This window comes from Strigops habroptila, chromosome 1, assembly GCF_004027225.2.
Source record: "Strigops habroptila isolate Jane chromosome 1, bStrHab1.2.pri, whole genome shotgun sequence".
In the NCBI taxonomy this organism is placed as follows: Eukaryota; Metazoa; Chordata; class Aves; order Psittaciformes; family Psittacidae; genus Strigops; species Strigops habroptila.
This window is the reverse complement of record NC_044277.2, coordinates 45055736-45127824: the sequence shown is the minus strand read 5'-3', so window position 1 is coordinate 45127824 and position 72089 is coordinate 45055736. Positions and strand designations below refer to the sequence as shown.

The 72089-nt window shown below is 37.3% G+C and overlaps 1 long non-coding RNA gene across 1 annotated transcript; it reads left to right on the top strand.

Annotated features, from left to right (window-relative positions):
- The first annotated feature begins 19054 nt into the window (after positions 1-19054).
- Positions 19055-44795, top strand: LOC115614497. The gene is made up of 4 exons (XR_003993742.1): positions 19055-19149; positions 34129-34135; positions 34511-34518; positions 44785-44795. It is a non-coding gene; the product is annotated as an uncharacterized LOC115614497 (long non-coding RNA).
- Positions 44796-72089: the final 27294 nt, after the last annotated feature.

Sequence of the window (72089 nt, the reverse complement as noted above, 5' to 3'; positions counted from 1 at the left end):
TGAAATATACTTTGTATCTGAGTGCCAGTTAAATCATCCTCATGGTCACTCTCACACTGTTATGTGGGGTTTCCATTTATCCTACCAAGGATTATGTTAGACTTCCCCAGACACACTAATTTATATAGGTTGGCACATGAATTTCTTTTCAGATCCCCACTAATCCCTAGAGGTTTTATTTTGCTGTTGGGACACCCCTTTCTTAAAAAATCATTCTGGATTCAGGGCTAGCACTCGTCTTTCCTTTCTATATCAGGTTGTATTTTGTTAAATTAAAATATTTTTCTTTGGAAAGGCTTTGTTTACCAAGGACAGTCCAACGTTCTGCATTCCTCATTCATCATACCACCAATACTTGTGTCATATGCAATATATATCAGCAATATTTGCTGCCAAATCATTTTGTTGGCTCTTACAGTGTGTACACAACTTCACTTGGATGTTGGAGAGGTGTGTGTTAAATTTTAGGTTTTAGCTACCTGTGTACAAACAAACCCAAAAAAAGGAACCATAATTAAGTGGATTTATGCTGTATGAGGAATGTGGCCATTCCTGTGCAGTAATTTTTGCATTATAAGGCAGTAGTAGGCAAGAGTTTCTTGCCATGAGTGGTACACATTGAAAAACTGCTTTGCATAATAGAAGACTGCAGTTCCTGGAATAGTTTACTAACCTGTAGAAGTACCTATGCAATAACTCTGTTTTCTTCAGTAGTAGTACCTGTTCAGAATTTTTAAATGATAGAGAAGAGTTTCAAATGGGTATCTGGGGGGGTTTTGCAAGGATTTTAACTGAATGCATTAAGAGTTTGGTTTCAGGTTATAAAGAAAGAACCCAACCTGAACTTCTAAATATAGTAAAATTATTTCACTCATAAGAGTTAGGAATGGGTAACTTCAGCATCTGTTAAATAGCTCATGTGTGTTACACATTAGAAAACAAAAAATTTAAAATCATAGGACCAGTGATCTTCTATAGTTTAACAGTTAGGAATAGATTATGTTAAATTATTCATAATATGTGATGAAGACACCACCTTTGTTTGCCCAAATGGACCAAAAAGCAAGGATTAACTACCAGTGATTATTTAAAACCAGAACCCTGTTTTTGGAGGAGGCATCCTATCATCACTGTAAGCTCATAATTTTCATATCAACTTCTGCCAATTCTGGTTTTATAAAGAAAAAGCTCCACCTTAAGTACCTTTAAATCTTCACTTACAAAAAAACTTTGTGTAGTCTTTGGTTCACAGAAAAGTCTTTTTTGTTTGTCTGTTTTCCTTTTTTCCCTCTGAAGATTGTCACTCCAGTAGTTTCTTTCTTATCAAGTAAGACTCATGATGACCAAACAGGCGTTTAACAGATCTTCAGCTTTTCTAGTGCACATAGAGAGATCTAGCCAAAGAAGCTCTGTTTTTGTTCATTATACTTTTTGGGAAAGTCTCTTGTCTGACTTGAAGCCTGCCTCTCCCTAGGGGTTTTAAAAAACATTCATTTTTAAGCAAGTCAACAGCAAAAGAAAAGTTTGGAACTTTTTTTTTCTTTTTTAACTCCGTTTTCAGTTTTGTGCCTCTAGAAGTCAGTAAGGGCTCAGCTGAGCCTTTAAGGCACTGGTCTCTATGCTAGGGATAGTGCGGACCTGCAGTACTCCAGCAGGCATTCAGGGAGGCATTATACCTCAGGTAAACACAGTACTCCACACAACTACTAATGTATGGTGGGAGCACTGCCTGCTGCCGCCTTCCCTAATTGCTGCTCATGTGCTGCCTTCCACAGCTGGCTGCTTCTGATGATTATTGAGTGGAGACCATGACTCCATTCCATCTGCACCTCTTTTAGGGTTGCTGCTGTGAGTAGCACTAAATAGAAGCTTTTTATGGTTTTTTTTTTTTTTTTGTTATACATGTGGTATGTCAGAGATTTACAGTGTTCTGCTTCCCTAAAAGCCAGTTCCTAAGAGCTTAGCTGATTCATTAGGGCATATATGTATTAGAGATTTAACTCTAGTACTAGAATAATTAGAGCTTACAAAACAGGCATGTGAAAGAGCAAAAAGATTTATTATTTTTCTTGTCACTGCACATTGCCTTGAAAAATGTTAACAGTAGGGAAAAAGTGTGAAGTTGAAAGTTTTTAGGTTACTACTTTCTGGATAGGCATCAAGGTAAGTCACTTTTGGACATTCTCAATACTTCTGATAAATTTTTTACTTGATGTTGCAAAAATATGTATTTATTTCTTTGAAACTCAACAATAATAAATAGGGGTGTCTGTCCAAATGTTTTAGGCACTCTGGTCACAGGTTATTAAAGAAGAGAAAAGGTAAGATTAAAACTGAAAGACTGTGTTTCTCTTTAAAGCCATCAGAACTAAATCTTGATAGAATTCAGAAAACACATAATATGTCTTCTGTCACAGGAAAAATAAAAAAAGCTTATTAAAACCTAGCAGGAAATAGCTGAAAATAAATAAAAGCTGGCAGGTTTGGAGGTTTTGTTTTCTTGCGAGTTTTTTTTTTGTTTTGTTTGTTTGGGGTTTTTTAAGAGTTTTGGGAACGTTCATTAACTTTGATATTTATTCATGTTCCTTATCTCTTCACACAGAAGTGTATGGCATGGTGCAATTATGAACTAGAAAGAAGGGACTGAGGTACAAAAGAACTTAGCAGAGATAACATGTGCTTTAAGGACTTACTTTGTTACAAAGAAGGAAGGGCTTAACACACAGTAGTGCTGTGGATGTTTCAGAGGGTGCAAGAATTTGGTGATCAGCTTTGACAAGAAAAAGAGCCAGACAGTTCTGTCTAAAAAATAAATAAATAAATAGATTTTACCATAGACAATTGGTACAAATCAGTGTAATAAGGTACCTCTACCAGAAAATAGAAAAATTATGAAATAACTTTCCCTGCAGAGAATTTACTGTGGTAAAGGTACTTGTTACAATGGAAGGTGTTCATTATGTTGAAAAGAAAGAAAGAAAAAAAAGATAAATCCAGTTATGGACAGTTACGGAATATCCCACCCCATTACCAAAATGATGGCATGGCTTGTTATGTGAAGGAGCACCTGGTGAGTGGTGTTGGAGGAGGCAGCTGAACCAGCATTTGTGGTTCTGGTGTCAATGCTCAGCGCTTTGCCCTTCCACACGTTCTTTCTCAAGTGCTGACAGTTTCTTCAAGCCCATAGTGTGCATTACACTGAGTTTGTGCAAGCAAGCGTGTCATGAATTGGAATGACCCCAGGTGAGAAGTTCCCTTATGGAGTTTTGTAACGGAAGCTATTCTCTGTCTTAGCTCATAAGTGGCAAGAAACTGACTTTGAACTGTGAAAGGATGTTTGCTTATATAGGAATGATATCCTCAGAGGAACTGTTCTCTTTGAGCGTAAAAGATTGTTTTAATAATACATTCAAGTTCTGCTCAGAAAAGATATTTTAGAACAAATTAACTAGCCTTTGAAGTCACAAACAGACAGAGTTTTGGATCCAGGTGTTTAATACAGTGTATTTAGTATCATAGATGTAGAGATAACTTAAAAAAAAAAAAAATCCTACCTTAATTCTTAGATTTGTGAGCAAAGCTGATAGAAGAGTTTTTTCAGCAAAATACATCACTTTTCATCTAGTAAGTAACCTGGAAATAATTCATTGCAGTTCAGTTAACACTACAGATGACACCTTCCTTCTCCCAAGTGATCACTTTTCTCTAATGATCACTTTATCTAGAAACAGACTGATTTCAAGGAGAAGCTGTCAGATCTAAGAGAGAACCTTTCAGTGGTACAGGGAATGAGAAAGGAAGAACAGATAAAGCAGATGACAGAGTGTCACAGAATGAAACAACTTCAAGTTCAGGTTTCTTGTTCAGTTTCTTACCTGGGTCTGTTCTGGAATGACTCAATATTTATTTGTGAATTAATAATAGTAAGGGAGAGAAAGAAAAGAGAGCTAGACCTGTGCTCTTGACGCAAGAGGCTACCAGAATATGTGTCTGGGTTCAAGCTCCAGCTTTGCCTTAAAAAAACAATGGATTGAATCTGCATTTCACACTTCTCAAACCATTGGGTATTGGCTATTAAAGAATTAACCTCTCTGACAAGTTACTTTAAGTTACTTACAAGACTTTAGTTCTCATGGAAATAAAAAAACCTGTTATCTGTTTGCTTTGTTATACCTATTGGTATTGTTTTCTTATACTACAGGATACTTATTGTGGGTCTTTAACATCCAGTCATTGTCTGCAATGTCAAACAATCAAGTGCATTTGAGGTTCTTCTTGAAAGTTGTCATTGGAATTTCATTCTTAGCGAAAACCCCAAATTTTTAAAAAACTCAAACCAAACACTTGGTCAGTCAGCAATACCTATGTAGTTGATGAAAATAACATAAGGAATTAATGGTTCAGGCTACATATGTGTCATGAAAATGTATTGCTATTGGGAAATAAAGTTATAGGACATGAGACAAATATGAATAAAAATAGTTCTATATTTTGAGTTATTTATAGTGTTACAGTCCCTTCTAAATCAGTATTTTTGGGCTGGTTTTTTTTTTTGCATAAGGTGCCTGTGAAAACACCCTAATTTGCTTCTTTCTCAGCAGACTAATAGTATCTGTGAGGTTGTAAATGAAGCTAGCTAAAAGATAGAAGTTATATAGAGATTATTCTTCTATGTAATGACTATTAAAAAAGTAAATTACACTTGAATGTACAGGAATATATAACTTACTATATAAGTGCAGTTGTATGTGTTTTTTCCTATATGGAGACTACACAAAAGTAGAAATACTGAGGTACTGGCTGAACTAAATAGTCTTTTGTATGGGGAAGCAATAGGAGTGTAGTATTGTATTGAATGTTTGTAACGAGATTTCCGATACAAATTATCACTGTGGTATGTGATTAAAATTCATATAAAACAAATATGAAGAAGTTAAGCAGGTATGAATTATGTGATCTAAACAACTCTCAAGGGCAGAATGCCTTGTCTGTAGCACTGTGTCTGGTTCAAGCTAAGATTTACCACACCTAGGCAAGGTGGAATTAAGTCTATATACCATTGCCCACCAACATCTTAGTCCTTGGAATTCTATATCTGCACACTGAAAGCCTCCATGTGGAAAACAACAAACAAGAGGACTGGGGTTTGTGGGTTGTTTTTTTTTTTGTTTGTTTTTGGTTTTTTTTTTTTTTTTCTTAATATTGCTGAAAGAAAATTATGAGGAGTTTACATGGATGTCAAACTGCTTTACCATTTATTTTGAAATAAATTTAAGAGCTGAGGCCTGTCCCATGGTTTCCTCTGGGATAATAAAGTAATTTTCTCCACAGTTTAAATTTATGTGACTCTGAGACAGAACCTCCAGTAAATCATCAGAGAAATATTATCTACGACTGAGGTGAGCTGAAGTACCTCAAGCAAGGATCTTTTGCAGAGTGATTGAAGTTACAGTTTAAATGTAATATCATACCAATGCTCTCAAAACAAGTGGATAGAAATTATCAAAGAGCTGACATTCAGATCCTTATTTAGGGATATGATTGGAGGCAGGTTGTTCCAATTCCAGTTGTTGTAATTGCTGTAACTGACAGACGATGACAGGTTTGCGGGAAATGGTGTGTCCTGTGAGAAGCAACGTCTAGTTGTGGTGAGCAGCAATACGCCTGTTTGAGTTCATGGAAACCAGCACCATCTCCTAAAGCTAGGCTAAACTATGTTGTGGGGGCTTGTATAGCCACTGGATGCTGTAATTCCAGGTTGTGTTTGGAAGCCATGGAAGTAGCTGCTGTCTGTAAGAACAGGGTAAACTTTCTGTATAGGGAGGAGAGAAGCCACTGATGCTTAATAAAACAAAACAACAACAAAAGCACTCCAAACAAAACAAAATCAACAACTAAACCCAAGAAAATACCCCAAACTTATTTAGCAGTATCAAATGTTCTATTTGCATAGCCATTTTCTTTCTGCAGAGACAGTCTCTGTCCTTAAGCAAATAGTTTGGTCAGAAAATCAAAGTTAATTGCTGTTACCCTTAGCATATGAAAAGTGCTGGGTTATAAATAACAAGGTATACTTCCTTAAGAGCTCTGTATTTATATGTTGAGATTAAACTAAAGTAGTATCACCATGTGTCACTGTGCCATGTTGTGATTCCATAGCACCAGCACAGAAGAAAGCAGCAGAAAGAGGACAGATGTAGAATCAGTATAGGCAAAGTACAGGTTCAGTAAACCCAAAGCATGAATATATTTTAATGATAGACTTTATAACTGAACTTAGGGTGTTAGGCTTAATGGACTCTCAACCTTTACTCCCAACCTTTGTAATAGCTGCTGGTCTCTATTAACAAAAACATGGTTCTGCCTTATTCATTGTTGATCATAAGTGATTTTTGTATATGGCCAAGTATATGACCGCTGTCTTAAGCCATACCTGCAAAACTTTCATTCTACTTATTTTTGTTGCCACACTAAAACTGCAATACCTGTTACTTCAGAATGATGTCAAAGTATGTTGAATACTTAATTTTTCTAGGGTTTTGCATTAGATTGCATACTTAGAAACGAAATATGCAAATATCCTCAAAGTCTAATACTAAATATAGAGTGTGGATAAAAAATAATAAACCAAATTTACCCTTGGCTTAATATCATTATGTTTCCTTTGAACATAACGGATGATACCCTAATACTTATTTTCTTTTAATCTAGATTATATGTTAATTTTGTTTATAGATTTATTTTATGTACATATATTACATCTTTTCCCATTTTCACAAATGGAGGTATGAAATTTCCAGAAATCCTTCAGATAGTACTTCAGACAGTATTTGAATGCTACCTAATTTCAGGTAGTATTTTCTGGGTAGAATTCCCATCTGGTCTATAAATTGCAGACTCTTGTTCAGTGCGTTACAATGGTTACAGTTAATCCTGATTTATAATGCTCTCTGTGCCAACCTTTTGTGCAATCTATCCAGGGACAGTATAACATGAGCAAGCGAATGGCATTTATGACAGGAGGACACGAGTGAGAAAAGCCAATCTGATTTGGGAAAAAAATCTTAAAATTAATTAGTGCTTAAAATAGTATTGATTCAGGTTTTTTCTATTTTTTCACCACTGTCTTCAAGCGGTAATTGAACTTTCGAAAAACATCCAGTGGTTAATAAAGGAAATATTGGTGAAAGTTAGAAACATATGAAAGCTATCAGGAAACAAACATTAAGGAAATTATTACAGCAAGTGTTTGCTAATAGCTTTGATGTTAACAGTATTTGAAAAGAAGAAAGCTACCAGTGTTCGAATTCTTATGTTCTTCCTGATTATACCTTTCTAGCGGCCAAAAGGAGCTACAAAACAAGCTTTAATCAACTCTGTGAAGTTTACCTTGAAATTAAATACATCTAAATTGCCACCAGTTTAGGAACCTGGAGTAGAAATACCTTGTCTTCTGCAGAATAAACCTAAGTATTGTCAAGGAATCCCTATAGGTTTGGGAATCTCCTGTGGGTACCTGGGCAGGCAGACAGCAGAAGAGAAAACACAAACATGACTTAAAACAGTGAAACCTACCAAGCAAAGCCATTTGCACAGATCATGCTCTGCTTAAAGGTGAGGATGTGGCATGGACTCCCTGTACTCAGATATTAAAACAAAGTAGGTGGTGAAAGCATGCTTTATAGTGGATATTCTTCTGCTCATTTTAGGTGGATGCAAGCAGGTTGCATGCCTGAACCAGCAGGATTGTCACAAGCAGAAGTCATCCTGAACGAGTATTTTCCTCTGAACTTTAAGTACCAGCCCAACCTACCCTACTAAAAGCTTCAGGAGACTCAGCGCAGGCTGCCATGAGACAAAGTTCAGACAGGGAGTTTTACATCTACTTTGACCACGTATCCTAGCTTCTGGGCTTTCAAAGACTATCAATAGCCATCCTTGAACTCTCCTACTATTCAGAGCTTGCAACTGGAGGAACAACACTGGAATTTTTGTATGTCAAGGGAGAAATAGATTTAAAAATGTAACTTTTCTGTTCAAAGATTGTTTTTAAAAGTCCCCATCAGCATTTTAGATTTTTAAAGTAACATTAAAATAACAAAGTCAAAATACTATGTAAATTGTGAGAAAGAAATATGGTTTCTCTTCTATCTTTGACTACTTTATTTAAAATAGAAATAGGGAAATGTCTGTGTTTTAAATGAAAATATCTTATTATTTTCTAGGGTGATTAAATAGGTTGTGATGCACTATCTTGTAGGAAATAAACATTTCCACAGCTTCCTCAGCCTGCCAGGAAATCCAGCAGCCTTGAATTCCTCTGAGGTGTCCCTGCACTAAAATTTTAGCCTGAGTTTTGCCGACCAAATACATGCCAAATCACCATCAAAAAATCAAGAGATTTGTCTGTTGTGCTGCAGGTGCACTTGAGTACAAGAGTGGGGCTGCTGCTTTGATTCCCAATTTGAACACCAAGATAAGCTTTCCAAAACCTAAAAGCCACTGCAAATATTTTGTAACGCTATTGGGCTGATACATATCGTGGATGCATAAAAAAGGCATTAATAAGTTGTTTGGCTAACATATCAAGTAGAAGTTGCAAACAAAAATATCGCAGTTTCACTGATGGATCATTTATTCTCTCTGTTCTTTAAAATCAGAGTGTTAAAACAAAACAGAAGGTATGGTTTGATGAGGTTCTCCCACTGAACATAATCATAGAATCATAGAATCATAGAATCATAGAATCGTAAGGGTTGGAAAGGACCTTAAGATCATCTAGTTCCAACCCCCCTGCCATGGGCAGGGACACCTTGCCCTAAACCATGTGGCTCAAGGCTCTGTCCAACCTGGCCTTGAACACCGCCAGGGATGGAGCATCCACAACCTCCCTGGGCAACCCATTCCAGTGCCTCACCACCCTCACTGTAAAGAACTTCTTCCTTATATCTAATCTAAACTTCCTCTGTTTAAGTTTGAACCCATTACCCCTTGTCCTACCACTACAGTCCCTAAGGAAGAGTCCCTCCCCAGCATCCTTGTAGACCCCCTTCAGATACTGGAAGGCTGCTATGAGGTCTCCACGCAGCTTTCTCTTCTCCAGGCTGAACAGCCCCAACTCTCTCAGCCTGTCTTCATATGGGAGGTGCTCCATCCCTCTTATCATCCTCGTGGCCCTCCTCTGGACTCGCTCCAACAGCTCCATGTCCTTTTTATGTTGAGGACACCAGAACTGTACGCAGTACTCCAAGTGGGGTCTCACAAGAGCAGAGTAGAGGGGCAGGATCACCTCCTTTGACCTGCTGGTCACGCTTCTTTTGATGCAGCCCAGGATACGCTTGGCTTTCTGGGCTGCAAGCGCACACTGCCGGCTCATGTTAAGCTTCTCGTCAACCAACACCCCCAAGTCCTTTTCTGCAGGGATGCTCTGAATCTCTTCTCTGCCCAGCCTGTAGCAGTGCCTGGGGTTGCCCCGACCCAGGTGTAGGACCTTGCACTTGGCTTGGTTAAACTTCATAAGGTTGGCATCGGCCCACCTCAGAAGCGTGTCAAGGTCCCTCTGGATGGCATCCCTTCCCTCCAGCGTATCAACCGAACCACACAGCTTGGTGTCATCGGCAAACTTGCTGAGGGCGCACTCAATCCCACTGTCCATGTCACCGACAAAGATGTTGAACAGGACCGGTCCCAACACCGATCCCTGAGGGACACCACTCGTTACAGGTTTCCAACTGGACATCGAGCCATTTACCACAACTCTTTGCGTGCGGCCATCGAGCCAGTTTTTGATCCACCGAGTGGTCCATCTATCAAATTGATGTCTCTCCAATTTAGAGACAAGGATGTCATGTGGGACAGTGTCGAATGCTTTGCACAAGTCCAGGTAGATGACATCAACTGCTCTGCCGCTGTCCATCAGTTCCGTGGCTCCATCATAGAAGGCCACCAAATTGGTCAGGCAGGATTTCCCCTTAGTGAAGCCATGTTGGCTGTCACCAACCACCTCATTGTTTTTCATGTGCCTTAGCATGTTTTCCAGGAGAAACTGTTCCAAGATTTTGCCAGGCACAGAGGTGAGACTGACTGGTCTGTAGTTACCTGGGTCTTCCACCTTCCCCTTCTTGAAAATGGGGGTTATATTACCCTTCTTCCAGTCGTCGGGAACTTCACCTGTCTGCCAGGATTTTTCAAATATGATGGACAGTGGCTTAGCAACTTCATTCGCCAGCTCCTTCAGGACCCGTGGATGGATTTCATCAGGTCCCATGGGCTTGTGCACGTTCAGGTTCTTAAGATGGTCTCGAACCTGATCCTCTCCTACAGTGGGCCTAAGGTCTTCGTTCTCACAGTCCCTGCATTTGCTTTCCAAGACTTGGGTGGTGTGGTCAGAGCATTTGCTGGTGAAGACTGAGGCAAAGAAGTCATTAAGAACCTCAGCCTTCTCCAAATCCGTGGTAGCCAGTTCTTCTGATAGCTTCTGGAGAGGGCCTACATTGTCCCTAGCCTGTCTTTTATTTGCTACGTATCTATAGAATCCTTTCCTGTTATCTTTTACCTCCCTTGCCAAACTTAATTCTAGCTGGGCCTTAGCTTTCCTAACCTGGTCCCTAGCTTCTCGGGCAATGCTCCTGTATTCTTCCCAGGCCGCCTGTCCTTGCTTCCACCTTCTATAAGCTTCTTTTTTCCCTCTAAGTTTCCTCAGCAGCTCCTTGTTCATCCATGGAGGTCTCCTGGCCCTCCTGCTGCACTTTCTTCTAGTCGGGATGCAACACTCTTGAGCACGTAGCAGGTGATCCTTGAATATCGACCAGCAGTCTTGGGCCCCCCTGCCCTCTAGGACTGTATCCCATGAAACCTTACTAAGGAGGTTCCTGAAGAGCCCAAAGTCTGCTTTCTTGAAGTCCAGGGCAGTGAGCTTGCTGCATGCTCTTCTCACTGTCCTGAGGATCTCAAACTCAACCATCTCATGATCACTACAGCCAAGGCTGCCCTGGAGCGTTACATTTCCAACCAGTCCCTCCCTGTTGGTGAGCATGAGGTCCAGCATGGCACCTCTCCTCGTCGGCTCCTCTACTGCTTGAAAGAGGAAGTTGTCTTCAACACAATCGAGGAACCTCCTGGATTGCTTGTGCCGGGCCGTACCATCCCTCCAACAGATGTCAGGATGGTTGAAGTCCCCCATGAGGACAAGGGCCTGCGAGCGTGAGGCTGCTCCTATCTGTCTGTAGAGCGCTTCATCCACAGAGTCCTCTTGATCAGGCGGCCTGTAACAGATCCCCACCGTAATGTCCCCTGTTGCTGTTTGTTTTCCCTTTGATCCTGACCCACAAACACTCTGTTACCTCATCACCCGTCCCCAGACAGAGTTCCATACTCTCTAGCCTATCACTGACATAGATAGCAACACCTCCTCCCTGTCTGCCTGGCCTGTCTTTTCTAAACAGCCTGTAACCTTCCATTCCGACATTCCAGTCATAGGAGCCATCCCACCATGTTTCTGTGATACCAATGACATCATATTCCCGTAGCCTTGCACACATCTCTAATTCCTCTTGCTTGTTCCCCATACTACGGGCGTTTGTACAGAGGCACCTTAGCCGAGCTCCAAATGAAGCCGACTCAATGGCTGGGGCAGCTGGAACATCTCTACATCGCTCCAAGCACTTATTACAGGTGCTGGCAACTGACCAGGAATGTTGGGATGGATCAATGCTCCCCTCCCCCAACACATCTAGTTTAAAGCTTTCCTGACCAGCCTGGCAAGCCTCCTACCAAAACAGCTCTTCCCCTTCTTTGTCAGACCAGCTCCACCAGCCTCCAGTAGATCTGGCCTCCCAAATGGAGCCCCATGTTCTAAATAGCCAAACCCCTGACTATGGCACCAGCTTTCTAACCATTTATTAACCTGCCAGACACGCCTAGCTTTTTCAAGGTCCTCAATAATACATCTCTGTGAATTGTATTGTCAGACATTTAAGTGAAATAGTAGGCAATGACCCAGCACGACAAGTGATGGTTTTGACTTCCTGTCTGTCACTAAAAAACAAAGCAAAACTCTTTCACTCTTCTAAAATCATACCAGCTCTTTAAAGCACTAGCTAATATCTTCTCAGGCAAGGGTCTGGTAAAATAAAAAATCCTTAGCAACAATAATTGTAGTCCACACATAGAAAAGGTAAATTGAGGAGAGTGGCTTTGAAAAGCCACTATATTATATTAACAATCAGTTATGCATGAGTTGAAGAATATTGATAATTTCTGGCCTGGTATTGATAGAGAAACTGTAAAGCTGTCTTTGTAAGGAGTCGACTGTAGTCAGAAAAAAATGAGCCAAGTCAGAAATCATTTAGTAGATGTTTGAGTTCCACCAGTTTATTCTGTACAGTATGCACAATTGAAGGGAGCCTTCAAAGCTTTTACAGAAGGAGTTGAAAGAATACATTGAAATTTTTAATGTTATTGGATTTGAGATTTTAAATTATTTTATTTTCATATGATGTTAATCTGTTTTGTTGGTTTTTTTTTTTTTTTTCTCTAAACGTAAACCTTATTTTTTCTTCTATTTCTTTTTCCTTTTGTTTTCTTTTTTTGATTTATTTTTTTCTTTATCTAATCATGTTACTATGTCAAGGTATATTTTCTTAAGTCATTAGGCCCTGATGGCGCCACTAGCTTAATGTTAGGATTAGACAAATAAAGTAGAACTTCAGTCTTCAAAATCTCACAGAATACCTAAAATAAGTGTATTCCTTTTACAGTTCAACCACTGTAATACGCATAGATGTCTTTATCTGAAGCATGTTTTCATGTAGCTTCACTCTTTCTTGTCCATTTTTTTCTAGAAACATTGTGAGGCTGGTAATGTAATGCTGTCTTGAGAGAAAATTTAGTGTCTGATGTAATTCAGTAGAAAATGCAGGGAGCAAAAGCAGTGCCTTTTGAAAAAAAAAAAAAACCGAAAACCAGCAAACAATGACTGCCCTTAATCAGTTAGTGTTGTCTAATGTTACAACTTTGCTGTTTAACTTGATTCATTTTCTTTATTGCCTTCATATAGTTAAACCCAGAGCCCATACTGCTAGTGGTTTGGTAGTGAGTCCCAGAAAATTTCTACAGAAATATGCTTTCTCCTATCATCTTCTTCATAAAACCAATAAAAATAAAGGTAGTGTCTGTCAAAAAAAGATTTTTTTTTTTATCGTGCTTGTTCTAGTCATAAAACACTGCAGCTACTTATTTCTACAGTGCAGCCTCTTGGTTTAGCTGCAGATTAGATTCTGAAAGCTGTACCAATTAATTCAAAGAGTTTGGTCCACTTCTGCAACACCTAAACAGAAACCAGCTCTCTTTGTAAGAAAGTCAACTCCAGTGAGAAGAAACTAACTGCTTCATCTTTAAATTCTAGCCATAAAAAAAGGACCGCTTTTGCAGTTTTCTTTATTTCTTCTATGCATGCAATAATAAATACATCTAAAATATACATTTTTATATATATAAATAAATATATAGAAATATATGCTTTGACTGTGAGGAAAAATTCTCCCCTTCATTTTTTCTTCTCTAATCAATGATTTTTTTCAAGTTTTATAGGCTTAATCCTCTCTTCTGCCCCATCAATTTTATACTGGTATAACATTCTTTTGATGATGCAAATCATAAGTAACTCCAATTGGAAACTAATTCTTTTCATATTTACATTTTTTCCATCAGATCATTTGCTTTCTTCATTAGGGACTGTAGTGGTAGGAAAAGGGGTAATGGCTTCACACTTAAACAGGGGAAGTTTAGATTAGATATAAGGAAGAAGTTCTTTACAGTGAGGGTGGTGAGGCACTGGAATGGATTGCCCAAGGAAGTTGCGAATGCTCCATCCTTGGCGGTGTTCAGGGCCAGGCTGGACAGAGCCTTGGGCGACATGGTTTAGTGCAAGGTGTCCCTGCCTATGGTATAGGGGTTGAAGCTAGATGATTTTACGGTCCTTTCCAACCCTAACTATTCTATGGTTCTATGAAAAGTTGCTATTTCGGTGCCATACATGTGACAATCTGTTTAACTCTTCTGTTGAACATGCAGAGGAAAACAAAAGTGGGACAGCACGAGTTGATAGATTTCCGCTCAAGCCCAGAACAACATATGGATCAGCAGAGAGTTAGGGATCTTTCATTATTTCCTGTTATCTTCAGTTTTCACATTATAGGAACAGCATATATCTAAAGCCTGTTTCAGGGGCCTTTTGTGTTTTTTTCAGTTGTGGGATTAAATTCAGGTTGTAGCTTCCATATTTGTAACTACTCTGCAGCAGTGTTTATGTATGTGACGAGTCCTTTGTGGACTCCTCCTGGTTTGACTAGATTGCTACTGGAAGCTATCAAAGAGCCTTAAAATCCCCAGCACTGGCTTTACCTTTCCTGTGGGCACTGACCAACATAACAGTTACTTCACTTCATAGCTGCAGCTGCAGCTTTTCCCTTTCAGCTCCCCAAACCACTCAGCAGCAGGAATGGCAAAGCCTGTCTGTTCTGACCTGTAAAGCCTCTCTTATTTCTTGCTGTCTTTGTGCCCAGGAGAAGATGTAACACTGGTACAGCTTCTGATTAGACTCAAGGCCCCAGAGAGTGGCTGACTTCAGAGCAGTAATGCCGAAGCCAAAAAAACATTGATTTCTAACACGTGGATCTGAAATCTAATCAAATTTCAGTAATATCAGCCTGTGACCTTTTCTTTTATTAGTGAATTTATGCACAGCTTAGTCCCCGATTCTTTTATTGCTTTGTGTGTGCTGGTGCTGCCTTCAGCATAATTATTGGAAAATTTTGAGTGTTAATTGAGCATAATTGAATTTTGGTATGAATCGTGTACAGTATGTGAGAAGAAAAACGTGCTTGCATTTTTCTTGGTGTGGGAAGGGACTGGGTAAGGAAGCTTTATTGCAGGACATAGAACTCTGAAATTTTATGATCTGGTTATTTTAATGTATTTCCATGAACAGGAGTCTGGTGACATAATGCCATGTGGTACAGTACAGGTTTGACTTAAAATCCATTACATGTATCATAGCAAGGCTCCTTGCAGTACCAGAGTGGAAGCTCAGATAACACTATCTTTTATAAACCCTTTATTTTCAGGTATTTAATATAGCCATGAAACTTTCCTTTGGGCAGAAACTTAACTAACAATGTCAAAAATACTCTTGATAGGTATATTTTTTACATACACTTTTCAACTAGTCTTGTTTTTCATTTCAGAAATCATATGAAGGTCATGAATTATAATAATTTGTTGAGTGTTTTGATGCTCAGTCTGTACTACAATTTCAAAGCTGTTGTATTCTTTCATACTTTTTGTCTGTTGAAACCGTTGGTGCATATGCTTTGGTTTCATCATTGAATGAGTGCATTAGCTAAGTGCTTTAAAGTGATTTAATTTTAAAAAATTCAATCTGCTAAGGCATTAAAAAACTAGGTTTTCAATATAGCCTTGAAAACTTCTAAAGTTCACCACCTCTTTTATGTAGCATTATCGTGCTTTGGCTCAAACATTTTCAAGCAAACAAGAATTAGGCCTAATAAATTTAGTTCAACGAAGTAAAATGGTGAAATTCGCTTTTGTAAGTTCTTGTAAAAAGTCTACTTGTCTAAAACGTTTAGACATACTGTGCAGAAAGCTGAGTTGACTCATAAGACAGTATTCGCCCAGTTTCTTGCATTTAAATTTACTAGCTAAGGCTATGGTAGATGCTGAAATAATTTAATTAATTTTTGCATATGAAAATTCTGTTCTGTTTTCGTTTTGATTCCAAATTTTTTGACAGATGGTTATCTTTTTCCCTTGGAATAAAATCATTTTTTGTTTGGAGTAAGGATAGATTCAGATGATATATTGTGAAATATCCAAGCTTGATTGAGTTTTTCTTATATATAAAAGCATGATTTTTAGATGAAAATCTAAACTTAGATCTGTCTTTGCTAACATAGAAATTTAATTAATTAATAATTATTATCATTTCCATTTTATCCTCATAGACTATAGCTCTTAACCAAGAAAGCAAGATTTTTAACAAAAATAATTGCTACTTGTTTTAATTTAAAATTGTAAAATTTAGTTTTCATTTAAATTATAGGATTTCAGACTTTTTTTTAATTAAAAATGTACTATTCACGTCTACTATTTCAAAGTTCGAAGACAAAGTCAGCTGAAGCTCACTCAAAAATCTGATTTCCATGCTGTGTTAAGGGTAGTATACGAATTTTCACAAGAAAAGCAAATGCTCACTTCTTTAGCAAGTTGCAGAAGAGACTACGGTTATGAGACAAGTACGCTAAAACAGCATCTCAGATATTTAGAATGTGTAACAACTGCATATATACCTGGAAGTACATATATGCTTCTAAATAAAATTATTTTATAAGCATATAACATGATTTTTAAAATCTTATTGAAGTTACAATAGAGTGAAAGTTATGTGGGTAATTCTTTTAAAAAAACAAATTAATGATAAAACTTTTTTGGGTTATTGGAGAAACTTACTAATATCAGCAAACATGAATAAATGTGAAGAGAGAATATTTTGTATTTATTCTTCCTTCTCAGTTTTCACTGAAAACTCTACAAATAGCCAGCTCAGGACAGCCTCGCACCTAAGAGGCTCATTGTTAGACATTCACTAATGATGAAAAATCTGTCATTAGAACATCATGTAGTGATAACCTATCTTAATATTTTTTTCATCTATTGGTACTCTGCCAAGGCTAAGATTTCTGTAGCTTCATTTGTGCTCCTTTGTTTGCCATCAAGTGTTACTGGGACATTCAGGTTTCTGACTCCATAGGATGAAGGAAGGAAAGGTTACTAAATAAAAGGCACAGTTATTTCAAGCCATATGTGCAAAGCTATTCAGCCAGGTGTAATAAAAATGTTCCAAAGAACCAAAATACTTTGAATAAATGGATAAGAAAAGCTGTCTGTAGAAGTTTGTATTTTAGATTCAACCTGTGTTGTCCTACACTATACACTTCTGCATTCTTTGCACCCACAGCAGCACTAACAAGAAACACGGCTTCCTTCAGAAGCACCTAAAAGCATTTTTCCCTTCTAGTGAGGGATTTTGCATTTTTCCCTTTTAAATCTGATTTTTAAATATCTCATTACATTATAGTGCCCTGGTATAGCCTGGAAATAAAATGATTTTTTTTCTTGAGACCAAATCATTATGACTCCTCACAAGTTCTATCAATGGAGTATCTCTCCACTGCCTATCACTTGCAGTTCACAAGTCATATAGGACTCCATTCAATGGGATGTGTAATCTAGTGATTTAAAAAAAAAAAAAAAAAAAAAAAAAAACACATTATTGCTCACTAGTTCATCTAGTTACCATTGCCTTGGGTAAACCCAGCAATGGGCAGATGCTGACCTGGTTCAGCAGCCACAGTACCAATGGGGCTAAACCAGACTGGAAATGGAACCTTCCTTTGCTTCTTTTCCAGGGATCTACAGAGTCCTTTGAGTTCTCAAGACATGGGATCTATCACTCCACTAGGACAGAACTCATAGCTGTTTTCTGTGCACTTTTTTGAGCTGAAATTTGTGCAAGAGCAATTGAGATAATAGTACTAAAAGAAAACAGCCCATACCTTCCTAGCCACAGACCAAATGGTAAAAATTAACCCCCCATGTCACTAGTTCAGAAAATTTAGTGTAAATCATACACAGGGCAGTGCAGTATGCCACTAGTCATATAGCACATCACTGCTTGTGGCACAGCTTATAGAATCATAGAATGGTTAGGGTTGGAAAGGACCTTAAGATCATGTAGTTCCAACTCCCCCTGCCATGGTGATGCTTCACTCTAGACCATGTCACCCAAGACTGTCCAATCTGGCCTTGAACCCTGCCAGGGACAGAGCATTTACCACTTCTTTGGGCAACCTGTTCCAGTGCATCACCACCCTCACAGTAAAGAACTGCTTCTTTATATCCAACCTGAACTTCCCCTGTCTAAATTTGAACCCATTACCTCTTGTCCTATCACTGCAATCCCTGATGAAGAGCTTGAAGATACCTGAAGGACTCTGCAATGCATATACAACATACATAGTATGTACTTAGGCACTTCTTCCCTCTGTACACAAACCTCAACATCTGTAGCATACATGTGGAAATTGAAAGATTTCTGTATTTCAGACTGTACAATTCTGTTTTGTTATGGCAGTTTGTTGGCAATGTCCTTGCTGAGAAAAATATATAAGGAGATCACATCCAAAATACTTCTTTTTTTCAAAAGCATTTCAGTTACTCTGGAATACTTTGATGTCATAACTTCTGTGACAAGCTGTGCTGTGCTTTCCCAGCAGAAGGAGCAGAAGGTCTGGAGCAGCAAGGCTGTCTTTCCTTTTGATTACTCCAAGAACTGTATTGAAATAACACAAAGCACACATTGAAATGCTGTCATTTAAGCTCAGCTTTTTGGAAAATTTACAAATCCTTTAAATGTAACTTTTGTACACAGAAGCCTACCATGAAATAAATTAACAGCTCTTTTATAATGTAGGGTTGCACCTATTGAATTCCTTGAAAAGAAATTAAAAAAACCAAAAACAACTACATAAGAAAAGTAGATTAATGGGTTAAATCTCTATACGTTATCACTCCATCACACAATCTCCTGTTTTCCCTCTGGCAAAATCACTATTCTTAGCTTTTTTTTCAAAGAGCTGTCAGATTTTTAAGTCTGGAAGACAGTTGAAGGACTAGGCTGGGTGACAGATGATTCACCTGGTTTACTGTTTAAAGCCATCCCCAGTTAGCACAGAAGATTATATATCCCAAGCCATTATTATCACTGGGTACTATACAACCCAAATCATTGGCTATTATATAACCCAAGCCATTATCTATCATATTTGAGAAGTAGCGGCAGTCTGGTGAAGTTCCTGCTGACTGTAAAACAGGAAAGGGAAATAGAACCCCATTTTTAAAAAGAGGAAAAAAGGAAGACTGGAACAGGTTGCCCAGAGAAGTGGCTGCCCCATCCCTGGAAGTGTTTAAGGCCAAGTTGGACAGGACTTTGAGCAACCTCGTCTAGTGGAAGGTGTCCCTGCTCATGGCAGGGGGGTTGGAACTAGATGGGGTCTAAGGTCCCTGCCAACTGTAACTGTTCTGTATGATTCTGTGCAATATTGCATTTGATATACAGTGAATTACAGACCTGCCAATAATTATTTCCATTGCTTTCCCCCAACTGTTGTAGCCTTATGACTTCAAAGATCTTTTCATACTCTCCTCCTCTAATTCTGCCTGCTTAAGTCATGAAACTGTACTTATTCTTTCACAAAGTATATGCTTCCTCTTTCTCTGCCATCAGGAGCTGCCACTGTTAAACATTTATCTGCCTTTTGCGAAATAATTGTTGGATAGTTCATTCTCTTCCAGCACTTGAGCTGGTTAATTTTTTCTCATTAAGGATTCTGAAGAAACCTTTCTGTTTACTTTATGATGTTTGGAAAACCAAAGATTAATCTTTTCCCTGTGTCAAGGACATGCAGTCTATCAGTCTTGGCACAAATTCATATTAGATTATGTGCCTGAAAATATCCCACTGGATCTAATTTTTTATTCTGTTTTCTTTTTCTTTTTATATTTTTCACTTTCTGCTCTCAAGAGACTCCTGCATTCCCAGAGTAAAATAGGCAGATATATTCCTATGTATTGTGCTTATTTTGCAGGCTACTTCATGAAAGAAATTTCTGGAAATTATTGCTGTACAAGAAGACCCCATTTAATGGTTAAAGCCTTAGGGGAGTTTACAAAGTTTTCTGTTGATTTTCCCATTCTGAACTCTGTGTTTGAAAATATGTAGTTATAAACAGAAATGCACAGTTAGCGATAGCTGTATATTCCAACAGTTTCCTGGGATATCTGGTATCATTACAGTGATTGAATGACAATTCTGAGTTTGTGTGCAAATGCAGCTGTCCTGCTTATTTCATTTGCTTGGTCTATAGTGTCTACAAGAAACAAAGCAACCAAACATAAGTGTATTTTCCTAGCCTGAACTAGGCTAGGATATGAAACAGCCCTTTAGATGACATAGCTTTAAAGCTTAGAAGACTGGAGTTAAAAGAGGTATTGTTCAGATGCTTTTAATAACGTGAAGGTGATTCTTTTTCTCTGTATTCCGGCCATGAAAAAGTAAGTTAGAAAAAAGTCAAGGTGCTTTATAGTATGAGGAGTTACCTTTATAGTATAGTCTCTGCTGTTTTACAGCAACCAATGCGTTATTTTCTAACCAAGTTAAACAGTTGTTTTAAGGAACAAGCCAGACCTTTCAATTCCTTAAATACTGTTAACGGAGTTGGTCACAAATGTTGCTATCTCCACAAAATCTGTGTAGAAAAATGTCATTGAAAGACGTTCCTCCTCTAGCCATTCTGGGTGTAATGCAGCCTCCTTTCATCTTCACATCTCACAGGTGAGAAGGGGTTTTTTTTAATATATTGAGATCAGAAAAGATACATAAGGGGGGAAAGCTCCCTGGAAGAGGCTATAATAAGACAGGAAAGCACAAATGACATATTACTGTGCTCAGCACTCAGTAGAGGATTATGACAGAACTGAATATTTAAAAATATTGTTCTTGTCAGTTCTTCCTGTGGATATAGAAATAAATGCCCAAAAGGAAAGAAATAAAGAAACTTTTTAGGTCACATGCAAGTTCTTCTCCTTCTCTTTAAGGTTGTTGTCAGAAGCTAACATATTAAAAAAAAAATAAATTTAGAAGCTTTACTTTTCAGGATGAGTAAATGGGAAAATAATTTAGAAAGAAAAGAAAAATAAAGTGCATAAGAGAGAAAACCATAAATAAAACTGATGGTTTATTGATGTTTTGCTTTCCAATTATTTGAAATTAAATCAATAATACCAGTTCTGCTTCAACATCTCTTTTTAAAAGAGATTATATCTCAGTAGAGTCATGAGCTTTTCCAGCACCATATACAACTCAGGAATCTGCTTCAAAAGCAAAGGGAATTGACAAAGACATTACTTGTTCAGGAATTTATTTTTTCAGACGATCATATTATATATGTTAATTTTATATGTTATTTTAACCTTGTAAAGAAAAAAATCCACGGAAATAGGAAAATTAGGCTTATTCATTTTTCCCTCTTTCACCTGTGATGGCTTTGTCACTTCAGCAGTACTTACTCCATGATATCGTATGCAGCTAGTTGAGTACTTCATCATCAGTCACAGTGTTTGTCAATATTAACTAAAAGACAATAGACATGATATATAGGCAAAAGACGATACAAAATTATTGGAAGTCATCCAAAATAAACTGTTTTATGCGACCAGCCTCACATTTGAATCCAAATTAAAATCTAATTTAAAAGGAGCTTAAATTAAAAAAGCTTACTTAATTCCTTCAATTTGCAGAAATATTCCATTCCATTAGGCAACTAATTTCTACCTGTCAGATACAGAATAAGAGTGGTCCCTCTCTAGAGGAAACTTCCTACTTGTAGTAATTAGGTATGAAGAACCTGGGAAGATGCCTATACTTTGATAGTTGCCCATACTTAACTCTCAGAGCTCATCAATCCATGGGTAAATGCAATTCAAGTGTCAGCTTCAATAATTTCATGCTACAGAAGTCTAAAATGAGGTTACATATTTCATAATTAAAAACAAAATTACTTTAATTTTTATTAGAGAATCATGAAAGGTTACCTTTGTGAAATCCATATATATAAATCCCTTTTGTTGATCTATTATTCTAATAAGCTTTTAGAGACAGTATGAAGAGGTCTTGATTACTATTAGAAGATAAGAGCCAGGAGAATGCAAGTAATAAACATCAAGGCAATAATAAACAAAATGAAGCTAACTGAACTGTGCAGACAAAATAAAAATGCTCCTCCTGCAATTCCCTTTGGATTGCACCTCCATTTATCTGTTTACTTCTTCCCTAAGAGCATGTACCAGAATAAATGGGGAAAACCCCCAAATGTACAATTTGCTGCAGAAAATGAAACACCACATTTCTCTGTGCTTTTCAGAGTGCAATTTCACTGTGCAATTTTTACAATTTTTAAGAAAAGAAGAAAAAAATATCATCAAAATTCATGTTTTCATAGATTGTTTTTACCTAAAGATAACCTGTTTCTGGATAAGATGGAGTGTGACTTGATCATCCTTTAGCTTATTGCATACAGTATTATATGCTTTTAACACGATATATATTTCATTATAAGGGTAAAAGGGGGAAAATAATTACACTGTTTTATTATTTCCATCTAAATCAAGACAAGTGTTTGTAATTTAAAAAAGTCCAAGGTGTTGTAAATGGATTTGGGGGTGTGTCAGTGAATTATTGGGAAGAAATTCTTTGGAGCAGAGGAAAGATTAACTTTATTTTATTGTCTTGTCCCTGGAGTATCTTAATTTTCTAACAAAGTCAGCATTAAGCTGCCTGTAAGTCCCCTTAGGGGTGAACACAGGCTTTGCAAAGTTTAAGTAGGAAAATCTCTGTAAACCTCAGTTGTTTAAGAAAACAAAAGCAACTTCTAACTGTTTCCATATAATAGGGTGAACAGCAATTTTTATATTCCTGCAGAGTTTCTTTTATTAAATTGCATAATTATCTTGAAAATAAGTTGCTATTAGATGAATGCACACACCAAGAATTCCACAGCATACTTTCAAGAATGGCATATTTGGAAAACAGCAACCTTTCATTTTACATTTTTTGCAGTGCTTATAGTAATTTTGTTAACACTTTAAAATTTGTTGCATCAGTAGGGGGTTATAATCCCACAGCATCAAATTAGCATAAGCACAATGTTGTTACATACAGCTGAGGACAGAAAGGGCTTGTTGGGAATTTATGTCAGAAAGAAATAATTGTTTTGTCCTAGAGGAGAACGGATTCTAAAATCTTCACCCCAGGTTAGCAGGAAAAGTGGGGATGCCTATGACACTTTTACCTAAATTCTTGAGTCTCAGATATTGATAGAGATGAGTTTAAAGGGCTATATCACCTGGGATATAAAAATAATCATTGTTCTTTTATAAAACAAATTGGATTGCTATTGCAAATGCTGAAAAAACAATTAAAGCCTAGTACATCACATATTCCTTGCAGTATCGCATATATGTATTACATATAGTGATATTCTTTATTTTAAGGAATCCCTAAATTTTTAAAGTTTTACGGATGATATTTTTTTAACATGAATATGAATATATCGGCATCATATAACTGTGTTCAAAATACCCTAATCAGCACTTTCTTCGATTGACAGCATCCCAGTAGGCAGTGAAAAAATATATTAAAAAAGCACCTCAGATTGCTAAACTGGAAAATATGTTTCTTCAAAAGGAATGGAGATTACATTTTCTTGGCATGGAATCTGGTTTTGTAGAGAGCTGGGAGAGTGTTCCCAGGTTCTTGTTTGGAGTCCAGAAAACAGTATCACACAAAGGGTATATCCACTAGAACAACAAGAGGAGGTACTTTCCAGAGGTGATTGAAAATATTTCACAGAAAATAAAAAATCCAGGTTTATGGAAATCTTTGTGTTTTAAGAAGAGACTTCAATCTCCACAAAATTATTTCGGAGGGATTCCTCTAAAAATAAATGCAGTATTTTCACATCAGATGAATATTTGTTTGAATTTTTTTACTTAACTTTTTAATTATATCAGCACCAATTGTATTAATATTTTTGGTTATCTCTATTATATTGAATATTTCTGCACTACAAACTGTCTTATTAAAAAGTATCTGGCTCCTAATGAAAATACGGAATTTTTCCCTTATGTGGGTTAAAATGTCAGTTCTTCATCTTGTCTTGAAACAAAAATAAATTTCAACATATTAGAAGATGGAGAAAGAACTGAAAAGGATAGCTGAGACCTATCTTTCAAATCTCTTATGGATGACAAATATTAGCCAATTGGAAATATTTTTTCATAAAGATAGCCTGAAAGCTGAGGATATCGCTGTGAGAAATTACATGATATAGAAATAGAAAATAATGAAAAGCATAAAAATATTAAAACTTCTCTATATATATACTTTTTCTCATTTTATATTATTTATTTTAAATAAGGAATAGAAATTCATATTGAATTGCCACAAATTTAAAGAAACATGTAAATACCATTTAATTTTATACACAATGGACTTGTGGAACCAGTGAGCGCTATATGTCATCTGAATCTAGAAACTTTGTGTATTTCATACAATAATTCAGAGTTAGTAAGGAAATATTTCTATTGCTTATCCTCCATAATGATCTCAGACAGAAGAAAAATGAAAAACCATGTTTGTTTTGATTTCAGTTATGACATTTGCCTTTAGTATCAGCATTAGAAAATAAATATTGGAAAATGATAATGCTAACTTCATTTTTTAAATTGTCATCCAAACACTAAATTTAGAGGGGTTTTTGTTTTGTTTTGGGGTGGTTTCTGTGGGTTTTGGTTTTTTTGTTTGTTGGGGATTTTTTAACTTGGACTTTAGGAATAATCTTTTCTAAAAGTGATATCACTAGTAGTCTATCTCCTTGTGTTGTCTTAATGATCCAGCTGTGATCAGTGTTGGAAAGCCTGTGCAGTAGTAAATGATCAGTGATCTACATTCTCACCCTTTCCACTATTTTCATAATTTGTGACTGCACCAAATAGAAGCAAAACACTTAGGAAATTCCATTGTATGTCCTTCATGTAAAAATTCATACGCACTCCAATTAGGATTATGACAGGGAAAAAGCCTGTCCTTGTTAACTGATATGGGTAGACCTCCTGACCTTCTCCCCTAACTTCTTTTTTGTACTGGGAGTTCTCCAGATGTTACGTAGCAAAAGAGATAGACTGTCCAGTGGCCAGCCGTAGAAAGCAATGAGAAAAACCAATGATCAACAAGACTAAGAATCCTTTTTAAAGATGATCTATGATTAAGTTGTACAATATAAAATAAAAAGCTTGGCTTTAATCCATATTTTGTTAGTGATATAAATAGGTCATGGGAAATTCACCTTATGTCTACATTAGTTTCTCTGCTACTAAAAAGATTTAACACAATATTAAGTGGCATTAGCTTACTTTAATTTTTTCAAAATTCTTAGAGTTCTTAGACGCAAAAGAGAGAAAAGTAAAAAGTCATACGTGTTTAAATTTGATATACAGCACAAGAAAGAGGAAGGAATTTATGGAGTTGAGTTGAATATTTGTGGCTAGTTAGAAGGTAAAACAAGCTATTTTAAAGTAGGAAATGTCAAATAGATATAAAAGTTAGTTAACTATACAGAACTGACACTAAGAAGCTAAAGAAATTATCTCCAAAATAAGTTCCATTTCAGTTAAAATTACAGAATCCTTAGACATATATATTCCTCTTGATATTTCAGCCAGAACCTATGCAAAGATTTTGCAAATTAGTGATGTTCCAGAATCATCTCAAGCTATCGATAAATGAATAGAAATGAAGCTAGATACCTGTTTTGATTTCAATTGCAGCATTACTGAAGAAATGGCTACAGCAATATTTAGAGCATTTTAGAGAACCCTGATAACGATAAAATTTTTAAATGTGCAACATTTGTTCCAAAATATTTCAATGCATAATCCCATTTATGTTCATAAATATTTACATAATTTTTTCCTTAGATCAATGAGATTATTTGATTGCTAAGCCTTAGTTAAATAGCATAATGAATGCTTAACACAAGGTCATAAAAGTAGGTCTAATGATATTTGAAATCTCAACTTCAGAAATTTTGTTTGACTGCTAATATGTCATTTAGGCTTCTGTGACAAACATTATGGACTGGAGATAGCGCATTCGTACTTGGGGATGTAATTAGCTTTAATAAATCCTAACTTACTTTCACTTTTTAAATAAAAATAAAAATCTTTCTCATAGTAGTCTTGTGATATTTTGCTATTTTATAGGTTAATTGGCCTAGGAGTTCAGCAAATCCGTAAGTTTGGCAAGTGAACTTGTGATATATGTAAACCCACCTGGTTTAAAATACTTTAGGCAGTGAGCTACTGTAGCTATTGCTTCTATCAGACATAATCATAGCATATTTTAATGATATGTTGATTAAGTGTGGATTAATACAAAGTAGACTTCTCAATCCTGGAACGATTTGAGAATTCATACTAAAATTCAGAAAGCTCTTATGAGGCTTGCAGGTGAGATTTGAGTGAATTCCTTGGATACTCTCACAGGATTAGAAAGCTGTGCTGCTGAAAAAGCCATGTGTGGCCTACCAAATGCAAGACTAAAAAAACGTCCTATGCAGTGGCATGAAAGATGATTTATTTATACAGCTTCACGAATAAATATGTGTGAATGATGGGTTTACAAGTTTTTTGCCTGAAATACCTTAATTAAAAGTAATAAAATTCCAAGACAAAAATAATTGTAATATCAAATTTATAGTTGTACTTATTATGAAAAAAAGGTATACTAACAATTAAGAACCTTATAGCATTTTCAAGGATTGCAAATAGTTAGAGAAAACAGAAAGTCGACAGCAAACAACTGCAGATAGATTTTTAACAGAGATACTTTAAATAGCATTTCTAAACTAGCCACACTCATAGAGGATGCCTATGAGAAGTCATCCTTATACAGTGGTTAATGTAGATTTTATATATAAATCTATTTTGTAGTTGGTTTTGAGAACACCAGGAAAATATCAGAAGCCTTCACTTCTTATAGATTTGTCAGAAGCATGACAGTGTTTCCAAAACTTTCACAATGGCAGTGAGTACCACTAGTATTCTTCACACAGAAAAGACTACTATAAGGAATAACCTAAAAAAAGTACCTGCTGTTGCATGTAATGTTGAGAAAGACTTGTTTCATTACAGTAGCATGCCATGTTCAGGATCAAAGTGTCAAGTACAGTTTTGCATTTTAATATTTATGTATATATCCTACTAAGCTAACAAGTAAACCTTCAAAATGAACTGCTTTATTTATATTCTAAAAAATATATGGTGGTCTTGGAATCACTTCTTGCTAAAAAGTGCCATGCTGTTCACAGGCAGCTGTCATTTCAGTAAACCATTTTTTTCTAAATCATGTTAAATGCAAAAATAAAATGCATAAATGATGCAGCTTTGAAAGCATCAATGTGACAATAAAATATGTAATACCATCAGCATGATTAACATCATCATAAGTCTTAAAATGAATCAGAGAATCATAGAATGGTTTGGATTGGACCCTCAAAGATCACCTGATTCCTACCCCCCTGCCATGGATAGGGACAGCTTTCACCAGATAAGGTTGCTCAAAGCCCCATCCAACTTGGCCTTGAACACTGCCAGGAATGGGGCAGCCACAGCTTCTCTGGACAACCTGTGTCAGTATCTCACCACCTTCATCATGAAAAAATTGTTCCTTATATCTAATCTAAATCTACCCTCTTTCAGTTTAAAATTGCTGTTCCTTGACCTGTCATTACATGCCCTGGTAAAAAGCTTCTCTACATCTTTCTTTTAAGCCCCCTTTATATGTTGAAAGGCCTCAATAAGGTCTCTCTGGAGCCTTCTCTTGTCCAGGCTGAACAAGCCCTACTCTCAGCCTTTCTCCATAGGAGAGTGTTCCAGCCCCCTGATCATTTTTGTAGCCCTCCTCTAGACCCAGTCTGTACTGAGGACCCCCAGAGCTGAACACAGTACTCTAGGTAGAGTTTCATGAGAACAGAGCAGAGGGGGAGAATCATCTCCTCCATCTGCTGGCCACACTTCTTTTTATGCAGCCCAGGACACACTTGACTTTCTGGACCACATTGCTAGCCCATATTCAATTTTTAATCCACCAGTATCCCTAAGTTCATTTCCACAGGGCTGGTCTCAATCCATTCATCCCCTAGTTTGTATTGACACTGAGAAATGCCACAACCCAGGTGCAGCACCTTGGGCCCACTCTTCAGAGCTTTCAAGGTCCCTCCGGATGGCATCTATTCTGTCAAGCAAATCAACTGTATCACTCAACTTGGTATCATCCAAAATCTTGCTGGTGCACTCAATTCCACTACGTTGTTGATGAAGATATTGAGTGATGTTGGTCCCAGCACAGACCCTTGAAGGACAACACTTGTTACTGGTTTCCTGTTGAACATGGAGCCATTTATTGCTCCAAGAGACATGTGGTCTCTTTTGATGGTTTAAAGTTGCTTCATCATAGTGTCATTAGACCCTATATGCAATACTAGTAGCGGATGACCATTTGTTGGGTTCACCAGGCTTGGCAGCCTCTCAGTAACATCATGAATATGAGCTTCCGGTAAGCAGCAAACTTCTTTAGAGAAATTTCATATGCAGTCTCTATGAAATTGTCTGGGTGGCAAATGGATGCTTTGGTGCCTCTCATCAAGGAATCTTTAATTACTAATACCTTATGTGCTTTTCTGGTGGCACTGGTTCTAAGATGGTTGGGTGGTTGGATCAGCTTTGCATGGCTGGCTTCTCCTGGATCCTGCCTGTTACTCACGTGCTCTTCATTCTCCAATACCAGACTGGTATACAGGGACAGGTCAGATAAGGGAGGAAGGTTCTGCCTTCTACCCACAGCAAAGACAAGCGCCCAGTCTCCTTCATCTCATAAGTTATTTGTGTCAGTCAGCGCATGTTTGAATTCAGGCTTACCTTCACAGCCTTAAGGCAGGGTTGGGACACTTAGCCTGGGACAATGCACAATATCATTCATTAATCTCTTGCTTAAGTTCCTTGATATTGTGATTCTTGTTGAGTTCCTCTTGTTGTTTAATATAGGTAATCCTGATGGCTTAAATATATTTATTGTATTCTAATAAAATGTTCTTTGTAGGATATGACATAACTCTTTCGTTACTACTAAGAATTGAGAAAAGACCATTTAAGCAAACTCTCAATAACTGCTGTTCATTAAAAACCTTTCATGAATACTCTTTCATCAAAAAAATTCAAAGCAGTTTGATACAACCTTATCAAATAAAGACTCCAGCTGACTACAGCAAGTATGGAATCTGAGTTGCAATAATTTTTATTGTTCTGGCGAGTTGGTCCTGGGTGTCCTGGGCAATGTCACACTTCTTTTAGTCACTCTCCCACCATTTAACTTTCTCTTGTGCTTTTTGGAAATGAATTGGCCTTGATGGCTTTAGAACTGTACATGTCTATATGATGTTGTAACAAAGAGGGAACTCCGGGCTGAGACCCTGGAGAGCTCATTTACCCATCACTTTCAACTAACTAATAGAAAGCTGTTGACAGAAAAAAAAAAAAAAAAAAAAAAAATGAAAAGAAAAGAAAAAAAATTCAGTGAAAAAACAAAATTCAAAACTGTCTATGAAATATGTTTTCTATTTTTTGTCAAGATTGAATTCCACATTTCCTAGACGATGACATATCATTTTTACCAGGCTAGGCACTCAAGACTTTTTTTGTGCATAAGTAGAATTTTAATAGCTCCCACAGGGAGACATTGAGGAAATTGTCACACCACGTTTGATCACTATCTCCATCTAGGTTTGACACTGTGAGAGGAAGGAGGCATACCTGCTGCTTTAAAGAAAAATGAGTCCTTCCCATTCCATTATACACTATCATGTGTAATTATTATCAGACCTGTTTGCATAGGAGTCATTCTTCATAGAAACAAGGAGAATTTAAGGTGTAAACTGTAAGGTTAGATTCTATCAGGGGTACTTTTTGCTAAGGTACAGCCTTTGCTAATAGTCATAAAACTCTTAATCCTGTTAAAAAAAAAAGTAAAATCAAGCCTCTTTTTCTTTCCTTCACTGTCCACTTACAACAGAGAATCTTACAATTTAACAGTAAGCTGTATAGGAAAATACATACATATGTAGGTCATCAAACAGAAATACCTTTTTATTAATGAAAACAAAAGGAAATGTGGCAGTTTGTTTCCTTTTATTTTCCTTTCAAGTTCTATGGCTTTAATTTGCAGCAAAGGAGTGTTTCTTTTTTGTTTTTCTGTAGTACAAGAGATTGATACTATTCCATAAAATTTGTGCTGCAAGGCATAACAGCCCTAACAGGACTGACAGTGTTAGGAAGCTCATAGAATGGTTATTTTATTTTACTTTTTTCCAGTTATACAGATCCAAAATAATTAAACTTTTAAAAGTGGAGGAACATATTAACAAGAGCAGGATTTTCTTACTTGTGACTCAGATGCAACTGGGAATGGCGGCATACCTCTCATGTGACTGTTGTATATCCCCACATTCACCTATGCATTCATGAATAGTTGATTGTAAAAGTAAAAAACACTTTCTCATAAGAAATACAGCAAAATTCTTGTTTAAAAAGCAGGAAGGTAATAGTTCCTCCAACATAGTTAAAACTCTTGAAGATAAACTTTAAGTTGATTTTAGAAGTCTAGTAAGGATGAAAGCTTTTCTTTTTCAGTCCTCAAACAAAGCTATTCAGCTTACTTAAACGTAATTATTAATTGTAACTTTGGAAATTCACAACTGTAATTTAGACATCACAAATAAAAAAACATAATTCTCTCCAGAGTTCTGTCTAGTAGTATCAGAGCTCTGAGACCATCTGTCCTGTAGAACTGTCAAAAGGAGAAAAAAGCTATGGAAAGCATAGCCAAGGACTGAATTTAGCTAGGATTTTGTTCTAAACAACATGAAATATTGTGCCCCAGTTGCCTTAATTGCATTGCAGTATCTGAATGCTAACTTCCCTGTGTGTTGTGGAGCTCCTGTGGAGTTCTTCTGTAACTCCTTTCCTTAGAAGTTTCGCAGCTCCAAAAGATCCTGGCGTTGTCCCAGCTATGCTGCTAATGGCTGCTCTGGATCCCACTGGCACCAGTGGCAGGTCGAGTAACTGGTGTTAGAGATCCAGTGGAGCTGAAGTTTACAGCTAGAGCCTTTCTAAAGTGAGCCTTACTGCCCTGCATTACCAAGGACCACTTGACACCCTTGTCACACCAGTCAGGTGAAATAAATACAGGGGTTTGACTGTAAGAAACCCCTGTTTGTCTGTTCTTTATCTCATTGGTGATGGAATTTCCTCACAGGACCCATTTTATCTGTGTGGATCCTGATGTATTGTGGAGGGCTGTCATTCCTGCTTGTCCGAACCCCTTTTTCTCTGTCATTTTTATGTGCTAAATGTATGAAGACTTCAGTAAATAAATGAATAAAGGGGATACATATCATGCGGATAGCACAAAATCATCCAGTAGTCAATCCAGGTATCACTAAGCCTTTAAGGTACATATATATATATCTGTTAAGTAGGTAAAATACACGTATGAGAGAACACTTGGGAAGAAAGAAATTCTTGTTTCTTCAGCTTCTGTTAGCATGTTTCTGAATTTGAATCCAAGATATGTTTTTGCAGTTGTTTGAATTTTTAACAAAGTTGGACCAAGTCATTCCAGAGTTTTACGAGAGACAGAGATATTGTTCCACTGGGATTAGATAAATTTTAAGAATTTAAAATTCTGTTTAGCAGCAGCCGCCTAATATTTTGAGGTCAAGCTATATTCAACCTTCCCTCCCCCTCTCCCACCCCCCAATTATTTTGAAGGTATTTCTGTTGAGTGCCAAAAGTTGACTATCCGGCATGATGAATAAGTGAGATTTGGGAAGTGTGAAATTCTGCGCCAGGCTCCAGGCAGACTGCCCTCCAGGATCTTGGGAACTGTCAAAGGGCTTGGCATATTTCTCCTAGTCTGCACACATCATCAGAAATGGAAGAAAAAACAAAGAAGCTGACAGACTTTGTCTCTTTGGCAAAGTTCTAATTGTCTGCATACCCTTTTTTGATGTGTTGCTGAAAACCAGATGATTATGAAATATAAAATAGTCAGCCAGCATGAATTTTATCACTCTTCATAAGTCTTCTGAGAGTGTATTCTCTAATACCTTTAACTGTCACACAAGATGTCATGTGGTTGTTAATTACCTGCAAGTACATTTTAAAAGCTTAAATGCTGACCACTGAAAAGTATAGTAAACTGAAAGGGTCAACTACTTTGTGTGTTAGTAAACAAAACAACAGCGGTCTCTGCCACAAGTTCATTGTCTGATGAGCCATCACTTAGGAGGTTCAAAATGTCTGACAGGTTAAGTTTATCAAAGTTGCATTAAAGCAATTAGAAGATTATAAAAGGTTTTTAGCACTTAAGCTTTCTGACAAATGGTCTTATAACAAGAATTGGTCATTTTATCTCCTTTTCTGTCAAGTATTCACCTTCAGTGAAAGCTTTTCATGCATTTGAATTTGTCTCAAATTTATGCATAACTACATTAGCAGTTCCTGGCAATCATTTGTTTTGCTTTTTTGCTTTCAGCCATCTCGTCTTTTTATACCACCTGCTGTATTTGCCTTCTGCTCAAAGTACGCTGTTGGCAGTTACTAATAATGCAGATTAAATTTACTTACTATGACAGGCAAAACACTGAGTAAAAGCGAAACAATAGAATCCTACATTCTTTTTCTCTGCTTAAGTAGTGGTTTAAAAGGCAGAACTAGATTTGTAAGAGCATTAATTCATTAACAAAGCAAGTGTCTTTTGGGGCTTAAATATAGACAGTGTGCAGAGCTGACTATGGTGGCATAATATCGCAAAGCTTTTAAGAGGTGTATATATATATGTGAAGTATAAATATGTCTACAGGTCAATTTTGATTTCTTGGAGTTCATTAGTATTTGCTACTAATCAAAATATAAAATTCTTAAAGAATGTAAATTATCTTGATTTGAATATCTTATTAGGTTAAATTCCTAGTTTTACCATTCCCCATCTCTAAAATTCCTGTCATTACTTCTTGCTCATGATTTAAAACAAGCTACAAGAAAACTATTTACAGCGTTTAAAGTGTGGTGATCAAGCCCAACCAGAAGCTGTATTTATCATGCATTTAAGACATGTGGTTAGATGGTGGCAGAAGTGATGAGTGTAGTAAATGACTGTCCTCTGAACCAATGTATCATTGACCTACAATATCCTCCACAGAGCAGCCTGGCAAACCTCCCATGTGAATTACAGCAGTATATGCCTTTTCCGTGTATTTAACTTGGTAGATGCATAAATTACAGTCATCAGAGAAAAAACCTGTAGTGCTTCATGATGCATTATAATAGGATTGTTCTATAACTGGCATTGTTAATGGGAAAAGATTTGAGGTTTGTTTTTTTTTTCCTAAATCTAGGTCAAGATAGAATAAGCATGTTAGGCATACTTTAGCCTCCAGATACAAATATAAGGATCCTCTTACTTGTAAATAGGAATCATTTAGAGCATTAGCAAAGAAGAACAACCTTCAAAAAGATGAATTTCTATACAGACATAAATGGTATCTTATAGAATATGTATATACTAGTGATTCATAGGTAGTCAACTATACAGAATTTCAAATTAGCTGGAAATTCACTGCCTGAAGTATTTTTAAGAAAGAAAAAAACTGTAGTGTGAATATAAAGTTGAAGCTCTTTAAAGATGTTATTTTTCTTTCCAGCTGGGGCCTCTTCCAAAGACTTTCATTAGACCTACAGATTGCAATGTTCTGTTGTAACTAGGGGAAGAGGATTTTTCGTACAGTGTCTACATTAGACATCTAATTTGAGAGCCTCAGTTAATTGCCTAGGCTCATTATATATCTAAAGAATAAAAGTAAGCATCTCCAAAGGGCACCTCAGAGCACTTCAATTAGGAGGCATCTACCTCCATTTATTACATGGAGAACTGAGACTTTTAGCTTTAAGGGTAAGTTTTCTTTACCTATACACAGAGATCTAACTTTGAGTGACTGGAGTTTTTCAGGAGGCGGGTTTCCATGAAACTAGTTATTTGTCTCCTGCTGCAAAGAGAGGTCCAGATTTCTCTGCAGCTGTCATTAACACAGAGACCTCAGCTGACACCAACAAGCTCATTTAATGCATGATGTAGCATTGGTGAAAAGACAGAAGTATCATCCAAACTCAGATATTAGCAAAATGGGGTTTTGTTGTTTTTTAACTGAGAACAATAGTACCATGCATGGAGGCATTGTCAGTAGAGACCATGGCACAGTGGCAGGGGAAGGAAGCCACCTGCAATAAGAGGGACTTCAACAGAGTCTAGGCTAAAGAAAGCAAAGCAGTAGAAATGAATGGTTTGGTTACTGCCATGGAGCCTACAGAGTTTGTGAAGGATAGATATTAGGAGTGGCTGCTGCAGTAGGCTGCAGAAACTGAGTGGGTTTGGGATCTCAGAAGCCGGCATACAACAGATGAAAAGCAAGTACTGGGACAGAGCATTCAAGGCACAGCTGTAGAAAAGCAATCACCATCAGTCATTAAAGAAATTGGTGTTATGCAGTAGTGGGTGTTTCAAAGTTACAAAATTCTGCTTTGAATGAAATTGTAAGATTATCATATTTACATCTGGAACAATGTAGTAACACCATAAGACTAAGCAACAGTGGCCTGGCATATAATTCTATTTTAGAAACTCATAATCATGTACCTTGTACAGTTCTGTGAGTACCTGAAGTAGCTACATGTACTAACTCTGAAATATTTACAACAGGAAGGGAGAAAAGTAAGCCATCAAAAACGAATTCATACATATGAGAAAATATTTTAGGGAATACTGAGCCAGATCTGAAAAATAAAAAGAGACATCAGGAATGTTAAAAGAAGTGCTGAATCTGACATACTTCATGATGACATATTTCAAAAATGTCAGAAAAGTTTTCAGAGATAACAGATTGGAGTGACAGAAATGTAGGATAGAAATTGGGAAACAAAAGCACCATGGACAAAAAACAAATGTGTGTCCTGACACAAACAGATCTGTAACTCTAGGCTTAAGCAATCAAAAGAGCATAGCATTACTGTATATTTTACCAATTAAAAACTCACTTGACATTGATATCAGATGCCAAAACTTTCTATCATTTTGCCTTGGTTTACATGGACAGGGCAGCCTGTTGCATAGCATTTTGCTATAGCACCAGTACAAGTAAAGGTTGCAAGCAAACTGAGAGACCTTAATTTCAGAATTAACTAATACAAGTTCATATTAAATCCATGTCAGAATGTGTTCCCATAATCTGTATTCTCTATACTCTATGGATAAAAAAAAAAAAATCTACCTTCTCAATGCATAAGGTGATTAACTATTGAAAGGCGATACTAAAGCAAAATTCTGCCTTGAAGCTACCTCATACACTAAGAATCACTACACAAATTGGGCTTGTGATAAAATTGTGAGTCCAAAGCTTCTGAATTTAACACCTGAGATATTCTGTAAATTCATATGCATCATGCAGATGTATATTAATAAGAAATTAATCTATTATGTCAAGAGCATCACCTCCTCTGCCACTGAGGTTTTTTTTCCCTGTAAAACTCCACTAGTCACTTTATCTAGCTTTGGTCACAGTTAAGGGGTATAGAGCTTTTATAATATTTATTGTTTTAATGTGAATTGTTTTCATGTCTATGATTTGATATCTTACTTTCCTTTTAAAGCTTGAATCAGAAATCTCAGAGACTCTCACTTTTTTCTCCCGTTTTCAGTATTAACAACAGGTTTTTTGTGATAATGATTTGGTGCTACATGACATTTCCAAAAGATTCTGTTTAACATGCGATAGACGAGAACCTGTACTCTGTGGGGTCACATTTTGCCACCCTAAGTCTTCAAAGTCTCTTAACATTTTGCAGTTGAAAGCAATATCAAAAAAATCATTGTTTTAAATTAAAATTGATTCATGACCAGAGAGCTAAATGCAGTCTTTAAAAAGCCAAGAAATCAATTTGGACTTCTGAATCTCTGAAGTCAGAGAAAAACATGAAAATGAGACAAAGAATAGACAAGATGGAGATGTTCGTCTAACATTATTATTAATATTTTCTAAAGGAAGTCCAAACATGAAAGAAATCAGAGAAGAAATGTGTAACACAGCTAGCTTTTATCTTTTATTTGCTATGAGAAACAGCCCCCTGAACGAACTTGGAAAGATTCAGGCACAATAATAGTATGTTATTAATAAAAAATACAACAGCAAGATGAAGGAAAAAAACAAGGGACACAGAAAGGAACATGAAAAAAGAAGAAACAAAGGAGACAGAGAATGAAATAAAGAAAAATAATTCATTGCATAATTTCATCCCTATCCTTTTATTTTCCCCCATCCATCTTCCTTTGTTCTTTCTTTGTGGTGTTTCGAGATATGAAGATTCAGTTCCTCCTTCTGAACACTGACTAGTATGCTGTGATTGACGTGTCACCTGACAAATGTTTTGCAAAAATTGAGGTATATATCATGTATAAATTGTTCTGCAGTTGGCTTTATAAAATTGCTATGTTGCAGTTAAAAATTTTCTAGAAACTACTTGTAATAGCAACATCAGTCCACAGATGAGCACTGAAATGTTTTTATTTCAGACTGGTTGATTCATCTTTCATAATTCTATGAACAAGGCATTTGCAGTTGGGTTGTAAAAGACTCTGCTGTCATTTTTATTTACCTTAATAACTTTCTTAGTCCCTGGGAAACATATTAGATAACACCAAATTCCAAACAGAATTGTTATATCTCCTGTATTAACTGCACTGTGTGGACAGTACTGTTCCATTGTTAAAAAAGCATCCACCAACAAACAAAACTAAAAAAAAAACCAAACAAACCCCAATCAAACAAATAAAGCCCTCACTTACTAGCTCTGAAGTTAATTTCACCCTTTAAACTGCATACTTCATAGAATCATAGAATCATAGAATAGGGTTGGAAAGGACCTTAAGATCATCTGATTCACCATCCTCAAAAACCCAACAATCCATTCTTGTCTCTCATTAATGAGGCAGATGATACACTTCTGTGTAATTGTGTCATAGAATCATAGAATCATTTGTGTTAGAAAAGACCTTTAAGGTCATCAAGTCCAACTGTTAACTCAGTACTGTCAAGTCCGCCACTAAACCATGTCCCTAAGCACCATATCTATACATCTTTTAAATACCTCCAGGGATGGTAACTCCACCACTTCCCTGGGCAGCCTGTTCCAATGCTTGATAACCTTTTTGGTGAAGAAATTTTTCTTAATATTCAATCTAAACCTCCCCTGGTGCAATTTGAGGCCATTTCATCTCTTCCTACCAGTAGTTACTTGAGAAAAGAGACCAGCAGCCACCTTGCTACAACCAGATTTTGAGTTTGCCCATACTGTTTTATTTCTTGCTTTTTTGGTCAGTGTTCTTTAACACACAGCTCTTTTACAAAAGCAAAAGAATAATTCTCCTTACATCACTGACAACTTTTCATTTGAATGATTTTTTCATTCTAATGATCTTAATCTCAACATCATTTTATTCCCTCTTGAGTCACAAGTAGGTTCCTTGCTCTTGTGGAATAGATGGTCTGAGATCCTCTTTTAAAAATAGATGTGTTATGGTTTCTGCAGAGAAATGGACTCAATATTCCAGCTGGTCCCAATGAGTTCTCTGCTCCTATGTCAGTCTGTGGCATCCAGTCCTTTTTATTTCTTGATTAGCTATAGATATTGTACATTTTTAACTGTCAGAGTTCAGAACACTTGAAAGTCATTAAAAAACTAAGGAAAACAATAAGTGCAATGTTATTTCAGTTCTTTAGAAGGTACCTCAAATCCAAGTACACTTCCTGTGATAAATATATAATGAATTTCATGGTCCATAGGAATTACAATACTAACATTAGCTACATACGTACAATAGTTCATCTGTCATCTGCAGTGCTTCAGACATGGACCTGGTAAATATTCTACTGCTTCTTCCATAAAGATGTTTTAAATGGTGGGAAGGTGAAAAGCTGGTTCTGCACTGAGGATTACAAATAGGAAAAACAATAAAAACCTGATTTGAATGGGAAAAATAATTGCAATCTGCCATATGTTGGATATTTTCATAACAAGGAAAGACTATTGTGCATTATATTGACCACCTCAGGATGACAAATGCAGATATTCACATTTTCACTTACCACAATCTTGATTGCTCTATAGGTATTTAGCACTGAATATTTTCATTGGCCACTTTCAAATAGATAGAGGAAATATGAAGCTAGAATCACTATTTGGTCTGAATTTCTCCCTAAATAAAAATACATTGGAAATCTCTGACACTTTTCAGTTTTAACAGGCATACAGGTGGGAAAAGGGTGCTCTAAAGCTGATCAGAGGTCTTGTGGTCACTGAAATGCTTGAACAAGAAAAAAAAAAAAGCATTTACTTTAGCTCAAAATGCGAAAGATCAGTGACACTGACACAATGAGTTTGAAGTCATATAATGAAGCTGTAGCCCAAAGCCTAACCCTTCCTAAATTAGTCTTTTATCAGAACACGGGATTTTTTTTTTTTTTTCCTTTCTGAAGTGCCTTCACATTTTTTGCCTATTGAAATTAACCCTTTAGGAAAACATGTGTGATAACTCAAAGCAAGTCTCTTATGCTGGTATCTGGAACTTGAGGTTAAAAAAGGGAAAATAAAATTTGGAAATTACAGAAAGTGTTAACTAACTTACATAATTCACTTTTGTGCTGAAAGGGTCATGTAGTGCTTATTTTGCTTGCTTCTCTAGGTAAAAGTACTATATATTAATTTCAGACAATGAAAATTTAAACATTTTTGAGAAATCATATTCTTTGAATAAAGAATTGTGCAAGTCTCTCTCTATTTTTCCTTCTCTGTTTTTGAGTACAGTATTCCCTAACTAAAAGTGCCCGTCGGGGAATGCAGATAGAGGTAATAAAAGTATAACTGCCTGAATGCCACCAGGATAAACAGAAGCAAAGGAAGCCATTACTCCCTAACTATTGTTTATTATACACAAGCATCAGGTCTCTCACATCACCTGCTCCATTAAATGACATTGTGTGGGACATGAAAACATTTAGGTAGCATCAAACAAATCCTTGAACTGCAATAACATGTTTACAGAATTGTGTGAATATAGGCAGAGACTAGCAATAATTTTAAAGTATTCTGAGTGTTTCCTATTATATTTCATTTTTTCTTTAACATCTTCTTAAACAAGTATTTAATTTATGTTGGGAGGAGAGTGACTTTTTTATTTATCCTTTAAACACGTTTCTGTTTCTACTAGGAAGTAAGTAGTGTCCATATAACATTAGATTATCAGCTTAGAATTCTTGCAATAGTGTCAGCCTGCTGCCAAGACTAAACTTTAGAATCTAAATGTCCCTGAAAAGTGCCACCTAAAGTCAGATGTGAATTTTGCAGCCAATTCCATTTTCCTTAAGTTTGAGCCTTAACTTTACATATGAACTCTATCATACTTCAGGTTATTCAAAATCTGCATTCAGATTTGCTTGTCCATTCGTTGTTCTCTAGTGTACTTTTGGAAAAGAACAGGTGATCATTTTAAAGTGCTGCAATCTAATTTTTGCAGTCTGAGTACCCCATTGTTGGTAACAATGACAGTTTAAAAGGGGGCACTTTTCTTTCTTCAGAATCCTTTTGATTATGCTGAAATTGCTAGTGCATAATTTAGCTCTGGTGAACAGTGAAGAGAGAATCTTTTGAAAATGAAAGAGAGAGAAAAACACTGATTTTCATGGAAGTGCATTAAGAACTTAAACATACATATCCAAAGCTTAATTTTGAAAAAGATTGAGTGTTTTCTTCCTTTATTGAGCATACTCAGCTTCTGGTAAAATTCAGTTGAGTCTGCAGATTGTAGCAGAGCAGGTAATTTTTGACAGATTTTTCTTTAAGAAGATCTGGCAAATATAAACAGTGTAGGGTCATAAACAAAGTTATAATTCTTTTGATTCCACATTTAACATGCATAATGTTAAAAAATACCTACATATTACCAAGATGAATAATCAAAATGTGTTTTATTAGGAGCTTACCATGAAGAATGTTTTCTTTTGACAACAAAAGAAAAAAAGAGTTCAAGTGAAGCATGAGACCTAAAAGATTTTAATTATTAAATCCCAAACAAAGAGTTGAGTTCCTGTAAAAATTTGTGCTCTAATTTGGAGAGACTTTCTCAAGCAGACAAAGTGGACAAATCCATTGCAAAACTCTGGAATTCATATATCTAGATATTTTCTGAAAGTATGACATTTGACTGCTCTGCACAGGAGACAGCAAAAGGGATGCTATTTCCTTCTACAGCCCTCTCAGGGCTGCTTCTGAAATTGTGCCTCTGTATGAATACAGAATAAGGACTTAGGGGCCAGTACCTTAAAATTTTAATAAATGTATGATTCATTTGAATACTGATGATAGATTGGCCTTTATTTCCTGTTCTAATTTTTATGGCACCATTTCAGAGTTAAAAAGGGAACAGCCTTTTGTTCCAGGAGTCAACATTCACTGACTTGTTTGCTACTTTTTAAGAGCCATTGAAGCTGTCAGTGGCACTTGACAAAGGAGAAACCAAATAATGAGTCCTTGAATTGGGTATGAATCACTGCTGTGGGATACCGGAAATTCTACAGAATATGTATCTCAATATTAAAGACTTAAACAGGGGTTTGCAGTATTGTCTGTATTCCTAAACATCAGCGTTTATGGTACTGTCTTGAAGTGTTACAAGGTCAAATGAGTTCTCTTTACAAACAGTGGCTTTCACTGTTTCTCAGTTATACCTGCATTGATCAGGTGTGTGATAGCAGTGAATCAGATCATTATGACATAGTGTGATGTGTGACTAGAGGACAAATGCCATGCTGCATTTTCAATTCTGATGGCAGGTGATACTGAACTTTAGAGATTACATATGCATTGTCACAAAGTCAAAGTCTAAATCCCAGGGACTGAGATGGATGTTATATGCTTCTATGTACAATATCTGTTTATGATGCCCTTGACTGCTATGTGTTACACTTCAGTTTACATGCGTGTTCAGAAATATGAAAAAGTCCAATAACTCTACCACAAAAGTACAACTATTGCACTGGTAAGTAAACACAAGGGCTGTCTAAATATGTTTATGTCTAAAAACATTTTTCATTTAAATAGATAAATAAGAGAATCTTTGGAAAAACTAGTCTCACTTAAAAGCTTTTATGTGGGGGTGGCAGGCAGCCTTCATAGATTTTGTTATGTTTCAATTAAATATGGTTTTGATTGTTCTGTGGAAAAACAACAACAACAAAACAAAACAAACACAGAAATTACTGCCAATATCACTTGGGAAAGCAAAAAGAGCAGAACACATACTGTACATTATAGGGAAGCGAGAATGACTTCATGCTGATTAAAGACATCCTGAAACATTCAATTAAAAAAAACCAACCAGCTAATATATCATTATTTGTATAGTTATAGCAAGGCGCAAAGTTTGTGATTTACAGCACAAAAGCTTTTCTGACAATTGTCCAATTTGTCTTTCTAAAAAGAGCAAAACTTCTAGAGTAGATTTAGACAGAGGTCTTAAAAATGCATCTAGAAGCTTATGTGGCAAAAAAATTAAAAACATCTTTTAAAGTTATTAAAAACTTTGTCTCAATAGCTAGAAACTTCTTTCTAAACTTGTTAAAAGACATTTGGAATTTCTTTGTTTCCACCACGCCTCAAAGTCTTAAAGCCTAAAATCTAAAGTTCCAGGCTCAGAGACTCCTTGAAGCCTTAGTAATTCATAGGACAATCAAATTCTCTTGTATATGATGTGACATAATTACTTTTAAGAAAATTTAAAATGGTGCCATGAACTGTACTAAGTCTGACCTTCACCAACTCTTACTGTAATTATCTGTCCCAGCCAAAGGCTTTTAGAGACATGAATTGGTTATAAATCCCTATAAGTATTCTTGTTGCACTTTTTAATCAGCTGATTTGTAGCACTTACTGATTAAAATATAGCATTTATTTTTGGCTCCTGTCTGTCTGAAATAAATTTGATAAGACAAAGACTTCTTGACACCAAACAAGAGTTGTTTTCAATCACTTTTATATAAAATAGTTGCTCTTTGATATCATAGTTTAATACACAGTCTCGATTGTGTCAGATAAAAACCCAGAAAACTGAAACCAAAAAGCCAGAAAAAGAGCTTCAGGGCTTCACTACAGATTTTATACGCAACCTTTTTTGATTCTAGATTGCGTTGTAGGTTCAAGAGGTTGAAACCGCTTACGTTAGCATGTCAGTGTATATGAACTTCAGTTTATTAAAAATCTGCCTACTTAGTACTGACATTACCAGCTAACATTAACTTTCTTGTTAAAAAGGTGTTTGTTTATGTGAAAACCAGACTAAAAGTGACACTAATAAAAACTGCGTTGATAAAAACCGCATTGTAGTATGCCGAAACTTTCAAGTCTGTTGTTTGTAAAGCAAAGCTGTCATTAGGATATAGCAAGGATGTATGCTTCAAGCTGAAAATCTTTTATGATGATGCATCAAAGAAAATGCCTGATAAATCTCATTCTTAGGTAATAACCGTGAAAATATTGCCAAAGTCTTGGGTTATTTGGTATACCTTTACTAGATAATTACTGTAATTTGGAATTTTTTCTTTAACAAATGAAAATTGTCTTTATAACAGGAAATAACTACCTTTTTTTTTTATTTTAACCAACTCAGATTTATATAGGAAGAGTGTGTTTAATGTCGAGATACAATCTTTTCCTGAATTCTGTTGGTTCACTTTTTAATGTACCCCTTGGACTATATTAACAAAGCCTTCTAAACATATTTCCAGAGGCAAGGACATCTGAGAATAGGTATGCCATAAAATAGGAGAAAAAAAAAGGGTTTGTTACAAACTTTGTAACCAGCTTTCTATGATATATTTCATATTAGTAGCAAATCCATGCTAATGTAGTAGTCACTAGGGATTGCTTAAGAAACAATAGCAGTAGGAAATGTAAACTAAATGTAGAAGTTGATTTTCTTTTACAGTTTTCATTTAATTTCTTTGGGACTCCATTTTCCTTAGACTTTGCAGGAAGAAAATCGAGAATGCTTAGGAAGCTGAGAATGTTTTTCTCTTATCCTCCTGTGACTGCATATGATAGCAGTAGCAATCCCTGATACACTGTTCAGAAACACAAAGGCTAATTATAGACTGAAAACTGATGGTGTGAATTATAGTATTCTCTCCAGGCAAGGTGAAGAGAAACAGTATATTCCTGTTCCTCTTTAAAGGTTAGTGGCTTTGCTGAGGTAGTGTGCTTTTGTATTACGGTATAAGAAACCCTTTCTTAATGGCACTATTTTGCTCTTTCTGTATATATTTCATCACTGTAGTTGCTCATATGCATCTATCAAACAGGGAATTTATGTCACTGACACGCTTGGGATGTGATGGAAAACAGCAGCAAATTCACAAATGCATTCACCTTCTAGTTCTCTGCAAATAAGTGTGCGTGCTGCTACATACCATTTACTTCTCTGCATATTTTAGAATAAAAATCAGAATTTGGACTTATTCTAACTGAATGACTGTACTACTGTTTACAGATTCGTGTTTATTTTTCCATATCTTCTCCTTGGCCCAAAAACCTGTAAACACCTGTTTACCAAGTGGCAAAGTTTTAACAGGAAGAGCAACAGAGCCATCCTCCTGAGATATTTTGTCAGCCATATATTAGTATAAATAAATTACTTCTGTTCTCATGTAAAGGAAAATGCAAGCAGCCATTCTCTGGAGGGTTATAAAGCTGTGGAAAAGATGTCTCTTTGAAATCCAGAATTAAGATTCAAAGCTCTGGAGAAGTTGAGATACAAGGGAATGTATTTGCATGCCTACCCAAGGCAATAAATACCCTGCTTACTGTGTTAAGCTCCCAGGTGGTGTGCTTCACCCTCTGCCAGTATTCTGAGATGAGCTCAGGCACTGACACCCAGCCGTGGGGTGTCAATTCTGCTCTGCGAATAGGCTGTCCACGGCCCGCACCAGCATACCCAATAGCCATATGACAATACAACATGTATTGTAAATTCTATGTATTCTGTCATCTTTATCTGTTTTTTCTAATTATAACATATATTCAGTATAGCCAGAAATGTAGGATTGTTCAGGCATTGCATTGGTGAGGATGGTTAAAAAACAAAACATGTTTTCTTCAGCTGAGATAGGATGAGGTTGATTATGAATTTCAGCAACTCTTCTGTGGCCTTAATCACTAATTTTATTTTATTATTAGAAATTAGGAAGGAAAGAAAGAGGGATAATTAAATTTCTTCCAGCTTCAGACACCATCAAAGATAAAAATAAAGCTACGAAGAGATATCTGGGGGGCAGCGCCAGGAGTGACGGTGGCAGATTCAAAAGGGTCATCATCGACCACTAACGATCAATTGCCGAGGTGAGTATCTCCAGAGAGGATGCCTTTAACACCGAAGCGGGGGGAAGCACACCGTCCAGAAGCCTCAGTTCAGAGCGGCAAGAGCGACCGAGGGAGCCTCAAGCCCTCGAGAGGACTTGCCCGGGAGCCGGCAGCTCAGCTGGCGCGAGCAGCTGACTCACAGGGGGCGGCGCCAGGGGTGAGGGCACCAGCCCTCAGTGGATAAAAACCCATCCCAGGGAGCGCGAGCGACCAGGGGCGTGGCGCGGCAGTTGGCGCAGGCAGGGCGAGCAGGCAGCGAGCGGGGCGGTGAGCACTCGCCTCAGGACCAGGGCCCGCTCTGGGAGCTCTGCCCCGGCGGTGGCCAGCGTAGGCACCCAGACGGAGCCGATGAGAGGGGAGGCTGCGGCGCAGACCTCGGAGTGTAGAAAGTGCCTCGACTGGTCTCTTAAGGCGAGGGTGCACAATGGGCAGGGCTGCACTCGGTGCGCCCTGGTGGAGGTCCTCCTGCAGCAGGCGGCTGAGCTGCGGGAGGCTGTTGGAGAGCTAAAAGATGCCAGGGAAGCTGAGAGGAAGCTGGGCTGCTTGCTCCAGGCCCAAACTGTGCAGAGGCCGCAAACGTCCAGCATTGCTCACATAGGAAAGAAGGAGGGCAGCAACCCAGGAAGCTGGGAATTAGTAACGAGAAAAACTAACAAAAAAAGGAGGAAGAGGACAGTTAACAAGGGGCTTCCTCCTAAATCTGATGTCCCCACCCAGAACCGCTTCACAGTTCTGCAGGGGGCTAACGAGAAGGCACCCACCACACCTAATGAGCATCCTGCTGATGCACCAGTAAAGAGGATCACTACTGGTGCCTCCAGGGAAAAGTGGAGGGTCATAGTAGTAGGGTACTCTGAAAGGCACAGAGGCACTCATCTGCCAGCCTGATCCAGTCTCGAGGGAGGTGTGTTGCCTGCCAGGGGCTCGGATCAGGGATGTTGCTGAGAGGCTGCCTGCTCTAGTAAGTCCTGCTGACTATTACCCCTTTCTAGTGGTCCGTGTGGGTGCTAGAGATATAGATAGCAGTAGCCTGGAGAACATTAAGAAGGACTACAGAGCCCTGGGAGAGGTGGTTAGGGGCTCTGGAGCTCAGATAGTTTTTTCATCGATTCTCCAGGACAAAGAGGAGGACCTTAAAAAAGCTAGGTGCATTTGGCAGGTTAATAAATGGTTAGAGTGGTGGTGCCATAGTCAGGGGTTTGGCTATTTAGAACATGGGGCTCGATTTGGGAGGCCAGGTCTACTGGAGGCTGGTGGAGCTGGTCTGACAAAGGGGAACAGCTGTTTTGGTAGGAGGCTTGCCAGGCTGGTCAAGAAAGCTTTAAACTAAATGTGTTGGGAGAGGGGAGCATTGATTCATCCCAACACTCCTGGTCAGTTGCCAGCACCTGTAATAAGTGCTTGGAGCGATGTAGAGATGTTCCAGCTGCCCCAGCCATTGAGTCGGCTGCATTTGGAGCTCAGGTAAGGTGCCTCTATACAAACGCCTGTGGTATGGGGAACAAGCAAGAGGAATTAGAGATGTGTGCAAGGCTACGGGAATATGATGTCGTTGGTATCACAGAAACATGGTGGGATGGCTCCTGTGACTGGAGTGTCGGAATGGAAGGTTACAGGCTGTTTAGAAAAGACAGGCCAGGCAGACAGGGAGGGGGCATTGCTATTTATGTCAGTGGTTGGCTAGAGAGTATGGAACTCTGTCTGGGGACGGGTGATGAGTTAACAGAGTGTTTGTGGGTCAGGATCAAAGGGAGAACAGCAATGGGGGACATTACGGTGGGGATCTGTTACAGGCCACCTGATCAAGAGGACTCTGTGGATGAAGCGCTCTACAGACAGATAGGAGCAGCCTCACGCTTGCAGGCCCTTGTCCTCATGGGGGACTTCAACCATCCTGACATCTGTTGGAGGGACGGTATGGCCCGGCAGATGCAATCCAGGAGGTTCCTCGATTGTGTGGAAGACAACTTCCTCTTTCTAGCAATAGAGGAGCCGACAGGGAGAGGTGCCATGCTTGACCTCGTGCTCACCAACAGGGAGGGACTGGCTGGAAATGTGGCGCTCCAGGGTAGCCTTGGCTGTAGTGATCACGAGATCGTTGAGTTTGAGATCCTCAGGACAGTGAGAAGAGAATGCAGCAAGCTCACTGCCCTGGACTTCAAGAAAGCAGACTTTGGGCTCTTCAGGAACCTCCTTAGTAAGGTTTCATGGGATACAGTCCTAGAGGGCAGGGGGGCCCAAGACTGCTGGTCGATATTCAAGGATCACCTGCTACGTGCTCAGGAGTGTTGCATCTCGACTAGAAGAAAGTGCAGCAGGAGGGCCAGGAGACCTCCATGGATGTACAAGGAGCTGCTGAGGAAAATTAGAGGGAAAAAAGAAGCTTATAGAAGGTGGAAGCGAGGACAGGCGGCCTGGGAAGAATATAGGAGCATTGCCCAGGAAGCTAGGGACCAGGTTAGAAAAGCTAAGGCCCAGCTAGAATTAAGTTTGGCAAGGGATGTAAAAGGTAACAGGAAAGGATTCTATAGGTACGTAGCAAATAAAAGACAGACTAGGGACAACGTGGGCCCTCTCCAGAAGCTATCAGGAGAACTGGCTACCATGGATTTGGAGAAGGCTGAGGTTCTTAATGACTTCTTTGCCTCCATCTTCACCAGCAAATGCTCTGACCACACCACCCAAGTCTTGGAAAGCAAATGCAGGGACTGTGAGAATGAAGACCTTAGGCCCACTGTAGGAGAGGATCAGGTTCGAGACCATCTTAAGAACCTGAACGTGCACAAGTCCATGGGACCTGATGAAATCCATCCACGGGTCCTGAAGGAGCTGGCGAATGAAGTTGCTAAGCCACTGTCCATCATATTTGAAAAATCCTGGCAGACAGGTGAAGTTCCCGACGACTGGAAGAAGGGTACTATAACCCCCATTTTCAAGAAGGGGAAGATGGAAGACCCGGGGAACTACAGACCAGTCAGTCTCACCTCTGTGCCTGGCAAAATCTTGGAACAGTTTCTCCTGGAAAACATGCTAAGGCACATGAAAAACAATGAGGTGGTTGGTGACAGCCAACATGGCTTCACTAAGGGGAAATCCTGCCTGACCAATTTGGTGGCCTTCTATGATGGAGCCACAGAACTGATGGACAGGGGCAGAGCAGTTGACGTCATCTACCTGGACTTGTGCAAAGCGTTCAACACTGTCCTGCATGACATCCTTGTCTCTAAATTGGAGAGACATCAATTTGATAGATGGACCACTCGGTGGATCAAAAACTGGCTCGATGGCCGCACGCAAAGAGTTGTGGTAAATGGCTCGATGTCCAGTTGGAAACCTGTAACGAGTGCTGTCCTTCAGGGATTGGTGTTGGGACCGGTCCTGTTCAACATCTTTGTCGGCGACATGGACAGTGGGATTGAGCGCGCCCTCAGCAAGTTTGCTGACGACACCAAGCTGTGTGGTTTGGTTGATACGCTGGAGGGAAGGGATGCCATCCAGATGGACCTTGACACGCTTGTGAGGTGGGCCGGTGCCAACCTTATGAAGTTTAACCAAGCCAAGTGTAAGGTCCTACACCTGGGTCAGGGCAATCCCAGGCACTGGTACAGGTTGGGAGGAGAAGAGATTCAGAGCATCCCTGCTCTGAGAGAAGTCCAAGAGAAGGACTTGGGGGTGTTGGTTGACGAGAAGCTTAACATGAGCTGGCAGTGTTTGCTTGCAGCCCAGAAAGCCAACCGTATCCTGGGCTGCATCAAAAGAAGCGTGACCAGCAGGTCAAAGGAGGTGATCCTGCCCCTCTACTCTGCTCTCGTGAGACCTCACTTGGAGTACTGCGTACGGTTCTGGTGTCCTCAACATAAAAAGGACATGGAGGTGTTGGAGCGAGTCCAGAGGATGGCCACGAGGATGATAAGAGGGCTGGAGCACCTCCTGTATGAAGACAGGCTGAGAGAGTTGGGGCTGTTCAGCCTGGAGAAGAGAAGGCTGCGTGGAGATCTCATAGCAGCCTTCCAGTATCTGAAGGGGGTCTATAAGGATGCTGGGGAGGGACTCTTCCTTAGGGACTGTAGTGGTAGGACAAGGGGTAATGGCTTCAAACTTAAACAGGGGAAGTTTAGATTAGATATAAGGAAGAAGTTCTTTACAGTGAGGGTGGTGAAGCCCTGGAATGGGTTGCCCAGGGAGGTTGTGGATGCTCCATCCCTGGCGGTGTTCAAGGCCAGGTTGGACTGAGCCTTGGACCACGTGGTTTAGGGCAAGGTGTCCCTGCCCATGGCAGGGGGGTTGGAACTAGGTGATCTTAAGGTCCTTTCCAACCCTTACTATTCTATGATTCTATGATTTAACAAAACTTTTAAAGCTAGAAAACTAGTTAAACAAAATGTATAAATACTTCCAACTTTTCCTAACAGATAAAGCACACACTATGAGTACTTTGGCTTAATTGAAAAGTGGTTTACATAAAAAATGAAGCATAATACGAAGATCTAAAAATATGTGACTGTGCTTATCTATATAAATTGCTTAACATATTTCCTTTCACATAGAAGTTTAAAAAAAGAATTGAAATTCTGATTTCACTGTACTTTCTTTTGTGTCAGATCCATCCTTTCTGTGTCTTTCATTCATACTGTCCTGGCCTACAACCAGTGGCAAATGAATCCAGAAGAGGCAGTCCAGTTACTCTCCCACTCCATTAGGCTGTAGAGAACACGGCCATGAACCAGTCACCCACCCAAGTGAATCATCATTGTAATTTTGTATGTTGTAATTATTGTTAATTAATCACAGCAAAATGCTAATTTGGAGGAACTGGGGTTTTTCTCCAGTTTAGGGCTTTTTAGAGCAGAGGCATCATATGGTTTCATGGTATTTATATCTTTTCTTCCCACCATTAGAAAACATCCTCTTCAATTTAAATCATGTTTTAACCATAGTAATGCAGACACTTGCGGCCATGCGCAATGAGCACTTGGCTGCACTACCTGTACCTGAGGGGATACAGCTGAAAGACCTGCTGGAACACAGAGACCGTCACATCTCATTTTTTGTATGTGATTGACTGATGCAGTACCACATAATGCTTTAGTGGTACTAAAACTTTCAGAAATCACTCTTTTCCTTGAGCAAAGACATTAATTTTTAAAATATTGTGTTAAGCTTTCTTTTCTTTTTTTCTTGTTTCAGGAAAAAAAAGTCAAACAAACAAAAAAACCCAAACAGCTAAAGTGGCATCCACTTTGCATAATTACTTTGATGTTAGGAATTTACCAAGCGTTTAAAAATGTCCATCGTTTGCAGTAATGCTGCTATCTGCTACTCAGGTTGATACTTTATCCCAAAGAAAAAGGAAGGTCCTCAGCCAGATCTTAGATACATTTTCCACTGTGCTTAACTCTTAGATTTGAAGAGGCTGAGAAGTTATGAGTAGTATCAGAAACAAGTAGTACTGCTGGTTTCTGAAATAGCTTATGTGATTTTATTATTCTGTGATTCTAGCATTCACCCATCTGAGGACTGGCACTTTTCATAACTGGTAAATGGCTTATTTTAATAGTGAAAGAATAAATCAATATAATAAGAAAGTATTATGCAGCCAGGCAAGGTTAGTCCTAGCTTTTCCTTGGACTGTGTATCTTTGTATTTGGAAGTTTTTAAGTAGAAACCAGCTTTTTCATGTGTCCTTTATACTACTTCAGCAGAAAACCTGTTATTCTAAAAGAAAATCTGGTTTAACTAGGCCTTTATATACATATATATATATTCTCTCCAACCACTAATTCCTTGTCATATTGGCAGGATGAAATGTTTTGATTTTAAGGGAAGTAAACTTGTTTCTTGGCTATTTCATAAAAGTAATATGAAATAGTAGAAATGCAGATTTCTAATAATTGAATTATAGTAAATCAATTACTTTGCACAATATACATCTGTTACCAATGTTCAAACTCTTGAAGTAATGCATGGGGCTCTGAGCCTGCTTTTAATAATCTGAAAATGGCACTGAAATTCAAATCCAGTAGTGTCTCATAGCATAAGCTGGTAAATAATATTTGGTCAACTGACATGCTTGAAGATGAACCTGTGGTAAGAAGTTCGCATTTTACTAAATGATGCCTGCCAGCTCCCATGGACCTCAGAAAAGAAGCCATTGAGGAGTTATGTCAGGTATCTAACTGATGGTTTGACAGAAGAGCAAGGATTAAACAGGGAGTAAAGCTTAGCTGTTCTTTCATGTCTTGTAATAGTGTTTCTTAGTCTAGGCTGATATCACAAAAGCTGGCAAAAAATGGCTTGTCTAGTTTCTGAAGATAATGGAAAATAGCAAAGAAAATTTGCCTTTGAAGAAAACAAAAGCAGAAAATTTTCTAATAATTTTCTCCACTTGAGAGGAACAATCTTGGTAACATTTACAATCTACGTTTACCTGTTCTGTGCATAGAAAAAGAAAATGGTTTCTTTACAACTTGCTTTAGTCCCAGTTCTTTTGTTCCTTTCCTCCCTTCTTGCCTCTTACCCCCATGAAAAAATATTTTAAATGATGAAAGGACTCCTTTGAATACAATGAGGAGAATTAAAAAAAATTAACTGACTGAAAGTAATTATAGTTGAATTTTGCATTTTAAATAATAGATCACAAAATATAGAAATGTGTTTGTGTACTTTTACATGCGCTTGCAGCCCAGAAAGCCAACCGTATCCTGGGCTGCATCAAAAGAAGCGTGACCAGCAGGTCAAAGGAGGTGATCCTGCCCCTCTACTCTGCTCTCATGAGACCTCACTTGGAGTACTGCGTACGGTTCTGGTGTCCTCAACATAAAAAGGACATGGAGGTGTTGGAGCGAGTCCAGAGGAGGGCCACGAGGATGATAAGAGGGCTGGAGCACCTCCTGTATGAAGATAGGCTGAGAGAGTTGGGGCTGTTCAGCCTGGAGAAGAGAAAGCTGCATGGAGACCTCATAGCAGCCTTCCAGTATCTGAAGGTGGCCTGCAGGGATGCTGGGGAGGGACTCTTCCTTACGGACTGTAGTGGTACGACAAGGGGTAATGGGTTCAAACTTAAACAGGGGAAGTTTAGATTAGATATAAGGAAGAAGTTCTTTACAGTGAGGGTGGTGAAGCCCTGGAATGGGTTGCCCAGGGAGGTTGTGGATGCTCCATCCCTGGCGGTGTTCAAGGCCAGGTTGGAGAGCCTAGGACCACGTGGTTTAGGGCAACCCCCATGGCAGGGGGGTTGGAACTAGATGATCTTAAGGTCCTTTCCAACCCTTACGATTCTATGATTCTATGATTCTGCATTTTCTTACTTTTGACAAAAATGTCCAGATACTAAGATAGAGTATGCTGCAGTACTTCTGTCTGGAATTAAAATATATGTTAAGTGATATGGTAAATGAAAGCTAGTCCTGAGATGCTATTTCAGTTTACAAATCCTAGATGTTTAGGGAACCCTCCCATTCTCCTTTGTCTCAGAACTTCAGAACTCTGAACTGAATTGCATTTTTAAACTTTCTGTAACATTTCATCCTATGAAACATTAAAGATAAACAGATTAAAATATTAATAGATTTTGTGTTGCAAAGCTGATATAATGCATGATATTTTTCTTTATCCCTTTCAAAAAAATAACCAATTAATTTAAGAAGGCAGGTTTATATAAAGGTTAATGTTCATTCCATGCAGTATGTCTCCTCCATACCCATTATGGCATACATTTGCACACAGGTGGGCAGTGTAAGAGAAGTGTAGGAATTCTTCACTACAAAAGCTCCATGTAACTAGTTAATATGCCACCACCAGAGAAAAAGGCTTCTTTTTGTAGGGTCTTATTTTTAGTTATTGGGCCATATGCTTAGAAATATTGGACATGAAGCAAACTCTAATTTTACTTGGAAACTGTAACACATACTCTATATGAGTTTTATGCCAGCTCAGTCTCGGTGACCTGTCTACTAATTCTACCTAATTATTTTACCGAATATAATGTGCCTTAAGAAAAAAAAAAAAAAAATCAATAAGGTTTCATTATTTAAGGTGTCCTGGTAAGTTACTTAATAGAATGCAGTCTCTGGGGTGGGAGGAGTGATTTTGCCTCCTCTTGTGTAACTTCAAGAGAAGTTGTTAGTGCATGTCAAGATTGGGGTTAAAACCCAGAGGTTTCATTGGAGGTAAGTAGTACAGAGGAAATTCTGGAAACCCAGTTTTTACATTATACCTGATTCAGATATTTTTCGACTTTCATATTGTATCAGAATAGAAAACTCTAGAATAAATAAGGAAACTAGAGTAGTGCATAGTTTAAAGTGACAGGTATAATTTATAATAGCAGTCAGTGGTCAAAAATAATTTGTTCTTTGAAGGCTAACCTAAATTCCAAAATATTCAGTTGCAGTCATTCTGCTGAACAATTGTTTGGGTTTAATACTTATTCTGATGAGCTGAGGAAGAGCTGGAGGGTGCATCAGAGTGGAAGAATCAACTAAATGCATATTTTAATGGGAGTTTGCATATTTTAAGCTAATAGCTGAACTTTAATGTATGTGTAATTTCACAAGTTTTAAAGATAGATAACCTGGAAAAAAAGGGAAAAAACAGCTGTGAAGTTCTCATGTGAAGCATAGGTATCCAATGTCGATTACAAATTTCCCACTTAAATTTTTCATTAGAGCCAGACAATATTTTTCAGTTTTATTATAGCATAAGTAAAGGGAAGATGTGACCCACATTATCATATTTGTTAGTGACCTCATGTCAAAGAAGGTAAAAAAATGTTAATTTTTTTTTCCTTGCAGATTTTATGTGTTACAACAAAGATTTGATCTTTTTTCTTGCTATCTCACAAAGGTTCATGCACATTTTAAAAGCTATAAAGCATTTTCTATTTAAAATGCAGTCATTATGATGACAGCATATCATAGATGGCAGACAGTAAAAAGGACAGTTTTGCAAAAGTATATACAGAAATTGCATTTATGCAAACTGATAAACAAATACACTCACAAGGTCATGTATATTCCCTGTTTGCATTTGTGAACACTCACATACATAGGAAGCCCCATTACAGTCAGTGAGACAATTCATCTGGATAGCGCTCAGCATCTGCAAAAGGTTAATCACCTGACAGAAATCAATTTGACAAAGAGGAAATGAGGATTACAAAGGTACACAATTTACAGTAAATAATTTCATCAGTCTCACTTTTGAGGAAGTGGTATTTTATTAAAAATGAAACAGGGTTACTACTGTGATTGATAAATAAATAATATCAAAGGACAAAAGGGCACATTTGAAGAAGGAGATAAATCCACATATCATAGTGAACCAAACAGTTTGTCACAGAATAGTAGCCAACAAAGCAAGTTCATGATACTGGCAGAAAAATTCTCTTGTCATAGGCTAACCAGATTTTAATCCGGATGTGCAAGAAATCCTTGAAATGCTTTTTCCTTTTATTCCCCATCCCTGTAATTTTTGTCAGGAAATGACACCACTCTCTTCCCATAACAGCAAATAAAGTAGAGGAGATCATACATTTGCATCGAAATCACTTTTCCTTAGTAAACATGAACATATACGTCTTCATTCTATTAATAAAAACTGGAAATCTACAAAAAACATACAACCCCTGAAAGTCATATAAGCACAAGTGATGTCATATTTTATTGTTTTCACATTTCAAAACAATTTTCTGGGGTTTTCCACACTTTTTCCACTCAATTGCAAACCAAGTCTTTATGTATATATATGTGTGTGTATGTATATTTGTATATAGGTGTGTATATATATGTACATATGTATATGTGTGAGTCTGTGTATATACATCTATATGTAAAAGTTTTATTTTATATGAGAGACACTTTGAAATCATGATGATGGACCAACATCTGAAGTTATGCAGATCTCCTGGATTAATGGCTCACTGATGCTTCTTGTCACCATATTTTGCTCAGAGTAAATCTTTCATTATATAAAATTTTCTTCATTTATTTTCACTGATACTGAGAAATTTCCATGATATTTACTCCTATGAAAATGAAGGATTGCTCCTTTCTCTGCAGTCATAGTTTATTACAACATTTTTATTCTGCTGGAACTATTATATTGTTTACTGAAAATGTAAAGAAAAAATATGGGGTGGGAGAATTTTCATAAAAACTGCCTTAAAATATCAGAAGAAAGAAAAATGACCACAGGTCTCCGATCTAAATTCAGATCTTGTATCTCCAGTTTAGCTTCTCCTTCAAAGTTAAAAAAATCTTATAGTTGTTTGTTAGCCTGGACTGATGGACTTTCAGATGCAGAGTTTTTCCCCAGAGAACAACAAATGCCCAGGGAATTTAGCAATCTCTATATAGAAATGATGAGAAATGAGGTCTCAGGCTTTTCATGGAGACTGTAAACATGCCTGTTCTTCAGTCTCAATTAAAATGAAGCCAAGTTTTAAAAAAATATTAAAGCTCTTTATGAAACAAAAACTTCCACTTTATTTCCTTCACCTCTCTGTCTCTCTACCCACCCCTAAAGAACATAACTAATTATTGCTGCAGGGTGAGAAATCAGAAAGTTAAAGCTGTTAATGGTTTCTATTTTTACACAGAAATAAATGGTATTACCCAGTGGGACCATATAGGATTCTAGGTGGATAGACATCCACCTAGATGGATAACAGCGGTTATCTTGTACAACTAGAAGGAGCATGATTGTACCCAATGCAAATTAAGAGTTTATTTTAGCTATTAAATAATCTTTCAAAAGAGTAATCATTTCACAATAATAATAAAGTGGGAGGTAAATCACAGAGATAAAGTTTTTCCACAGCTACCAACCAGTGCAGGAGTAGATATCATTAACTTTCAAGCAGCTAACATTCTATTCCTGAAAAGCTATTAACATTCTGACCCAGATGTTTACTAAAATAAGTGCAAATAAAGCATTTTGGGAGCTGAACTATTTTTGGTCATATAAACATCTTTGCTACTGTATACTTTAGAAGGAATAATCTGGAATCCAAAATCTTTTGAAATTTGAAAGAATCTTCTGAAGACTCTCCATGTCAAGATCTGCTTTTGTTTCTTGCATCGGATGCAAGAAACCACTTCGTTGCTTTTGGCACATCTATACTTTGATCCTAAGGTTACACTTCAATGGAGTAAGCAGCTTAAAGAGAGAAACACCATCCAGGCTTAACACAGTGAGCTCAGATGTTGTTGCTGCTATCGCATAAAGGTCAATCCAGCCACGTAATTCACTAGCATCCTAGGATAATATTCAGGCAGACAAATTGATCTGAAACCAGTGCAGTCTACTCTCACCTGCAAAGCTGGCAGCTGAAAGCAAGTTTGGATATGGTCACAAAATCTGCACTCATGCCCGCTTTTGAAAGTCCTGACATATTTTAAAGATTACAGTAATCTTATAAACAATCCCCAGAAGTGATAGCTATTCTGTGTAAAAATCTCACAGGAATAACTCATTAGGAGCCACTGGAAGTAGCTTTTGTGGGAAAAGCCACTCAATCAGTCTTACAAACTGATAATTGATAGAGTGCTTTGTAACTTGCTTTTACAAACACAAGGGTAAAATGACTGAGCTTAATCACTAATAGGGAGATCAATTTTCTGGTGTTAGATTTCTCTTGTAAATAAACATGGAAAGGCAATATATATTTAGAAACCTCAAAAAAAAAATATCTTGTATTCAAGTTATTAAACTCCCTTAGGATATATTTTCTGTAAAACAGAAATACTTCTTTAGGGTTTGTGGTTTTCTTTTTACCCATGAGTATTTTAGCATGGCATTGCTGATTACAGTGTTTAAAGAGAGAGTTCACTTTCAGAACATGAGTTGCTAAATTGTAGTTCCAAGTACTGGCACTGGAAACATGAAACATCTTGGTATCCATCCACTCATAGAATAAAAATGGCCAATGATACCTGCATCCAGTTAAAACATTTCAATTTTCAAGTTAGGCACATCCAGTAAATATCCCAAGTTATATCCAGAAGCATCTGTATGCTTACACCAGAAGAAATCCAAGAAATTGTATCTGTATAACAGTGAAAGTTGAGAATTAGACACAGTGAATTTATTTAGAAAAAAAAGAAATCAGTATTTAGCTCTTACACAGAACAAACTCTCAGCATGCACTCCCAGTCTTGCCTTTTCTCTTGAAATCTCTGCAGATGGAGGACATGTTTTACGTGCATTGCCCCATGCTCCAGAAATAGTCCTCCTACTGAGTTACTTCATCTCTTCGTATTTCACCCCATAACCCTCCTTTTTCACTTTACCTTGCAACTGAATCCTCCCTTCGCTCAGCACAGCACACCTCCATTCTGTGCTCACTTTAGGCTAAAGAAGAACACTTGCATCTCAGTGCTTTAGAGTTTCAGTGTGTTTGTTCTTTTACTTTTCTGTATCACCATACAGTATGTCATTTTCCCCTGGCTATCTGTGTGAGAGTAACTATCTCTAGTTCTTTAAAACATTTGCTCTTTATTCTGCCTCTCTTCCTGTAAAACATTTTATCACAGATTGCATAAAGGTCTTTACAAAATGGGGAGAAAAAGAGGCAGACTCTATTCTGTTCGCTTTTTCAAAAAGTCAAGCATGTGCTCGCACTTGCTTTCTTTGAAAGATGCGATGAGAGGTTATACCTGCCATATGCACAGACTCCTATAATGTTAATATTGAGGCGGGTCATAACTAGCTTTTCATGAGCCTGCACCCTGCGTTAATAGACTGCAGAGATTTAGCTGGTCACATGATTCCTCTCAAGTGATTTTTATCCACAGCCATGGCAAACACTAAGCCTTTCTTGTTCACCTAGCCTGACAATGAAGAGTTCAGCTGCATCCAGAACCGTAAGTGCCACGTGTAAGTTAAATGCAACCAGAAACTTCTGAGAAGTTTGTGTCTCTAACACATTATCTCTAATATTGTCGCTTTGTATTATCATGTGTCTTCCCTCTGGTCACCCCTGCACACTGCTTAGACAGAGAAGAGGACCACTTTTCCAAGATTATTCAATAAAAAGAGCTTCTATAGGTTTATGTAAGAGAGCTCTGGATCCTCAAAATTGACAGTATGGGTTGACTTGAAGTTTCCCCATATGACTTATTGAAACTGATGTATTAAATCAAATCAATATGATGGATATTACTTTGCCATCTAGCAAATTACAGTTAGGCTGAAATGATCTGATTCGGAGTGAATTCAGGTGGGAGTCAGACAAAATATTTCATACCAGAAGGCAGCAATTCCACTTGCTAATTGATGGGTTGTTAGCATGACTTTAAACAACTTGGCAGCTGGCTGCCAAGCCTTATTCAGTGGGTGAGCACATATGATGTATTGATATTTAAAAGGATATAATCCACCTACAATCCATATAATCACACTTCTTCCTGACACTTTTTTCTACCTATTCTTGTGACAATCAAGAGCTAGGAGTAGTGGCAATGGAAAAGATTAAAAGGAAAATATTTTCTGCAGTCTCTCTGTTTATTTAATCTGACAGCATTCTGAAAACAGTGAATTTCACCATTTGCCCTCTAGTTGAAGGACTTGTTGGCCTAGGAAAAGGATTGAACTACCCTTTTCTAGTGTCACTAATTGCTTTTCTAGTTCTTCCACACAGCAATGGGGTAAAAATAAGTGTTAGTTTGAAACGCTTCAAGTCCACTACTGTCTTTTCATTCACTGCTCCATGTCTACCTATGGCTCTTGTACAACCCCATTGGAATAGTTTATGAGTACTTCACAGTCTTTAATTTATTTACCCTTATAACTACTGTACACAGAAGAGTGTTTTATTCATTTTATAAAAAATGAAATGTGGCAGAAAGAAAAGAAATGTTACTTCCTCAATGTTAGGATGTGTTGCAGAACACAGAAACTTGGGTCAAGCCTCCTTGGTCCAAAGATGTATACAGACCTGGAATGTGTACTTTCACTGACATTATAGAGGGCTGTAGGGTTTACAGTTTCACTCTTCTTTTGTTTCAGATCAGCCATATGGTCCAGAGCACAACAATTCATTGATGTCACATGAACCCCTCTCTTCACCAGATCACTGGTTTTTTTCACTGTGACAAGTTCACGCTGTACATGGACAGTTGCTAGATGCGGCTGTACACGGACAGTTGCTGGATGCAATCAGAGATGATGACCTGTGTCCAGTGACATTACTGGGAATAGTATCACCCCTTTCAGAGGAACCTCAAGCTGAAATGAGTCAGTGTGTAATGTCAGCTGTCATTCATGTGTCTGCTTCTGCTGTGTAGTTCTGTGGGTGAGTAGATCCACCATCTCTGAGTATCTCCCTAACATCATTTAAGTTCAAATCAGGAACATGCCTCAGAAGAGACATATTCTACTCTTCCCTACTGTGCTTTAATTCACATTATGAAGAGGTCTGAACTGAACTGCATTCCCTTAGGAACTGTCTGGAAGATGTGCTCTAGGATTCTTCTTCAATATTCTGCAGCACCTCACAAGACTAGAGCTAGTGCAAAGCAGGACCCTCTGGAGTATACCTCAGATGGACACTGGTCATCAGTACCCAATGTCTCTGCAAATTAACTTCTATGATGCTACATCATTTTATTAGGTAAAGCCTGCTTTAAGGCATGTACTTCATTTTTGTAATATTCACAAACTGAAGAAACGCTTATTTGTACATAGGGTTGCTGTCTAGTTACTGTCGCTTTTATGCAGATATTCACTATACTATCTGAATTAAAATGGATCCTCAGTGAGAACTCTTTTAAACAAACTTGATTATAAATGCATTTGGGACAGAACTGTGAGGATTATAACGTTTTTTCTAATTTGGGCAGTATTGACAGAGAATGACAGTGAATTATCTCCTCTGCCTTTCCGCTACTATAGGATAATGAAATATAGCATAAAGAAGAAAAACCCAAACATGCTTCCATTAGAATAGTGGGAATCTTTTGGTGCTAACTGTGGTGAGAGAATGAATAGCTTCCAAAAGTCCTAACATACAGAACACTCGATGAAAGTTCTATGTTCAGGGTATCTCAACATTTCTCTTGAGCCATTAAGCACATTACCAACCTCCCTAGCAAGGAATAACTGGTTGTAAGGAACTTAAAAGCTTAGAATTAATATGAGATTATTAATTTCCTTAATTTACAGTTTTATGATGGAATTTCTCACCCAAATGAAAGTTTCACTCTGTAAGATGAAACGTTTAAAGATGTCTGCACAACTTCAATAAAAATATTCAAGGTGATGAAAGACCAGGAATATGATGAGGTTATTGTAATTATTGCAGCGCTTGCAGGTACAAACCATCTGGCAGAACTGTTAATTTCATTGCAGCATATTCTCTGTGTGCTAATTTTGTCAAAAGCTTTGAAAGTCAGTATCCGTTTATATCCTGAGCCACTGTTTGCAAAGGTCACTCTCTAAGGTGTTCATAAGGAGAGCAGAATAAATCTGGATACTTATTGACAAATTAGTTACAAATGAAAGGTAATTCTGAATTTAACTGGGAGAAAAATATAACATCTATTCAACAATCCATTAAGAAACACTAAGATGTAGCTCTTGAAGATATCTTTAAACATTCTCATGGGACAGTACAATTTTATCTTGGAATTATTAACACTGTCTTTTCTTTAATATGGAAAACTACTTTAAAAATATAAATATTTAATTGAATATCTGATGATACATACCCTATATAGTTACTTTTTGTCAGTGGATGAAAATTTTTCTGAGGAGCAATGTTTTGTCATAAATTTCTGATTCTAAATAGTTTAATAATTCTGATGAAGCACCATGATTCAGGACTTTATATTTACTATATAGCTTGCAGTGGGTAAACACACAAACAAATCCAGTGACAGGTTTTTGCACTGTTTTTACGGGGTTCATACCGAGTTTACCAAAACCAAAGGGGGTTGCATGTGTAATTATTTTCTTTTACTTTTTTTTTTTAATTCTTGAGTTCACCTATTTTTCTACTTTCAGGCATTCATGCAGAAAAATACCTTCATTGACATAATGTGAATATTCCATCCTGAGATATGTTTCAAATATATAACAAAAAAAGTTTATTAAAAAGAGTAGTTAAATACAGATTTTTACAATTTGTAAACTGAACGTTTTAAAGATATATCATCTGAGAAGGAATATTGCTGAATGCTGAGAAGTAAAAAAAATAAAATCTTTGTTTAAGACTTCTATTCAGCCAGTATGAAAGGCTCATATGTAGTGATATATGTTAATATATATGTTAGTGATATGAGCGAAAGTAAAGTGATTTTATAAAACACAAATGTCATATTATGCAGAACACATTTTATATGAAAATTCCACAATTAAGTAAAATTTAGAAGTTAATTAAAAGGCAGATGTTTCTGTTAACACCAGAATAAGAGTTAGTCAGGAAGAAATCTATTTAAACATATTTTTCACCTTTGCTGTGATAGGTTTGTTGTTCCTGCTTGTTGAGGAAGTGTCTGAGATTCAGCATGAAAGTTTCCTGACTCAGAGAGTGTATAGGAATAAGAAATATAAACAAATGAGATATATAATGAATGGAAGAAGGGTTGGGCATACAACAAATGAGCAGCAAATACCATCTTGCATGAACAGTACATTTTTATTTGGTGAAGTAAACAAAATTGAAAGCAAAAGGAAAGAAAATAAGAATGGACACAAGGATAAGGGAAAGAACAATGTATGAAACAAATTTAAGGAAAGAAATTGAAAGATAGAAGATCAAAATATGACAGACAAAGTGCATTAGAATTATAATAATTTTTTTAACTGGCCAAAAGCCATGTATTTGCTGCCTTTGGATGTATTCATCTGAGCTGGAATTTCTTTTGCAGATTTTCTCAGGTCATCTACCCTTTTGTCTACACATGCCATCGCAGTCCAGGGCTGTTAAGAGCAGAGTCTAACACTAGTTTTCTCTGTACGTTCTACTTTGCAACATTCTGTATGGTTATATAGTGTGTATTAGCAATAGCAATTGATTCAAAAATGTCCTGCTGGAAAATTGATGAGAAGTGTAACTAACACAGATAATTAAACAGAGTAAAAAATTAAAGCATTGAAAATGCTTTTACAGAGTTTTGGCTATATTCACAGCAAAACTGTGATTTTTTCAACATATAGCCAGTTTAATAGAGTATTATTTCAGGAAAGGCTATTTTGTAAGAGGTAGTTTGAACCATTACTTTTTGACATGATTTATGGAATTGCAGGTCGATTACACTGGGTCTGCAGTATTCTCCACTGATGCAGAGGATATTCATACAATGGAAGTGGTTGACTCCAACCGAAGGACAGCAAGATCTCATGATGGGAAGTGTGAGGAAACATAACTCTGTGTGTGAAAGTGGAAAGGTGGTAACCCAAAAAGGGAACTCAATAAGATAGAACTAAGGTAAGAACATTTAATATTTTGTTATGCTTCTGATTTAAGGGCAACTTTAGCTCTGTATTCAAGGAGAAAGATTGATTCTTTTATTCCTTCCCTGGAAGTCAAACACAGAACAGAGTCCAAGAGAAAGTTGTTGATAGAATGGTTTGAGTTCTCTGGGGAGCCACCAGGGTTATGTATATGCCTTCATCCTAGACAGAGAAGGATGGTAAAGAGAAACATGAATGATTATAGGCAGACCTGGTCAACCTAGCCAGCTTTGGCTCAATGTTGGTAAGTAAGTCAGTGGTGGTTATCACAAAAATAGGCAGTTTTGATGAGTTAAGTGACAATGAGTGAGAACATGACCAATTTTTCATCAAGGAAAGTTTTCTTAAAAAAAGTTTGGAAATCACTACCTGTCAAGACAGTTGGCTATCCAGGCCAGATGCAGTTTGATTGTCCTTGGGTTATGAGTATTCTGATCATCTAGTCCAAACTAATGCAAAATTAGGCTATTACACAAAAGCCATGTAATTTAGAAATGTCCAAAGAATATCTTGTACAAGATGACTTGAACGAGTTCTGAACTTATACACACTAATTGGGTTAGTTTGGGAAGCTTAGGTATAGCAAAGTAAACAACAAAAGTACATTTTTTTTGCTGGAAGACCATAATTTTTTACCCATCAAACACGTGAATAGCTTTACAGCCTAATAAACTAAATCAGTATTTTTGGGAAAACAAAACAAAACAAAAAGCAATCCCCTCCCCAGAAAAACCCAAACCACAAAATACAAAAAAAACCCCAAACCAAGCAAGCAAGCAAGCAAGCAAACAAACAAACAAACAAAACCAAACACCTTCTACCAGTGTAGAAATATAATTAAGATAATTCATTTGACTGTTGTAGGATCCCATGTCAGGAATAACTACAATAAAGATTAACCTGCAAAGAAAGCAACAAATAGCATGCATTCAGGAAGAGAACAGGAGAAAGCAGTGAACTTTTGTCTTTCACGCTTACAGCATAGATTACACTGGAAAAAGCATTTCTCTCTGCTTTAGAGATGACAGATAATGTCCTGGGCAGCAGTGTCCAAACAAGAAAGAGTGGATCACAGAGAGTTTTGTGACTGACAAGGAACATGGAGGAACTTATAAGAAGACACAGCAATAATGGTGAAATAAATTGTAGGCAGCAGAGTATCAATAAACAGTTGATTTTGGATTTTTAGATAGTAAATATTCTTAGAAAAAAATCTACCTGGTCACCAAGGTTTTCTTAAAGCTTTTATCAGAATTCCAACTGTTTCTTAAAGCTTTTGTCAGGATATTTGGAAGGTTTTTCTAACAGGGAAATAAAAAGGGATCATCAGCTCTTTGCAGAAGGCACTTCTGGGAGTTGTGAAACACAGCTTAAATTAATTCTCTGCTGGAAATGAAAGAAAAGCTGCATATATGCTCCATCCCTGGCAGTGTTCAAGGCCAGGTTAGACAGAGTCTTGAGTGACATGGTTTAGTGTGTGGTGTCCCTGCCCATGGCAGGGGGGTTGGAACTAGATGATCTTAAGGTCCTTTCCAACCCTAACTATTCTATGATTTTGTGATTCTACATACATGCTGTATATGAGAAGCTACATTTGTTAAATGGAACTTCTTCCAGTAGCTGAACCAACAGACTATAAGCTACACATTGGAGAACAAATAATTTCCTGACATGCCTAATATGAAAAATAAACAGAATTAGTGAAAAACATGACAACACTGGTTTCCATGCTGTCGTGGTTTAAGCCCAGCCGGTAACTCATAACCACACAGCCACTCGCTCACTCCCCCTCTTCTTTTTCACCCCCGCTCCCAGAGGGATGGGGAGGAAAATCAAAAGAATGTAAATCCCATGGGTTGAGATAAGAACAGTCCAGTAACTAAGGTATAATACAAAACTACTACTGCTACTACCAATAATTAATGATAAGGGAAATAACAAGGGAAAAGAATGAAATTGTTCACCACCCACCAACCGATACCCAGCCCAACCTGAGCAGCGATCTGGGTCTTCCGGGTAACTCCCCCCAGTTTATATACTGGGCATGACATGCCATGGTATGGAATACTCCTTTGGCCAGTTCGGGTCAGGTGTCCTGTCTCTGCTTCCTCCCGGCTGCCCCTCCTCCCTGGCAGAGCATGACACTGAAAAAAGTCCTTGGTCGGAGTAAACATTACTTAGCAACAACTAAAAACATCGGTGTGTTATCAGCACTGCTCCCAGACTAACGTTGAAAACACAGCACTGCACCAGCTACTAAGAAGGAGAAAAATGACTGCTACAGCTGAACCCAGGACACATGCATACTATATATGTGCATCCTAGCTATATAGAAAATGGTTGAAAAGTTGGATGTAGTTCCTTTTTGTTCTTATTTGTAACATACGGGCTGTTTTGCTTTTGGAAATTAATGAAGAAATAATCACTTCTGAGAATTGCTGCAGAATTTCAATTTAGGCAGAAAAAGAATAATATTGTTAGAGCTGTGGCCTGTGTATGAAACCCCTGAAGTACAAAAGGAAGGTAAGTTATTTGCCGTGGATTGTACTTACACATTTGATATCATATTGCTTTTTTGGGAAAACTGCAACTGGATGATGTTGCTGAAAATATCCTAAAATTGATGCAAAGTCTCTGGAAATTCTCATTAAAAAAAAATGAGCAGAGTAATTGGTTTAACTTGAGGGTAGATATAAGACAAGGTTGTCAATTCCACTGACCCTGTTTAACTGTTAGGAAGAGGAAATTTTAAGCAAGAAAGAAACTCAAAAAAAGTATGTTATCATTATTAGATGGAAAAAATACCATCATTTCTTGATAGGTGATATTGCCCTGAGTGGACACTGAACACGAATTTCAGGAAAAAAACAACAGAAACATAATAATCAAGTCTAAAGGTATGGAAAGTACAAAAAAAAAAATATAAAAAAAATTGCAACTCAGTACAAAGATGCAATGAAGTATGCTGAGCTCTTTGAATTCAATACTGAATGACACAATCACCAGGGATGCTAATCGTTAATGAGAGTTGTAACTCTCAAGTGCTGCTCTTGGAAAATCTGCAACATTTAGAGATAAGAATATACTAATATAAAACCTTATGAGGAAGAAATGAAACCCTTTGTCTCTGGCATATTTCTACAGGTACAGGGAAGTGAACAAGTATGAGATCAAGTGTCAAGCAGTTTTCTGCCCTGGTATATCATCACTCTCAGACATATTAAAACCTATGCCGTACTTCTACGGTTCAGTAGTCACATAAAGTTGTTGTGGAATTGAGTGATGCCTGATACACAGGTACTAAAAAAACCACTGCATATAGTCAGAATCAACTAACACCACCAACTATGTAAATTTTAGTTTAAATTAGTAAATTATTTAAATTTAAATTTGGAAAGAAGTTGTGGCTAGAGAGATAACGTATGCAGACTGATTTTGTCCATATAGGAATGCTAGTTATGCTGTACTGTATTTCTAGATACTCTTTGATTTGTGAAGTTAAACATTTCTGTCATTTATTGATATAATTATTCTGAGTCTTTGGAGAATTAGTGAGCACTGATCAATAGTTTGGAGGTTAATCAGTACTTTACTTCTTGATTCCAGTTAAATTTAGTTCAATTAAACAGAATTGATGTTAATTTCCATCCTGATTAAGCAGTGCTTATTAGCATATTATCATTCACTATCAGTAGACTACACCAGTTTCCCAAGAGACACCTCAGTAAAGCAGCTATAGTGACATGTCATGCCCCAATTAAATAGTCTTTATTGTGATAACATATTTACATAGAACTTTTCATGCTTACATAAATTAGAAACATGTACTATTTTTAAGACTAGACAGCATATAGCCAAGACATATATGAGTACACATTAGTAAAAAGAGGGTAAAAATGTATAAATTGAACTTAGAGCAAATTTCTATTGCTGCTGTGAACAAAGACGACCTTGAATGTTCACCCTGAGGAAAAAAAAAAAAAAGGAAACTACCTTTTCTGAAGGGACTTACTTATGTATTTAAAAGTACGATTCTTTGTTAAGTTTTTCACATACAGACTACGTGTATTTAGTTTTCTTTTTTTATCCATATTCCTTCTGTCTGTTCAGGAGCTGGGGGGTGGACATGTTAGAATCAAATCTGTGTGTGAAGAGCCATTTGTGCTATGCTTTTAACTAAATGGGGTAACAATCCCATACTTCTTAGTACCAGGACCATAGTTATTCTTTAATTTTAAAAAATTAATAAAAAAGCATACAGAAGTGTCTCATAAAGAAAAGTAATTATGTCACAATCATATTTGCTGAATTATTTATTTCATTTTGTTGCTTTACTCCCCACACCCACCTTTTCTGAGGGAAATCTCCCAGGCATCTGGAGTAGCTAACAGTGATAAAGGAGCAACACTTTACATTTTCAAACTGGATGTAAATATTAAATAATTAATCCTCATATGACTCTCTTTTCTCTCTTAAGTTAGAAAAATACTATTATTCAATGTGTTTGTATTTGTCAGATCATCTGGTAAAAATAGCTCTGCTTATCCACATGTATATGAATAAAGTGAGATTCATTTTGCAGTTCAGCACAAAACCTGTACATAAGAAGATAAAAATATTTTTACTCCTCGTACAATATCTCTTTGAGATCTCAAAAAGATATTCTGTCCTAAAAGACTGTTCTCCACTTCCCTTGCATCAAAACTTTTTATCTTTTAATATTTATGAAATGTGTGTTACATAAGGATCCTGTACTGATGGGAGGTGGGGGGTAAGAAGACCTATTTTACATTTTTCACACACAATATTATATTTTGCAATGACCATTATTCAAGGTTCAGGTTTGATGTAACTTGCCAGGTAATAAATTGCAACAGAAGTTATCTTAGTTTACTAGTTATGATTTTTATGGGTAGGCAAAGAAAATAGATGTGTGGCCTTTGCCAGACTTCTTCCTCATACATCTACTTCAGAGTTAAAGTAATGATGCAAACAAAGATATTGGTTTCGATCTGCCTGGGTGCTGTAGGTAAACCCTTTATCTTTCAGGCTTTGCAATCACAAAGACAAGCCAAAGAGAAGATCAGTTAATATTTTGTTATAATTTCACTAAGAATGCAAATGTATTTTTTGAACTCTGTAAATGTTTAAATCACATCAAAATTCATTTTGCACAAATCCTTTGCAGTGGGACAGAATATGAAATATAAGATACATTTCCAAGAAAAATCAATGATTGGATTTATTTAGAAATACTTTTAATTTTTTCTCCATTTTAATTTTTCCCCCTAATGTTTCATAGGCATTTATGGTACATTTTCAATGTTCATTTAGTACTTTGATTTTGATTTTGAGTATATTTTAATTTCAGATTACGTAAATTATCCTGCTGACCTACCCAGAGTAAAGAGGCAGACACATTACAAATCCCTCTAAATGCAGAAAGATTCCTTGTCAAGAGTCACCCCTGCCCATTTTGGAAATAATAAAGGTAGCGCAAGACCCAACGTAGAGACCAGTTTGGAACTCCATTTCTTCAGTGCCTCTGTTAAAAATATGCAAGTTTGAAGCCCAGCTAATGAAGGAGAGATGAGAGTCTACTGTCCTTCAAATCTCATCTCTTCCGTCAGAAATAATTCCATCAGAAAGACAACAAAAAAGACAAAAATAGACCTGTATCTCCCTTTCTCCTTGTGAAATTCTACTGTAAATCAAATTTACGATAAAACATTCATTCCTCCCCCAAGGCCATCTATTGTCACCTGATAGACTTACAGGAGAATAACTATATGATGAGAAATATATTCATCATACTATCCATAGCTGGGCTAAAATTGGATTTGGTTAAGTATACCGGACTGTAAGAGTGGACGGAAACTATTTGATTATTGCCAAAGAGAAGTAACTGCTTGGCTGGGGAAGAAAGAGTTAAAGAAGAAGCAAAGTACACTGTGTGATTAAGCAGAGCAACCCAGCTGGACAGGAGTAGGAGAACAGAAAGATAAGGAACTGGTTATTTTGGGACTGTTTGTGAAACGATGAAGAATGTTGGAAAAAACAAAACTGTAAACCAGGAACTAAACATGATGTGATAAAATAGTCTGGCATAAGAGTTAGAGCAATAGGCTAAAGATAGCTTTGCTAGAATGGTATAAAAGCTAGAGCAATAGGCAATAAAGTGATTCGCTGCATGAAGATGCACTGGGTCCATGCCGTTAATCTCCACACCGGACTCAGTACAACAGGCTCTCTTTCTGAGCCAAGAACCAGCTCTTCGATTGCTGGTCATCACTTTTACATGAACCACAATGGCAAAATGCAGACCTACAGCCACTCTATCATACTTGGTTTAGATAAACTGACTGGGTTTAGTGTTGCCATGGATCCCTGTAGCTTTTTTAGAATTTGCCTTGGGTATGAATAAAACCAGCATGCTGTTGGCTTGGCTTCCCTATGTAGAAAATAAAGGATATAGCAAGAGCTGCAGTTATATATACATAGAGAGAGATACGGAGTGCTTAATTTAGGGTAAGCATCCGCACTGAGAAATGAGCAATACAGGCCTGTTGGAAAGGAGGAATAAATGCAGTCACTCTCAAAAGATTTTCATAATTTACATAAGCTTATATGCATTAGAACTTTTAGATACTTAATTGAACCAGAAGCAACCTCTGAACCTTTGGAAGTGCACAGAGCACAAACTGCAGTCAGGCTTCTTCTCTGTTGCTTAAGTCATTTAATTAATTATTATGAACCTACTGGAACTTGATAGATTTATAAGAAAAATATGTGCTTTTAATGTAATACTTACACCCCTTGGGGATTGTTCTAGTGAATAAGTCCTTTTCTTGGCAAGATTTGCTTTCTTGAGCAACTGCAATACTTCTGCTTTTGATACATTATGGTATTGTATTAGAATCAATATAAATACATTATTATAGTTCATCATGAGAATAATTAGGTATTAGGGAGTATGCATATTTGTGTATGCATGTGTCTGTACACTTGGCAGGTTATATAGAGGATGCAAATGCACATAATCAGCAAATGCACTGCATTTGATTATGATGGTTCAACTACACAATTCTTTAATCTAATGTAGTAATTCACTTATTTACAGAGCAAATGTGAGAAATAGAGAAAAACTCTGATGATGCTAAGCAAGCAGATATGAGAGTCTTGTTCTGTCTTCTTCGATGGCATCTTTTCTTCCTTTGTTAGCCTGTAGGGGTTTTAAAATTTCTCAAGGGCTTCTCAGTATTATTCCCATATAGAGAAGAAATCCATATTAGCAGGAGACTGATTAAGGCATTCTGCTGTCTAAGTTATGAATAGGATGAACTGCTGAGACAACTTGGAAGAGCTGATGGTGATGTTCTGATTTATGCAGGGCCTGCAGCAGACTTTAAAGTCTCTGGTATCACAGAGTACAAGAATAAGGCTGTTCAGAATCTACTCTTCTGTTTCTATATTAGTCTTTTTATTTTTCATTCCCCCTTCCCCACCCCCCCACCCCCCCCCAGTGTTATAAATCTTGTGGGTATAAGTAACAAAAATGCCATAAAACAAATTTATAGGTAATTTTGTTTTCTAGAATATATATTATCATCTTCAAGGTCATGGTTAGCTCCAGAAGTAAGTAATTATGGACCTGCTCTTACACATAAAGTGCATGAATATTTTGTACAGCAGAGGTCTTAATTTCTGAATAAAGTGAGTCAACTGTTTTCTCAGCTAACATACTGGACTATATTGTGCCTTTAAATGCATATTTAATTTCAAGAACATCTTAAATCTATTAACCATGTGCTTATCTTTTAGTTACTTTAAGTTAAACTCTGTGTGTGCATGGCTATAATTTTTTGCAATATTTACAATGTTTCAGCAAAATCGCATTGAATTAAGCAAACACCTCCAAGAAATAAGCCTTCAAATACAAACTTTCAATTTAAAAAAAATAATAAAACCCCCAGATGATTCAATCTAATTGCACTTTAGTTTATGCCAGGTACATAGTTCACTTGTGAACCACAGCTCCATGAGCCTTCACACTGCTCAAAAAGTGGTAGGATTTACCATTCTGAGTTATGTGCATTTTGGCAAGTCAGTGTACTTACTCTGTCTGTGGTATTAGATCTTTTGCGATAACAGATGGAGACAGCAATTTCTGAGCTTTTTATCATTTCAGCTAACATTGTCTGACATAATTTTTTAAACATGAAGACTATTTGGAAGTAAAGGTACTCAAGTGCCACATTTGGGTAACAATAAAAAAGCAATCTGCCTTCAGTAATTTTGTGTTGTTGTAGCAACACAAGCCTTCTGCTCTCTAGCAACAGTGAAATGAAGAAGTCTCCTGTTCACATTTCTCCAACCTTTTGAGAAATCTGGGACAATATATGAAATCACTGCAGCATGCTCTGAGAACATCTGTCAGCTGAAGCATCAGCACATCGGTTAACTACCTGCACTGATATTAAAGAGCCAGCAAAATAACATCCCTGCTCGAAAATATTAAAGATATGTTAACAAATTCCCAGGCTATGGTATTTCAAGTTATACAGACTAATCATCCAAAATATTTTGGAAAGTAATCAGAAAAAATAAAAAACAAAACCCCAAACCAAACCAAACCAATACAAAAAAAAAAAAAAAAACCCACTTGTAAAGCATGTTTTTTTCATTTCTCATTCTTTCTATATTTTGCATTTATTTTAATGCACATAAACTAGAAGTTAAGGCCAAGTAATAAAGCTACACTTTTGCACTTTTTTTTTTTTCCTCAAATCTAATTTCCACTCCATGGATGGAGTATCAGGGGCCAGGGGCTTCCTGAGGGCTGGGAGCAACAAGGGTCATCCTGCTGTCTCAGACATGGAGCAGAGTGGCTGAGAAGATCCAGGAGCAGGCCCTGCCCTGAGCATTGGGCAGCTCCTTGGGGATGGAGTCCTATTTTTTAGGTGGAGGACGGAAAGATTTAATCAGATTTAATGTCCCACACTACGCAAATGGATGGAATGAATCCTTGAGCTGAAAGCAGGTAATCTAGGGACCCAAACCATAATCAAAGTATGACTCTCACAAGACAGCTTCTGACTAGCACATATCCACAAAGGTACCATGGGTTAGGAACTTACTTGGTAACCATTCTGTGAAGGAAAGCTTGCCATCTACAAATAGGTTTCATACACCATATTTTTGAAAAGATAAAGTGCATTCAAGTCCATTGAGAGTAATAGCCTATTAGAAAAATGTAACTTTGTAAAAGTACAAAGCCAGTCCAGTGTCTATGCATTAAGACTGTTTAAGCTTTGACAGTTCAATGTGAACTGCATTTGTTATAAAAATTAAGAACTTTCAGATCTCTAAAAAGATATGCTATCTGACAATTTGAGATGGGAATTCGGTGATATTCCAGCAATCTTGGAGACTACTGTGATCTTAATATACTGACGTGTTAAAAGATTTATTTAGACTCAGGGGAAATAAACTGACTAATAGGTGAAGAGATTCTTCAAAAAAGGAGGGTGCCAGAGAACCATAATTTTTTACCCAGATATATTAAAAGAGCTTTGAAAACTTAAATTTAGAAAGTTTAATCTCAAAAACTTTAAAGTTTAAAAATCCACTGTCCACTGAGAAGAGTAAAAGGAAATTATGGGATTGATAACATTCAATATGCTCAATGTACCCCAAAAACATGAATTCCATGTACCTGGCAAGTAATAGTTTCATTAAAATTGTTGTATTGGACAAATATCCCCATTGATTCAACTGTTCATTAAACCAGTTTATGACAGTCAGTGCAAAGTAAACTGGTGCAATTGCAATTGTAACTGAGCTATGTATATATGAATATTGGAAATCAGGGCTGAAATGTTTCTCTGTCAAACACCAGAATATACAAATACCACATTACAGTGCTGTAAAAGCTGCTCTGATTCTAGATACTATTTGGTGGGCCCTTATTTGTTCTTCTATTATTCTGAAAGCAAAGCAAGCAAAACCAGAGTGCAGATTAGGGTAGTTGAAACGAGAAGGGTGTGTTCTCAGATAGTCTTGTGAAGATTCTGAATGTGAGATAGCTAGTGCCTACTAGTCAAAACAGTTCTGACAATTATAAGAAGTGACTGTGGATTTTGCTTGTTGTAGTTATATTTTTATATTGTATGTTGTGTAATAGAGTGATAGTCTCCCCTTTTGCTCCCATGCTACTCATTCCTCTTTGCTCTTTGTCCTCTTCTTTTTTTTGCAAACCTCCTGGATGTGTTTCATGATATAAGCTCTGTCTCAAATCTACCTCAAATCCC